General features: G+C 45.3%; 1 protein-coding gene across 2 annotated transcripts; it reads left to right on the top strand.

Annotated features, from left to right (window-relative positions):
• Positions 1-20,693: 20,693 nt before the first annotated feature.
• Positions 20,694-38,017, top strand: ETS2 (ETS proto-oncogene 2, transcription factor). Of its 2 annotated transcripts, XM_058523110.1 has the most exons (10): positions 20,694-20,842; positions 24,821-24,892; positions 27,541-27,652; positions 29,079-29,198; positions 29,555-29,755; positions 31,300-31,383; positions 32,717-32,941; positions 33,859-34,122; positions 35,861-35,979; positions 36,931-38,017. In XM_058523110.1, the coding sequence occupies exons 2-10, from the start codon at positions 24,821-24,823 to the stop codon at positions 37,144-37,146; spliced, it is 1,413 nt and encodes a 470-aa protein (XP_058379093.1). In that variant the 5' UTR covers positions 20,694-20,842; the 3' UTR covers positions 37,147-38,017. The 2 variants fall into 2 exon arrangements, with proteins under 2 accessions (XP_058379093.1, XP_058379092.1); XM_058523109.1 differs by lacking the exon at positions 33,859-34,122 and having other exon boundaries at positions 20,784-20,842.
• The last annotated feature ends 33,925 nt before the right edge of the window (positions 38,018-71,942 follow it).

Raw genomic sequence — 71,942 nt, forward strand, 5'->3', positions numbered from 1 at the left:
TCAGGTTGCTGCCTCCACCAACAATTCAGCAAGCTAAACAACGACTTTTGTAACAATGAGCCCAAAATGGCCAGGACTTGATTAATAACTGACAGTTTCTCCAATTTTTGTCTCTGCTTCCAACTTAGGACCAATGAGAGCAAGCCAAATATGCACCCTAGTGAATCACATAGGACCCCCACCTCTAGTGAGCCACCTATGGCCTCCCCGGGCCCACAGCCTCCAATCAAGGCCTGCTCAGAGCCTCCCCTTTTCTCCACTACGAAGCTTCCCTGCTCCCCCGCCTGCCTCTGAGTCTCTGCCAAGATGAGGCGACGGTGGCCGACTCTCTTGCTACAGCCAGCTCAGAATAAATAACCTTTGCTTTGCTCACTTGGGTGGTCGTCGTTTATAGCCACACATTTAGTTGTCTTGGTTATCTTAATCACCATTTTTAGTTGTTTCTTAACCTGGAAGGTGGTCTGGTACTTCTCAATTTTTCCTCGCAAATTTCTACAACAAAGACTTGCTCGGAACACAGACTCAGCAATTCTCATCTGCGTCTCCACTCCCCTCACCTCGCAGCTCTCTCCTAACTTGGCTTCATGCCAACAGGCTTCCCCGTGTCATCTGTTCTCCACACAGCGGCCAGAAAGATGTTTCCAGAACTCGAATCTGCTCACCTCACTACCTGGATCCACCACCCCCACGTCCACGTCCTCTATTGTCTACTTAGGAGACAGTTGCTAAGACCCCAGCTCATTGCGTTGGGTGTATACATCTCAAATTCACTCCTCATGAGAAAATCGAGATACTCATTCATGGTGAAATTAACAGAATCATGGCACTGGTCTGTTTCATGTAACCGTCGGTGGTTAACGTCTGGAATTAGGAAGGGAGTGCCGTGTGAAGTGCTGAGATTCAGGTCTGCCTTCCTGGCTCTCACGATCTGACGTAATCATGACTAGAGGAAAGGTGTTGCAGCGTAAGGGAAGCCGGGCCTCTGTGAGAAGGTGGCCTGTCAATGGACATCGCTCATCTCAAAAAGCAAGGATGAAGAATCTGCCTGTAGGAGAAATAACTAGCTGTGCGGAGAGCCTCTGTGCACTTACATTGGTCGGGGAGGAGGGGGAGGGAAAGGACGAGGGAGCAGGGCCAACCTTGAACTTTGCGAAAGTTCTTTTCTGCTGTGGTAACACGCCCTGAGCCTCTGTCTCATCACACCACTGCCAGAGGCCGAACCTGGCCTGAGGTCAAGAAGGCCTTCCCTGTAAAGTGACATTTAGACTGAAAGCTGCCATGGAAGGATCCCAGGTAGAAAGTAAAACTCTTGCCTGGAATCTCAGCTTTACTAAGAATGGCTGCAGAGACCTGGTCTACCATTTTCATCTTTGAAATCGTAGATAGAAACTTTCTAAATGTGAGGGATTAATTTGGCTTCCTAAATTTAGTTATTAGTCAAATATGGTTCTGTTCAGGAAAAAGAGAGAGAACCCTCCCTCAGGAGGGTTATCATGTGAATCAAGTTTTTATCAAAGAGGAAGGCTTTCAGGACTGTAATTTATTTTCACCCAGTGGTTTACTTAGGGCATGCTGGATAAATCACTCATTGTTAACCAAGCAGCAGGTTCTATTTAAATCAAAATAGTTTCTATTTACATAACTTAAAGAAGGTCAGGAAAAGGAAGAAACAGGCTTTGCTGAAAGTATTTGCTCAGGCTGGCTCTGAGCAAACATTGTCTCCTGAATCCTCCCCACCACCCCAAAGGGAGGTTCAGAACTTCAGAGTTCCGCTTTATAGGGTAAGAAACGGGCCGTGCCCTCAAGTGGCTACTCACAGTCCTAGGGCCGTAAGCTCTTAGTTATGGTCAGTTTGTTCCACTGTCCAACGTAATTAAACTGAACTTTAAAAAGTCATTTCTATTCTCACATGGCAGTGGGGCAGAACAAAGACAAAAAGATAGTACCTTCCATTTCTTCTCAGTTTTCCATTTTCCCTATGTTCTACTAGATTCTCAAACTTCCATCAATCTACTGGGCATTCGAATTGGAGAAGTAAACAATCTTACTTTATACAAAAACACAAAATTGAATCATTTTTGGAAGCAGTGTAGCCAGTGGCAGCATTTGTGTTTCTAGCACAGATTGTGCCAAAACAACGTATATGTGGTGTGGTCTACAGACTGTGTGATCGATAGATAGATGGATGGATAGATAGATAGATAGACAGACAAACAGACAGATAATAGATGTGTCAACACAAATAATCCATAATCCATCTATAAATCAAAATTGAGGTGAGTTTATTATGAGCCAGGTCTGAGGACTATAGCCTGAGACCTTCTTTCTCAAGGAAGGAAGGGCACCAAAGAAGTGGGGTGTACAGAGTGGTTGGTTATATACCATCTTGGAACAAAGACCATACATCACGTATGACAGGAATATCTCTTTTTACTACAGTCATGAGATGCTTAGCTGGCACAGCAGGTTGGTTGTCAGCAGTTCAGTGGTCACAAGGTGAGCACAACAGGTCAGTAATTAATCCCTAGTTCCCAGGAAGAGATGCTTATCCTCAAGGAAATGCCTATAGGGAGGAAGTTACATCCCTACCTTTAAGGGCATCATTCTTGTCTTTGGGACATTGTAAATGTTTAAAGCAGATGTACAATGCATGCTCAACAGGCCACGTCAGGCCCTTTTGGAAAAACAAGGTCAGGCCAGATTAGTTTAAAACGATATGGCTTCCTCATATACTCCAATATGTCCTATTGCTTTTCATTTATTTATCAGATGATAGATAGATAGATAGATAGATAGATAGATAGATAGATAGATAGATATAGGTAGAAGCTAGATAAATAGATCTACTGATCATCAGGGTCACTACCGACCCTCACAGCACCACTGAGGTAGGAGCTATTATCCCCATGATACAGCTGAGGCCCAGAGAGGGTCAACACCCAGCCTAAGGCCACACAGCTAGTGAATGGCAGAGCCAAGATGTGATCCACACCAGGATCTAACCCATGCTGTCTGGCTGCCCTTCAAAATACATCCAAAACAGAACTCGTGCTCTGTATAGTGTGAGCATGTAATTCTATTGAATTGCTACTGAATTGTATTATGCCCTAGCATACTGCAAACTAAAATTTCCAGTTGCAAAAAAATAAAATAAAAAATAGGCCTCATACTGTAGAGTAGTCCAGAGGTGGCTGATTTGGGGCCAACTATTTCTTTCAAGGTTGTGTCCTAAATATACAGTTTAATCTAAAAAATCTTTTTTTTTTTTTTTTTTTTTTTTTTTGTGAGGAGATCAGCCCTGAGCTAACATCCGCCAATCCTCCTCTTTTTTTTTGCTGAGGAAGACGGCCCTGGGCTAACATCTGTGCCCATCTTCCTCCACTTTATATGGGACGCTGCCACAGCATGGCTTACCAAGCAGTGCGTCGGTGCGCGCCCGGGATCCGAACCAGCGAACCCCGGGCCGCCGCAGCGGAGCGCGCGCACTTAACCGCTTGCGCCACCGGGCCGGCCCCATAAGTTTTTTTTTGTTTTGTTTTGTTTTTTTTTTTTTTTTTTTTTTTTTTTTTTGTGAGGAGATCAGCCCTGAGCTAACATCCGCCAATCCTCCTCTTTTTTTGCTGAGGAAGACGGCCCTGGGCTAACATCTGTGCCTATCTTCCTCCACTTTATATGGGACGCCGCCACAGCATGGCTTACCAAGCAGTGCGTCGGTAATCTAAAAAATCTTTTATTGCAGTACCATATGGATACAGAAATGTGCATATTTTACATGTGAAATTTTGGTTTTTAAAATCAAAAGTTTTAGTATGTCTCAGTTTATCTTTTAACGGGCCTCAAAGAAACTGTTAAAAGTGATTAAAGAAGGCAATTTAGGCCATACCAACTTTATTTAACACTTCGTGAAGGGGACGGTCTCCATTCAGAGAACTACAAAATGGGGCGGAAGGCTGGAAGCTTTTATAGGATAAAGAATAAGGAACAAGGAAGGAGATTAGAGCCTAGAGCTGGCTGGGTGCTTGGGGACTGGCTGATGGGATCTACTGCGGTTCTGGTCTAGCGGAACATTGACCAGGACTGTGTCATCTGGTTCGGTTTGCGGACATGGCGCCCCAGGCAGGACGGCTCCATGTCGGAGCCGTAAGTTATTATTAATTTATTTCAACAATACCAAAAGCTGCGGAGTTTAGTGGTCACCTTGGCCCTCGAGAGCAGGGATGATGGGGGTTCCAGGGGGACTTACATGATCTTTTTCTGTAAGAGCCACCCTCAAAAGGCTGAGAGCGCTCCTGGGTATCAGCCTGTAGGTCTGACTGCTTATCTTTTCTCAAGTTTCTCCTGAAATTCTTGCATACTCTGATAAGCCTGAAGCCACCATAAAGCAATCATTAAAAAAAAAATGTTCTCTATCAAGGTGGGGATTTTCTTGTAAAATTTGTGGTTTAATGACCTCATCATGAATTTTATTTTTCCTTCTGCAACCTGTTCCTGGCGTTCACTTAGCAAATATTTATTCAGCACCTACTACCACTGAGTGAGCTGATGTAAAGGAGAACCAGGAATCTGCATCATTAAGAAGCCTGCATTTTCTCATTCACTATGTTACACCACTGGGAAAAACACAGTGTGTCTAATTTGGGTAGATCTAGAATGTTCTTATCAATATGGTAAATTGAGTAAGGGGTCCAAGTCCTTAGGAAACATGGAAAGATGAGCAATAACCACACACACACACACACACACACACACACACACACACACACCCCCTACTGACCTAATGCCGAGAACCTGAAGTCACTATACTAGATGAGTGAATGTCACTAATAAGAGTGTCCAATTCTTATTGTTAAAGAGATCAAGGTATTTAAACGTCATTTCAATAGAAATAAGTCAATGGTTCTTTAAACTTGTTTATATTAGCATTAAGTATGGTGTAAAATTATTTACATATGCTAACTTTTTTCCAGATAATTTCTCTAGATTTTAAAGTAATGTCTTTTTTTAAGTTGGCATTAATATTGAGCCCTGTCATGAGGCAGTATTTATAGGCCCAGATTTTTTCCACCTATGCTTACTTATAGTGCTGCTTTATGAACAAAATCAATTAAATAGTTAAAAATTTGAAAAGGAAAACATGGAAAGGAATATTTTAGAATTTTATAGAATATAGTACGTTAAACATCTTCAACTTAGAGTCTCAGTAAACATGGTAAATATTTAATAATTTAAATTTATGATGTCCATAAAAGCCTTATCAACCAAATTATTTTATGATATCGAAAATGTCTAAAAAGAATAAGGAACTAAAATCTTATATAAGTTCTTAGTTAAAGCTATTCGCTAAAAGAATAGACTTTAAACTCTGGAGTTGGCCGTCCTATTTCCAATAGGAAAACCCATTTCCTTCTCTTGCAATGCCCTCTTCCCCTTCCTCCTTTCCAGAAGCCCCTCAGTCTTTACCCCATGTGGCTGGTTTTACATTTTAAAAGGAGAGATTGGCGTGTGAATAGTGGACCAACATAACAGGTCTTGGGCACTGGCTTAGAGATCCCCACCAATCCCATGGGCCCCAACAGCTGGGTGCAGGGGTCTGGGGGCTGCCCAGACACCGCCTTCCGAGTGGTGAAATCTTTGCTTTCACAATCTGGCCAGGCCCATTGGGCAAATCATACCATATTGATTTTTCTACTTCGTTTCTGTTTGTCTTATCAGTCTTTGACGGGGCCCAGTGACTCACTCCCCACCCTGTCAGAACTTTCTACATCTTGATAACATCTAGATGACTAACGTCTATGACACCTGGGGAGCTCGCTGAAGGCACTGTTTGTTCAGACCACACTCTCTCCAAGGGCCTGCCCTTCCTGGGGTAGAAACCAAAAGTTGGTGGTGACCATTGGTATCCGTGTCCCTGTGGTCCCTGAACCGGACGAGTTGACCCATTTACATCAGTTGGCTGTGATGAAGCCTACTTGTTGCCTCCCTGGACTGGGGGTCAAGGTGTGTCAAATTCACCCGTTCAGAAGTTAGGATGCTCACTCAAGTGTGACCAGCTGGCTCAGAGCAGCTCATTACCTCCCCTTCTCCCGTTAAGATTTGGCTTAAATCACCTTTGTTCCATGGATCAAAGGGAATATTTACTGCTATTGTAATGACTCCTCTCATTGCACACCAGGCTACACCTAAAACACACAGGCCTTTCAGAAAGCACAAAGGGGCATTGTGCAAACCGCCACCCAGTGAGATAGATGGAGCAGTAAACATGCCAGAATCAACGTGCTCCCCGGCTGGGGCAATTTACCTTTGGCTGAGCGTGGCCACTGATCTTGTACCGTACTTATTTCAAAAGTCACGGCTTCATGACGAGCATAATTAAAAACCTCGGCTTTTGCTTTGCGTTAAAATAATCAGGCAAGAAATAAACATTATGCTGGGGAGGAACCTGGAGCTAAGGGGAGAGTTGTCCTCAGTCTGTGCTACTGACCAGCCAAGAGACCTCAGAAACCCACACCGTCCCACTCAGGACCTCCATTTTCTCATCTGAATTGGAATACACCACAGCAGTGGTTCTCAAAGTGTGGTCCAGGGACCCTAAGGATTCCTGAGCCTCTTTCTGGGGACCTGTGAGGTCAAAACTCTTCCATCAATATCTGCCTTTTCCACTCTCGCTCTCTCATGAGGGTACAGTGGAGTTTTCCAGAGGCTTCTTGACATGTGATACTACAACAGACTGAATTCAGAGGCAGATATGAGAATCCAAGTGCCTTTTGCTAAGCCAGACATAAGAAGATTTACAAAAATATAAAACAATGCCACGCTTTACACTAATTATTTTTGGTTTTAGCACATATAGTTACTTTTCAACACTTTCAGTTTTGATTTCTAATATGGTAAAAATTGGTACAATCCACATAAACAAGAAATTTTGAGAATGTAAAGGAATCCTGAGACCAAAATGTCTGACAACCACAGCACTAGATTATCTTTAAGGTCCCTTGTCATTCTGTAATTATGATCTCCCTTGCCTTGTTCTCATTTTTTCTCTTTTTATCCATCATGCACTTATTGACATTTTAATTGCTAAATACTTTACTTATTTGTTATGGTTATTATTTACCATGTGTACCGCCAATCCCTGCTCTCCTATAAACTCCAGGAGGGAGGAGATATTAGTCTGTTTGGTTCATTAATGTATCCCAGGCTGCCCAGAACTGGGCCTGGCACATAGCGGGCCCTTGATAAAGATTTGTGGGTGGGAGCGAGGGAGAGGGGAAGGAGACGGGGCAGAGCTCTTCTGGTATCTGTGTAATTGACAGGGCAGATTGCATTGTCTCTGTTTTATGAGAGAAACCGAAGCATTGGAAGTGAAGAGCCTTGTCTGAGTCACATGGTAGATGGCAAAGCCAGAACTGCCTGTCGTAGCTTCCTTAGTCACATGACTCTATTTCCTGACCCCCATAACGCAGTCCCTTCTCCAGTAGAGCCCGGAGGTATCTGAGTCCCCTGGAATTGGTATTAGCAGAGAGCCAGTATCCAGTTGACCCTGAAAGGTGTGAGAACCCCCTTCCCCTGTGCACAGGTTCCCAGTAAATGACCTCAGAGCCCTTTGGAGGAGCTTAGCAGGAAGGCTCAGATCCACACGGGTGGCATAACAGCGCTGGGTCTGTGAACACATACAGGCCTTGGAATCCGTTGAGTCAACCAGGTTCAACCTGGTGACACAGGTCAGGCACTATTCACCAGTCCTGGAGTGTTTCTAGCTATGTCAGCTATGCCCTCTGAAGGCCTCCCATCGATTTTGCTCCTGGTAGGTCCATGATTAAGTAACCACAGCCACAGACCAGGCCTTGCTGCCTCTTCTGGAAATCTCTGGGAATGAAGAGGTAGTTTTGCAATCAGCCAGCCAGGAACCTGGCACCCACTGAGCTAGTGGAGCCCATTTCAATCTTGGCATCTCATGTCAGCCTCTCCAGCCTGGAAACAACCACCTACCAACCCCTCTAGAAGATCCTGGGGGCTTCCTTCACCCACGGGCGTTCAAGGCCTAGTGAAAGGGGACCTTCTGGGCCTTAAGGAAAATTAGAGTCTCTAGGGAGAAACAGTCAGGCAAAAGTGACTGTTACAGCCCAGGGATTAAGATCCAGGAGTCGGCTCAGCTAGCCATCAAGGTTACTGTAAGGATCACAGTGGGCACCCAATAAATTGCATTGATGATTGTCTCAGTCCATTCGGGCTTCTATAGCAGACGACCACAGACTGGGTGCCTTATAAACAATTGAAATGTATTTCTCACAGTTCTGGAGGCTGAGAAGTCCAAAATTAAGGCCCTGGCAGATTCAATACCTGGTGAGGACCCCATTCCTGGTTTGCAGACCACTGTCTGCTTGCTGTATCCTCACGTGGCAGAAGAGGGCAAGGGAGCTTTCTGGGGCTGCTTTTATAGCCGCTCTAATCCCATTCATGAGAGCTCTGCCCTCATGACTCAACCATTTCCCAAAGGCCCCACTACCAAATACCATCATGTTGGGGGTCAGGTTTCAACATATGAATTTGGGGGCCACACAAACATTCAGATCACAGCGATGATTATAACAAAAGCCCTCAGTAAATTTCCATTCACTTTTCTCCTCACTCTCTTCCCCTTCTCTTGGCTGGATCTTGAGGCTCAAGGGGTAGGTGGTGAGGGGGGAGTGGGAGACAAGTCTGGCAATGCAGATGAAAGTCACCCCAAGCTGTTTAGATTTCATTTTATGAGCAGTGCAGAGGCATTGAACACTTTTGAGCAGGGGAATAACAGAATCAGAGCAACGGATTAGGAAGCATATCTGGCTGCCTGGTGTAGTATCAACTGAAAGGAGGATATCAGAGGGAGAGCATCTGATTGGAAAACGACTGCCAGACACTATTGTGCCTGTCTCTATGAGATCAGCAAGAGTAGAAGGAAGAGGTTGATTGTTAAAGAAATTGAGGAGCGAGAATCAACAGGCCCCAGTTCCAGATTGATTTGGAATAGGCAAGAAGTAGAAGAGTCAGAGGGTTTCCCCTGGTCGACTGGGAAATAATCCAGGAGAGGGGGCGTATTTCAGGGATGGATGTGGCTGAGACTTCTACTCATCCTGCTGGTACTCATTCTTAACACGGACTCATCCAGCTAAAGACTACACTTCCCAGCCTTCTTTGCAGCTCGATGAAGTCATGTGACTAAATGCAGCCCAGCGGGAATGAGAAGGACTGCCATATGCAATTCTGAATAGTGTCCTTAAAGGGAAGTGCTTCTGCTTCTCTTCCTTCCTTTCCTAGGGAGGAACACGGACATGGTAACCAGCCATCTTCAGCCAGGGGGACGAGGGCAGAACAAGACGAGAGGAATCTAGGTCACAACGTCACTGAGCCACCAAAGCAGCCTTGGACCACCTTCCTCAAGTGTTATGCTGGAGAACAATAAACTTCTATCTCATTTAAGCATCTGTGTTTGCGGCGTCTTGTTACTGACATGTTATGGTCAAGCGTCATTCTACGTGAAGGGCAGACTTATTTGCTTTTGTTGTATTTTAAGTGACTGGGAGGTTGAGAGACTGTATCTCTGGACCAAAGGCTCTCAGAGCCACCCATCCTCTGCCCACAGGTTCTGCATCACTTTGTGGTGTGAAGAGTACCTGTGAGGCGTCTGCAGCACACGCCAGCCCAGGGACAGAGGCCATTTGGGTCTGCAGCACACATCTAAGAAGTAGTGGACATTTCACATCTGCTCCAGCAAGACTGAGACAGGAAACACACCCGACAGTGAGCCTTCAGGGTCACAGGGATTTCATGATAAGGTGTGTCACTGTGACCTGACAGGAGTATTGGAGAAGCAGATAAGGCAAATGTGACAGATGTTGGTATTTGTTCTTCAGCAGAATATTTCTCACAACGTCTATCTACAAAGGTATTGAACTATCTTCGAGGGTAGTCATACAAAAAAAGTTAATCATCCCTAGGTTACCGTCACCCAGAGGGAGAGTCCTAATGACATACCGCAGGCTTTGCCTTAGTCACTGTTTGCTCAATTACTTGCTTATCAAGATACTAGGTAACCCAAAGCAATTAGTAACCGAAGATACTCTGGATAACAAAACTTAGGAGTCATAAAAATGCAAGAGACTGGAATGATACACTGAATCTAGCCAGATTCATTCATTCATTCACCGAACGCATATTCTTCAACACCTAGAACATGCCAGAGGCTGTTGAAGGTGCTGGGACAGAGCAATGAACAAGATGGACAATGGTTCCGCTCTCACTGAGTTTGTGTTTTAGTATGCAGAAGAAAGACAACAAAACAGATAAATTAAGATAATTTTTGTAGTGACAAATGCTAGGAAGAGTGTTAACAGCATGATGTGCCAGTGATGGGAAGGGGAGGCTCCTGATTGGGGATCAGAGATGACTGTCCTGAGCCAGTGACGCTTGTCCTGGATGATGAAAAGGAGCAGCCTCGCAGAGACGAAGGAAAGAGCATTCCAGGGAACAGCAAGCGCAAAGGCCCTGAGGCGGGAGCAGGTTTGGAGTGCTCCAGGAATAAGCTGGTTTGCTGGAGCATAATGAGCAAGAAGAATAGTGGGAGAGGAGGTGGGGCCAGGTCTTCCAGGACATTGTAAGAAGTTGGGATTTTATTTTATGTGGAGTGAGAAGCTTTTGGAGCATTCTGAGGAGAGAGGTGGCATCACAAGATTTATTTTTCCAAAGACTATGTTGGCTGCAGTGTGAAGGGTGGATTATACAAGGGCTGGAGCAGAGGGGTGCTCGACAGTTGGGAGATTGACGCGTGGTCAAGGTGAGCAAAATGGTGACAAGAGTACAGAAGCAGAAAGAGCAAGAAGTGGTGAGATTGGAGATGTATCATGGAGGTAGAGTCCACAGGTTTTGCTGACGGTTTATGGGGCTGAGGGAAGAAGAGAAATCAAAGATGACTCCTGGGGCCTTGGCTTAAGCAACTGGTGGATGGTGGTGCCAGTTCTTGAGTTTCCTCCATCTTCACCATTAACTCACTGGCCCAAGCTTCCCCTGTCACCTATCTTTACTCCCACTGCAGTCACCTGGCTGCCCTCCTGCTTCTACCACTCCTATCCCCACAGTCTATGATGAATCTTGCTGAGATCCACACCTGAAGTTCCACATTAACACTCGCACGTGCTAACAGATGGGTTGGAAGGAAACCTCAGTGTGGTTCATGCACAGAGGTCAGGCAGACAGGTGGTCACTGTATGGGATTGTCCTTGGATGGCACAAATTGGACATGCTTCTGGCCAGGGAGGGGACTGAGGACACCAGGCAGGGGAGAAGTCTGAATTAAAGAATGAGACCGAGGCAGAAGCCCTGTTTCAGGAGACCGGAGGTGAGAGAAGGAGGAGATTCTAGTGCTCAGCAGAGCAGGGTCCAGAGGGGTTCTCAGGACCCAGCAGGGACTTGGGCTGGCCAGAAGACAGTCCAATCTCCACCAGAAGATGGAGCTGGCCGTTGGTGTACTTTCGGTCCCTGCCCAGAAGTCCACAGGGCAAGCCCAGTTTTCTTCCCAACTCAGGAACAGCGGCTGGACCAGATCCAAAGTTGAGGGGCCCCAGAGAACCCAACTAGGAGAAACCAGGAATGAACAGGAGCAGAAGAGCCAAAGATGACCTTCTGGTTTCTTCTAATCTTCTGGTTGCAGACCACTTCACAGCATTATTAACATTAATTGATCTCAATTCTTAAATTCTTAATCTTTTACTTTTATGACTTTTTTCACATGAATTGTAGATGGTGACTCACCTCCAAGATTGCACTTAAGATTCCAACACGTAATTGCCACCATAAATGCATGTTTCCCCCCCCCTGGCTGGAGCGTTCCCAAAAGCAGTTTCATAAATCCCTTTTTCTCATTTTCATGTAGAGAATGTGAAAGATCCAAGGCACTGCCTAAATCAACTTTTTACTCTTTACCTTATTTTTTCAATTTACTCAAAACTTTCTTACACTTGCTAAGATCCCTCACTTTCTTAGAAAGCGTTAGATCTCTTGCCTTCCATCCCTGCTGCACATTCATGCTCTCCTTACAGGGTCATTTCTCACAAGGAGATTGTATTAGTTTCCTGTGGCTGCTGTGACAAATTACCACAAACGTGGTAGCTTAAAACAACAGAAATTTATTCTCTCACAGTTCTGGAGGCCAGAAGTCCAAAATGAAGGTGTCAGCAGGGCTGTGCCCCCTCTGAAGACTCTAGAAAAGGATCCTTCCTGCCTCCTCCCGTTTCTGATGGCTCCAGGTGTCCCTTGGCTTGTGGCTGCATCACTCCCATCTCTGCCTCCATCTTCACACGGCCTTCTCCTCTTCTCCCTTTGTCTCTCCTGGACACTTGTCCTTTGATTTAGGGCCCCCAGGATAACCTAGGAAGATTCCATCTTGAGATTCTGTACTATCTACATCTGCAAAAACCTTTCTTCCAAATAAGGTCACATTTGTAGATTCCAGGGGTAAGGACGTAGACATACCTTCTGGGGGCCACCATTCAACTCCCTTCAGGGACACGACTATTATCCCTTGTGCAGAGTTACTGCGCAGGCCGAGAGCAGAGGAATCTACCCAAGTCAAGGTAAATGCAAGCTGGGCAGTGGGTGAGGTCCACTTGCTAGCCATGTGGCTGGAGCCATTGAGACAAGTGTTTCAGCCAAGTTTCAAAACATGGCACACTGTGGGTCTTCAGGCTGGTCTTCACTACCTGCAAAGCACAAGCAAGTTGGAAGGCATTATTCGTCATTGGCAGTCAAGTTGGTACAAAGAGCAGAGGCCTGGTCCCGGCCCTCAGCTTAGCCAACTGGCAAGACTCTGGCCAGGTTTGTTCATTGGTTAACCAGGATAACATGATGCGCTGTGCTTATCACAGGGCAAGGGGGCAAGGGAGCCGATGTCCGTGAAACAGTCCGTAAGCTACTGTTTCACGTAAGCCCTTCACAGGGCTACATGAAGGGCTACGCACGTGCAGAGTGCAATTCTACTTGCTTTAGTGGGAAAACACTCTTGATGCAAAATTTGGAAGATTTTAGTCCTGAATCCGCTAGAAGTTTGCTCTGTGACTTTGGATAAGTCACTTAAACTGCAGATAGTAATGCGATCCAAAATAAGTCATGTCATAAAAGGTAAGTCTAGGAAAGGTATAAAGTACTATATAAATGCAAGTTTCTACCATTATTATAGTTTTTACTACTTCAGCAAAGTATCATAAAAGACACGGCATAATGTATTTACATCTTTTTACTGGTAAAACTTTTAACATATGCGTCCATACTTACTAACCAACATTTTATATGTTTGTTGGAAAGGTGATGAAAATCCATCCCCAGAATTCATAGTGTCATTTACTCGGCAAATATTTGAGTGCTCTGTGTCAGGGATTGTTCTGAGCATTGCAGAAAAGTCGTGAACAAAACAGACACAATCCTTGCCCTAATGGAGCAGAAATCATGCTGGAGGGGTAGAGAAGTAACAGGGTAAAAAAGCGAAATATAAAGAATGTTAAATAATGATGAGGACTTAACAAAAAAAAACCATCATGCTGGCTCAGGCTGAGAGTGGTTGAAATTGTAGATGGGGGGTCAGGGAAGGTCTCAGCAGAACATTTAGTAAAGATCTGAAGGAAGGGAGGGAAGATGCCATGTGGCGTCTAAAGAAGAGCTTTCGCAAGAAAGGAAGGAGCCTGCCTGGTGTCTGGGGAGGCCAGCAGCTGGTGCCTGGAGAGGCGGCAGGATGGAGGCGAGAGGAGAGATCACAGAGATGGAGGGAGGCCAGGTCATGGGGCCTTCGGAGGACCAGGGCTTTTCCTCTGAGTCACACGGGGGCCACTGGAGGGTTTTAGCTGACAAGGGACAGGTCCCACTGATCTTTTAACAGGATCCCTCTGGCTGCTGTGTTGAAAACAGATATAAGGTCTAGAAGTCTTTAGAAATGAGTATAAGTATTCAAATTCACAAATCACACTGAAGAATCATTTTAAAAACATCAAATGATGTCAACTGTATCTCATTAAACTGGAACGAATGAATGAATAAATAAAATAAATGTCAAATAGTTGCTTTTTTCCCTAAACTAGAGCCAGTGATTCCTGCAGAGAAATAATCTACTCATTTTTCTATACAAACTTCAAAGTGTAGGGTGCAAATAAAGAAACTAGGAGGTACAAATGCTAAGTTTAGTCAAACATTCTTCTCGATACTGAGAAACACAGGTGCTGAAGCTCAGAGGGGGAAAGGGCTTCCTTTGTCTCCCTCCCAAGGGGAAGGTCTGGCTGTTTCTGGGGTAGCCAACTGCCAGGAGGGCCACTGTGGGAGAATAGGTGGGACCTGAGTCGAATCTGGTGATAACGGGCTGTCAGGTGCAGCCCAAGCCCCTCCTGCCCGGCGTGGCTCTGCCGTTTCCTCCCCAGCCCAGGCTGGCCCAGGAAAAGAACATCAGGGGTTCCCCCCTCTGGGTGTTAAAGATGCTGCAAGATTCATTGTACAGGCCAGCAGTTCCACAGGTACTTGCAAACAGAAATCAGATCATTGGATATACTAAAGGTATATATTGGCTACAAAAAGAAATGAAGTATTGATACATGCTACAACATGGATGACTTCCGAGAATAAAGGTGTCCACGTGTGTGTATAATATGCACACATATAGATACATACACATACACACACATACAACACAATGGTCTTTTGTGACTTCTAAAAAATGGTAATAATCACAAATAGAAGTATGTATGCCCAGCCAGGAGAGCCTTTGAAACCTGCGTTTTGAACTTCCATTGTCAAACAAGAAAGGATCGTTTGAAGAGACCAAATGAGATTGACACAGAGCCCAGACCTGCCTCTGGAGCAGGCAGCTGACAGCTAACTGTCTGCCATGTGCTCTGTGTGACAGAAGTGCCAGTTGGCTCCCTGCACATGGAGAAAGCCCTGGGAGAAACGTCCCACGTGGGACCAGCTATGTAATTTGCAGAGCCCAGTGCAAAATGAAAATGGGCCTCTTGTTTAAAACAATTAGTAAGAATGTCAAGATGCTGAGTGGGACTTTGGTGCTAGCACCTATCCTTACTCTAGCCATGGAGGGAGGTGGAGTGTGTCCCTGCTAAGGTATTCTTAGAGTATGTATCTGCCAGGCAGCTCTGCTCTGCTTTGATTTATGGGGGCAACTAAAGGGGTGTTTCTTTGCTAAGACAAGTGGGGCAACTCCTACGCCATTCTGTGAGAATCTTCCAGAAGATGAGTGCTGGTGGTTCTCTTCCTTGATAACTAAGCATGGAAGGTTAGCTTTCCTCCTAGTCCTCAACCTGAACCAAAGAGACATTTTCAAAGTGGCACTGTTTGGCATTTAGAGGTAAAGAAAGCAACGACTTGGAGCACAGCACAGGAAGAGAGGAGATTTATGCAACAATTATAAATAAGAAGTACTGATAGCTCAGTCGGTCTGAAATAGACATAGACACAAAAATTCATAAATGTAAAAAAGTGGGGAAAACAAATCTTGAAGAAATTGGAAAGCCATTCCTCCAAAGATTGGATGTAATGTAAATATTCCAGCGTCTTAGTGATTAATTCACACACCTGCTTAAGTCTGTTGTATTATTTAACCTTAAAATGTTAATCTGTTTTATTTTGTAACCAAAAGTGGCATGCAAATTAACCTTACTTAATCATCTGCTAGACTGACTGGCACAGTCATGACTAACTCTTGGTATGTGTGAAGACTCGGGGTTCGGTTTTCCAGTCTGCAAGACAAATAATGAAGTTGATACTCTGAGCATTATTCAATTCGGTGCATACTGTGGGAATCATTCTGTGATTCAGAAGAGACACACACAACTACTACAGAATCATCTATCTATACGAGCCTGACTCACACTTCAAACACACTTATTTAGGGATTATCAATTCTACAGACTACAACGGGTCCCTCTTACTATTTTTGTTGTTCAGACTTGCCTACAGCATGTCATCACGCAGTTTAATATTATGGTGGATTTTGAAGGTGGTTTATATAGTCCAAGAATATTGCCTTATAAGGGAAAATGACTCCTTCAAAGAGGGAGTGGGCATGCAAGGCCTGGACGGTGGCCCCAGCCCCGCCAGGAAACAGCCACATAACTGGGCAAAGAACTGATCTTCCTTGGGCCTCACTTTCTTTATAAAAACAGGAGTTGATTTCACTTGTCAACTCTCTATGGTTTTTTCCAAGTTTAAAATTCAGTGTTTCATTCCGTGGTCTCTTACCATCAAAGGCAAAGAGAATTATAGTGAAAGCAAGCATGTGCTCCTATCGACAGCACTGGCCTCAATCTTCTTGTGAACCAAACTCTGCTCAGAGTGTAGAACAGGACAACGATCAGAGATGACTGAAGGGTTGATGGACTGCGCCCTCCCAGGGCCAGGGGAGCCGCTGCCTATTTAGACTTAGACTTAATTATGCGCCCGGCATTGTTCTACGTGCTTAAGAAACATTAACTCATTTAATCCGCAGGCAGCCCTTGGAGAGAACCACTGCTATTACGCAAACTTGACAGAGAAGGACACTGAGACCCAGACAGGCTAAGTCACTTCCCCCAGGCCCACAGCTGGACAGCTAGCAAAAGGCTGAGCTGCGATTTGACCCCAGGGCTGCCCTTCAGAGGCTAAGATCACAGGCTTCACCTAGTTATGATGCCTTCATGCCCACAGGGAACCCAAGGGACAAATGAGGCTGCCAACAAGCAGAAGAAATTACAATGAGACATCAGAAAAAGTATTTGATCTTTAGGATAGTCCTATGCCGAGGAACCTTAAAGAAGAAGATAGACATTGCCTGCTCTTGCATAGTTTGTGACCACCCTGTCAGGAGGCGGGGAGCCTGCTAGATGACCCTAGGTCTGCCTGGGGTTCCTGGTACCTGTGCCACCAGCAGATGGGCAAGACTGGAGGGCCGGCTGGATAGGATACATGTTGTACGAATATTTGGAGCTGGGGGAAATGGGGGTTATAAAGTTTGACTTTATCTGTTTCTTGACCCCAACATGTATCAATGGAATAATTGCTACTTGCCAGACACCACCCAGCGACTGCAGGGTGAATGGTCAGCAAAGGAAACACAGGTGCAGAACATGCATGAATTAAACTATTTCTATCTCTAAGTATATTTTCTTCTCCCCCGGCCCCCACCTCCAGGATTTCCAAAGTCTCACATTTGTGTGTGATTTTTACAGTACCATGTACTACATTCTTACTTCTTCGAGGACAAGGACTAAGCCTTACTCATCTTGGTCTTCTCAACAGCTGACATTGTGTTTGCTGAATAAATGATATACCTCAGACCAAATGACCTCTGTTTAGTTTGCAACTGGAGACCACCTCGAACTGTGTGTTAACTATTGATTTGGATTTCAAGGTAAATACAGAGGTATTTCTAAGGAAATGTTTTTGCTGTTTTTTTTTTTTTTTACAGGATGACTTGATAAGCTAATCATTCTTAATAATTACGTCTGGATTCTAAAAAACTCTTTATCTGCATTTTACTCTCTGGACATTTAGTACTTATAATGCATACGTTATACTGTAATGTCCTCTTTCCTCCTCCCTTCTATGAGCTTCTCTCTTTCTTAAGGGAAAAGAGATTGCTCTTAAACTCAGCTTGACATGGTGCATCTGAGCATTTCACCCTGCATGCCTTCTGACTTCTAATTTCCTTCTAATACCTTCGACTTTTGATCTTGAAGCACAAGGGCGGTACTTTTATTAGGTTTAATTTACTGTAAAGCTCGGTGTTCCTTGTGAATCAAGCCATAATAGTCAATGAATAATCGCCAGCTTCAGCCAGGCCAGGTTTTAGTTCTGCTGAGTAACTAGGAAACCGACTAATAACAGGAAGGCTTAAAAATGTTAGAAACCCCAACATCGCCCCAAAACTAAGATAAGCCATTTTATCACGAGCATGGGACCACCCAAGCGTAGAGGGACATCAGCCACCACGTAGGTCCCCAGGCCAGGGGGCTGCTTGGATGAGCCCAGGCCTCCTCAGAAGGGGAGGCAGGGAGTGACAGGGGCTTGCGTGGGGGACAAGAGCCCAGGCTGCTGTGTGACCCTGGCTTCCTCTGCCTGGCCCCGTGCATCTTTCAGCTCTGCCATTTGTGCTTCTGGCCAGACCATTCTCAACAGGCTTTCACACATTTCCATCTGAGAGAGTAGGGATGATTTTTTTTTCATGCATATAATATTTTTTTCAAAGGGTTTTTCATAAAATGATCCCAGAGGGAAGATTGCAATAAAACCTTGATCGCTCTATCATTGTGAGCCTCTCTTCCATGGCTCAATATTCTGATAAATCCTTTACATTTTCGGTTCCATGTCAATGGTCATCACAGCCTTATGACCTAGGTTCCGTAATCACCTTTTCTTCTACAGAGAGAACTGACCCCAGGTTTGAGTTCGAGCAGAAGAAAAATTGACTGTCAGGAAGGGGTTGTCTCCAAACCCCTGTGCTCTCTTCTTTTGACCTCTTTCTGCTTGGACATGTTGGAAACGGCCCAGCATGAGCAAAGCACCCCTCCCAACCCCCAGCCTGCACCAGCCCCTCAAGTAGGAGTGATGCCATCCCAAAGAGTCAGTGGACCTCAATGACTCAGGGAGCCCCTGAGCATCCCGCAGTGAACACCCATGGGCACGGGAGCAGGTGCTGTGGACAAGACCATCCCACTTGAGCGACTGAACTTGACCTAATGCAAGCGTCTCAGACACTGTGAAGGGCTGTGTGAGAAGCCTGGGGGAAAAGACCTTCTATTAGCTGAAACTGCAGCCCAGATGAGTTACTATTTTCTGCTACAGTTAAAAAAAAAAGTACTCTTCACGATTCCATGGTAACTTAGTATGGATCTGTATTTCATTTGTGAAACTCCTTCTTGACCTATCTATGATTTTTGATCCGGGCCTGAACAGACACAGAGAAGCCATCAGAATCAATTCCACCTCCAGGAAACATTAACCCCCTGCAAGCGCTCCCGGTTGTTTCAGCTGCATAGACCCAGCCTCTGACTCATACAACGGTGACACCGGAGACCCTCAGGCACCTAGAAACATTAACGTGCAATGTTATCTCAATTATCGGGATCGCGCCGGATTTCGGGTTGCCATGGAAACCAGGAACCTTGGTAACAAGGAAGTGAGGCAGTTCCTCTCCTTCACGGCTCCGCAGTCCCTGAGCTGCGCCAACTTTCAGTCCCACCGCCATGCCTAAGCTGAGCTATTTGATTTTATGCCCACTTTCAGGAATCTAATAAATTTTCCTCTCAAATATTGAGAATCTGACCTGAATCTGAATAGGAAATGCACACATTTCTAGCCATGCCTTCAAGCATTTTCTGCTAAAAATGGAAACCGGCACTGTGGGTGGCAGTTTCCCATGGTTGGGAGCCTGATAAAATCGAGTTTCAACCCTGGATTTCCCATTTATATGTTTTATGACCCAGCAAGTTATTTACCCTGAGGTTCAATTCCCTCATATTTATTTATTTTTTTTAATTTATTTATTTTTTTATTATTTTGTGTGTGTGTGTATGTGTTAGGAAGATCAGCCCTGAGCTAACATCCATGCTGAATCCTCCTCTTTTTGCTGAGGAAGACCGGCTCTGAGCTAACATCTATTGCCAATCCTCCTCCTTTTTTTGCCCCCAAAGCCCCAGTAGATAGTTGTATGTCATAGTTGCACATCCTTCTAGTTGCTGTATGGGGGACGCGGCCTCAGCATGGCCGGAGAAGCGGTGCGTCGCTGCGTGCCGGATCAGAACCTGGGCCGCCAGTAGTGGAGTGCATGCACTTAACCGCTAAGCCACGGGCCGGCAGAACTCCCTCATATTTAAAGTGAGAACAATAACGCCTGGGAGAATTATCATCAAGATTAGCCCAGAGAAGCCCACTCCAGGCTGGTTTCTATTAAGGCACCGCTCAACTCTAGGGGGTGCCACGCACCCGGAGGCTGTAGGAATGCGGTCTCCCGGAGCAGGGTGGACCCCTCGCCCAAGCAAAGGTGGGCAAAGGGCCCGGTTCGTACATTTATCATCTCATTTAGAGTCTTTTCCTGATAGAGTGATCAGAAATCATAAGCCCAGGAGGCGACCCAAGAATGGGGCCAGAATAAGCCCCTTATTTCCCAAGCCCTGCGGCCACTCGGTGCCACCAGCACCACCACACCGTTCCTGCCGAATCTGAGAGGCACGTTTGGTGTTAAAGCCTCAGGACAAGGGGAGGAGACCGCATGCTCCAAGAAGAGACTCTCCGCCGACCTCCCGGGACCCACGATCGCACAGGGCGCCAGGCCTCCGAGTCCCCAGGGGCACAGCGTTCCTGGAACAGCAGGCCAGGGACAGAGCCGTGTGACAGCGGGCGCGGAGCTAGGTCCCGGCCGGAAGCAGCCGGCTCCGCCCCCCCGCTCCCCTCCCCTCCCCTCCTCCACCTCTCCTCTCTCCCCTCCCCTCCTCCTCCTCTCGCTCCCTCCCCTCCTCTTTCCTCCCCTCCCCGCTCTCTTTTCCCCTGCCCCTCAGCTCCTCCTCCCTCCCCTCTGTCGTCTCGCCTCCCTCCTCCCCCTGCTCCTGAAGAGCCCGCCGCGAAGGGGACAGGCCGGTTACTTCCTCCAGCGACGGCGCGGAGCGCAGCGTAGCCGCAGCCCCGAGCGCCCGGAGCCGCCCGCCCGCGTCCCGGCGTCCCGGAGCGCCCCTGCCCGCGCGCCCTCGGCCCCGCGCCCCGCCGCGCTCGCCCTCGCCTTCGCCCGGCGCGCCCCGTGGAGCCCGGACCGGGAGCAGCCGCCGGCCCTGCCCGAAGCGGCGCGGTAAGAGCGGGATCCGGGGCGGGCGGGCCGGCCGAGGTGCCAGCCGGCCAGGCGCGGGCGAGGGGGTCCGCGGGGACCCAGAACCCGGGCGGGGGAGGTGGGTAGCGCCGAGGTCCGGATCCCCGGACGCAGCTGGGGGCAAGGCGGAGTGGCGGCTACTCCTAGGATTCGGGAGTCGCGCGTCCGGGTTCCGTTCCGCTCCAGGTGGCCCGGGGCAGGGCGCGGGGTGGGCCCGGCCGTGACGCGCGGAGCCGGCCCGGACCCCCGCGAACTTGGGCCGCGGCCCCGGAGTCGCCGAGCCGGCTGGGGCGGGCGGGGCGCGCTTGCTCGTTTCACTTGCTTTTGTTTTTAAAAAGAAACGCGGGCCTGGTGGGGGCCTCCTGCCAGTGGGTGCCCCGCGGACCTGATTTCGCACGGGGGCTGGGGGACGCAGGAGAGGGTGTCTGAGGGTCCCCGGCGCGCCCGGGTTTGCTGGTGACTTACTGGAGCGCGCCGGGCCCGGGTGGATCTGGGGCGCCCGGCGCCTAAAACACCTGAGAGGCTGCGGCTCGCCAAAAACGCGCGGGGCCTCCGCTCACCTGCTCGGCCATGTCCTGGGCCCGGCCGGGCGGCGGGCGAGGGAGGCGCCCTGAGGGTGAGCTGGGACTTCTGGATCGGGGCCCCTCGGTCCTGCGAGGCGAGCATGAGGAGCCTGTCGGAAATGGAGATGTGGATGCGCAGGGCTGCCTTTATTTTCCCGTTCTTAAAGCATTTTGAACGAAGGCATAACAGTGAGCGTTTGTGCGTGTGTAGGGTTTTATTTTATGTTTTTAAGCACGAGACTTTTTTATATTGGCCTGTATTCAATTTCAGGGTAGCCTAAAATAGTAGTTGACGTACTGCTTATTTAGAAAGTAAAGAAGTGAGCAGTCCCCTTTGGAGATAGGGGTAATTTATTTTAATTCACCAGTAAGAGATTATGTTTATTCCGGACAATGGAAGCGCCTGTTCACTCTCTACCTGGCCGCACCACCACCAGTCAGGGAGATAAATCTCCAAGTGAAGGTTTATTAAAATTATGAGTAATATCACAGTAGAGTAAATGTTAGCCCCGTGCGTCCTGCAGGGAAATATTGAAACACTCATTTATGGACTTAGTCATTCCTCTGTCTAAATTGATAACTTTCAAAGGAAAAAGCAAAGCAACCCTCAAAAATGCATTTCAGGTTTGTTTTTGTTTTCCAAATTTACCTAAATACAAACATAATCTCACATAAGCGATCACTTGTTCTAATAAGGATACAGTTGTCTGGCAAGTTCTTCTTGTTTTAAAATTTAACAATTCTCAGCCCTTATATTTCTGCCATTTTTTCTTTTTTTGTTCCAAAGCAACACCAAAAGGATCCAAATCTGAAATTGATTCATGTGAGAAACTTGGCCTGTCTGCCACCTTAACGAACCGTGATGAGTGAAATAAGTGAACTTAAATTTGGTTAGTGCCGTCTGCCTGAAACCGTTGGTAGAACACTTTGATTCTACGTGTTTTTTACGAAACAAATTAAAAGCTGGACAACAGAAGAATTCTATTCTGTAGCTAGTAATTACAGCTCTCTATGTGGGAGGGGTAGACTGCCTTTTCTCCTGGTATTTGTCCACAAAAACCTGACAAAGCTTTTCCACCTCCTTCGGCATCCATTCTCTGCCCATCTCTGTGAGGCTGGAAAGCATAGAATAAAGTCAGCAAGCTGGCTGCAAACAGGATGCAGAGAAAGTGCTGTCCTACTGCGCTCTGGATGGGTGATTGGCAACAGTGAAGATGTTTTTTCATTTTGGTCTTCTGTTGCAGGCTTGTGTATTTAATCGACAGGTAATAGGACCTAGTTCATCCAGACAAATGACATGAAGCTCTAAATTAAGGAGCATTTCACATGGTGAAGAGGAGTGAGGCGGGGCCTGCTCTAATCATATCTATATGCTATCTCTGCTCTGTAGTGATGTGGGGGAAGGGCCCATTCCTTACCTTTCAGGTTGTCCTGGCATGTGGAGGAGCTCAGGATTAGGGCCATACTCCACAGGGATTTGGTCTCACTCTGCCCCGAGGAGCCCCCGCAGTAGCTGTGTGATCCTGGGCAAGTTACCAGAGATCTCTGGGCCTCCGTTACCTCACTGTAAGATGGTATAACATCCACCTGTCAGGGTTGTCAAGGAGGTGGGAATGGGTGACCCCCCAGCTTGGGTTTAGCTCTTAGGGAGCAGGATTCTGTCAGGGCAGCCAACAGTAGTAGTGCAGAGTGATTCTTGATCACCAAGTGGAGGTTCTGAGCAAATGTGGCCTCTTGTGATCCAGGACAACCCCTCTCCTGCCCTCCCCGAATAGGGCTGTTATTTATTGCCACTGCTTTCCAGTGTCTCCTGGCCACCATGATGGTTACCCACAGTGAGGGTTTTAAGAGCCCTCTCCAATGCCTCTGGACTCCCTCTGCGGCAGAAACTCTCCTCCCATGCTGCCTCTCTAGCCAAGGGGTGTGTGTGTGTGTGTGTGTGTGTGTGTGTGTGTGTGTGTGTGTGTGCGCGCGCGCGCGCGCGCGCGCTTGCGTTCTTGGGAGTTCTGGTTTAGCCATACTGTTGATGATAGCGAAAAAACAAGAAAGCACAAACTCAGCCTGGTTACGGGAAAATATGCTGTTTGCCACCTCCAGTAAGTTCCATCAATTGCACAATATTTTAATTACTCAAAGTTCTTAGTTGTAAGAGGTGGGAGCACCCATTGGAGACCACGGGGGTGGGCAATTATGGGTTACCCCGTAAGGCTTCCTTATAGGCCTTCAGTTCCGTGGCCGGGAAGCCCCCTTTCTCACTTATTAATATATAACCTACCCAGCCAAACAATTACATTTTAGGGCCCCAAATAAGTTTCCAGTCTATTACAGCACTGTCCAATTGCAAGCCACGTACGTAACTGAATTTTCTAGTAGCCACGTTGAATAGAGTGAAGTAGGTGAAATTCATTTCAATATATTTCAGTTCACCTAGTATATTCAAACTATTATATAAACATGCAGTAAATAGGAGGTTGTTACTGAGGTATTTTACTTTTTTCTACGAGGTCTTTGAAATCATATGTGTATTTTACATTCAGAGCACATCTCAGTGCCCCAGCCACGCTCCAGATGCTCAGCAGCCACCCTGGTCAGCACAGGTCTGCTTACAAACCCAGAGTATCAAAGCAAGTGAGACAGATCCGTGATGGGAGTTGCTTCCTCTTGAAGAAGTGCACAGCTGAGCAACACGCAAAGCAGATGTATTTTGAGCTCATGTACTCAATGCAGGAGGATCTGGGACGATGCAAGAGGGTTTGGTCTGAGGCACTGGTTCCCCTTGTATCTCCTTCCTGGGAGTGTGCATCCTCACAGCTTGGAGAGGAGAGGGGGCCTCCGTGCCTCCTTCCAGTGTGCTTTCCTGGATCTGGTCCCCGGAAGCTGCCAGGGGCCGGTCACCCCGCAGCCCCCATTAGGTTCCCAGATTGAGCTGACTGCTCCCATGCAAACAGAAGGTGGCCCAAGGCCTGCCCGGCACCCACCCCCAGGCCCACCTCTGAGCCCACCGTGGAAATAGCAATGAAAAGCAGCTCCTCCCACTCCTGTCATGGAAAGACACAGGCTCTCTTGCTTGGCTCACCCTGCCAGGCTCCCTTGGGAGGCTCTGAGCAGCCAGCTGGAAAGGGACATTATCTCCGTGCCTCATATCTAAATGGAATTCAGTGGAGAATCAGCATTATTCTTTAACTAGTTAAATAGCATACCCTTTGTGAGAAGGGCCTTTTAAATAAGAAGGCCTTGCAGTCGGTTTTGCGTGACCTGTTATGCTGGAGAACTTGACAGACTCGGCCGGAATCAAGTGTTGATGCAGCCAATGAAGACATCTTCAAAATGTGCTTGATTTCTGGCCTCTCTGACTCTTTCTTTATTTATTTTCCTTTTGCTTCTTTTTTTTTTAAAGATGAATGATTTTGGAATCAAGAACATGGACCAGGTGGCCCCCGTGTCTAACAGTTACAGAGGGACACTCAAGGTAAGTGAATAAGTCTTAATTAAAAATTTTTTTTTAAATTGGAAAACTCAGTCTCTAGGAGAGAAAACATATGCTGGGTCCCAGAAGACTGGTTCTAGCCTTAACTTTTTAATTTATGGGCTGTGTGGCTCTGGACTGTTGGCTTAATCTCTCTGGGCCTCAATTTTCTAGTCTGTAAGATGGGTATCCTGGTGTTTGTTCTACTTGTCCTCCAAGATGTAAAACAATTTAATTTGTAGATGGTGAGGCCTTTGTAGTTAATTTCTGAGGCTCCTACCAGTGAAAAATCCTGTGATTCTCCATAGATCAGAGCTGGAGACGCTGCCTTTCTATCCACCCAGGAGTTTCCTTGGATGTTGGGAAGGCTGTTTAAGAACTAAAGGGAAAGAACTTACAAGGCAGGCAGACCCAATGGCTGCTGCTGCTCCCATCAGAAGGGGCAATGCCCACTGGGTTGTAGGCAGCCTGTTTATGTAAACCAAAAAACAGATGAAAGAGGAAAGAGCCTTTTCTGCTGCGTAGTAAACAAATTTCCTGTCGCTTCTGTCTTAATTCCTTTTGGGAACATTCTTTAGCAGCACAAACTGATAATTTCCCATTTGCCTTCTCCAGATATGTGAGCAAGATCTGATTGTTTTTTAGTGTGGTGTGGTAGACGTGTTTCAGAAGCAGTGATTTTAGATCAGCCTCCTCCGAGCTTACTGTTTTGTGTCATAACGTATCTCTGGCAAGTTACATTTTCCTTTGTCTGTCATTATGGGGTTGTTTGTCTGATAGAGACGAAAGAGCCAAAAATTGGCACAGGCCTTTCTTGAGTCTTATGAAGGTCATCAGGCTTCAGGCTATGAGTTTTCTTGCTCGATTTGGTCAGACATTTTCAGCGTGGCAGACGCTGTACAAGAAATTATGGTATTAAGTTTGAAACCAACTCGAGAAAGAAAAATTCTGTAAATTAAAAGAACTTGATGACGCCCGTGTGACTTCTGGATTTGGAGAAGAAACAGTTGTTGCTGAAATTGGTGTGTTGAAATACGCAGCAAGAATTTGTATTGTCTTTTGGCTTCCTGGTTTTATAAAAAGAACTTAGAACAGTCAGGAAAGGAAATGCATTTCTTTGTCACCTGGACAACACTAGTGGGAATTTTAAAAATTGATTGGATATTTCACCCAAATTAGCCCTGCTGTTATAGTAGATTATAAATCTGAGGAGTATTTCGTACTTGATTGGTTTTCCCCTCATGGGCCTTAGGACATCAGTTGGACATCATTGCCCTGGGTTGCAGGGGGCTGGGCTCCGGCATCATTGGGACATCATTGTCTTGAGTGTTTTGGGCTGAGCTCCAACTTCTCTCTGGCCTCTTATGTAATGCGTCATTCATTGTTCTGCATTTCTAAAAGGAAAGCACACAAACCAATTTTATTTGTAAATGTGTTACACATTTTTTTTTATTGATGACTCAACAGATGGGTCATTGTGTTACACATAACATGGGATTTCCAGCTTATGTTGGAAAAATATAAGCTTTCTTCACTTTTTTCCCTCAGCAAGTTAGGCAATGATGAATCAAGACTTTATCTGTTACTTATAAAGTAAGTCTTACTTTAAAGGCTCTTTCATTCATAAATGTTAGATGAGATTATCAGAAATCGGCACAGGGTGAGGTCTGTATTTCTGTGTCTCTCTCCTCTTTTTTCCTCTCAGCTGTACAGAGTTTAATTTTAAACCTATTTCCTTTGGAAAACTTGCCTCTCAGTAGATGCCTAGGGGAAGAGGTTCTTTTTAATACACTTTACTTTTATAAAATTAAACTTTAAGGAATTTTCTCATAAGTATTACTATTTTGTGAACCATTGGAATTAATAAGGAAAAAAATCTAGTTTCAATAAAGTGTTTCATGCTAAACGTTTAAAAGTAAATGCTTCCCCAGATAAAGTAATTTATTTCATTGTTTGACTTTTGATTTTAGTTGTCATTTGCCTTTTTTTTAATAATTTTATTTATTTATTTATTCCTGCTAAGCCCCAGTAGATAGTTGTGTGTCATAGCTGCACATCCTTCTAGTTGCTGTATGTGGGATGCGGCCTCAGCATGGCCAGAGAAGCGGTGCGTCGGTGCACGCCCGGGACCCGAACCCGGGCCGCCAGCAGCGGAGCGCGCACACTTAACTGCTAAGCCACGGGGCCGGCCCCAAGTCGTTTGCCTTTCGTTTTAACTGCAGTGAGCTAAAACTGTCTTGCCAAGGGTTATTGTTCTTTCGTACACGACCTGACTCAACTTCTCTCTGATGTAGCAGAAGGGCCAGGGGTTTGGACCAGGTGGTCTCTGAGGTCCCTCCCAGCACTGTTCTTCTAAGATTCTATTATTTTTAGGTTTGTTTATTTAATTTATTAATTTAAATTGATTAGGCCATTGAAAATGACTTCGGAGTGGTTCTGACTGTGTGAAGTTGATTAAATGATCCTTTTGGTCCCTTGGACCATCTTAGAAGTCTGTTCAGAGTACTGACTGGTCGATTCCACGTGTGGCTTTATAATTGCCGGTTTAATCTGGGTATATTGGTAAGGTTACCCGTGGGCCACTTTTAAAATAGGTAATTGAATAAATTTTAAGTATTATATCTCGGTTTTCTCTTCCATCTGTTTTGCAGCGCCAGCCAGCCTTTGACACCTTTGATGGGTCCCTGTTTGCTGTTTTCCCCTCACTGAGCGAAGAGCAAACACTCCAAGAAGTGCCAACAGGCTTGGATTCCATTTCTCATGGTAATTTGTTACTCAGACTTGACAAATTGGGCACAATTTCCCTAAGTAGTCCAGTTCATGTAAAGAGATGACGATTCATCAGCTACAAATGTTGGTATCTTGAATCTTTGGGTGTGAAAAGTCATATGGAGGCTCTGCACCTGGGAGAAGAGAGTTTTCCTTCATTATGAGCGTGATGATTCTGGTGCTTCCCCTGCCAGACGCACCCCAGTGAGAGCAAACGCCTGCTGTTAACAGATTGCAGGGGCTCCTCTGAGATTTCCGTTAGGGTGTTTTCAACACTGCAGCAAACCCTGGCTTCGTCTCCCAGATCCACTCTGCCAAGCAGACCAGTGGTCGTTAAAAGGCACCCCAACTTTTCATTCTGGGTTCACATTATTAGTTAGATCATCCCCCTCCTGGAGTTTTAGGGCAACAAATTATTCTTGCTTAATCTTTAGCCATCTGTATTTACTTCTGTAGTTCTTAATGTCATTGTTTATTCTTTTTAAAGGAATAGCACGTCAGCTAATGCCTCTGCAATTACTGTGATAGTTGTAGTTGGCAATATTCCAGAGGTTACTTTGTCATATGAAGTTCATGCTAGAAAATACAGCCCAGAAAATTAATTAAAATACATATGCTTACGTAAGCTTACCATCATGTGACAGTCATTTATCATTCTTGAGATTGCTAAGGGAATCCAGAGATTTTTTTTCAATAAAAATTGAAGGTGTGGGCCAGCCAGCTGGCGTAGTGGTGAAGTTCGCATGCTCTGCTTCGGCGGCCCGGGGTTCACAGGTTCGGATCCCAGACACAGACCTACACACCACTCGTCAAGCCATGCCATGGTGGCGTCCCATATACAAAGTGGAGGAAGATGGGCACGGATGTTAGCTCAGGGCTAATCTTCCTCAAACAAAACGAGGAGGATTGGCAACAGATGTTACTCAGGGCCAACCTTCCTCACACACACACAAAAAAAATTGAAAGTGTGCTGACTTTACAGGTGCTGAGTGCTATGTGCTCATATTATACTTGAAGTCTCCTTGCTTGCTGCTTAGTTTAATGGAAGTAACTTCCAAATCATGCGTTTGCAATCCCTTAAGCCTTCTGACCAAAAACTGTGCAATTTCTTTCACTGTCTAAAAATTTTAAAATCGACTTAGATAGAAGTTTTACCTAGACATAACTGCTTTATGAAGTTTTGTGAAATAAAATTAGAGCTTTATTTTAGATGTTTTTTATGAGTGTAGTTATGAGATGGATAATATTTTCTCCATGGCATTCAAAAAATTTATTTGGCTCCTATGTGTACTCTTTTAAGGAATTATGTCAAGGTTTGAGATCAAAATTGTTCTTTCCTAGAAACTAAGATTTCTCCCCTAAATTCTCCATCTGATGTAGCCGGCTTGACTTCCTGATGTCCCCGTGGGTTTCTTTCTAGACTCAACCAACTGTGAATTGCCCCTGTTAACTCCGTGCAGCAAGGCTGTGATGAGCCAAGCCTTGAAAGCGACCTTCAGCGGCTTCAAGAAGGAGCAGCGGCGCCTTGGCATCCCGAAGAGTAAGTGCTGCTTTTCAGAGCTGCTTTTCTGAGCCTGTGTTGTACCAGATGCATGAATTTGAACACGAATTTGGCTGCAATTGCTCGAGATGACTTAGTTTTTAAGCTTTTGTTTAGGGCGTCTTGCAAAGAGTGGCAGCGATGTCATTAAGCTGAGCCAGTTTTTATTTCACCCCAGTCAACTGAACACTTAATCCAGCACTGTTGTTCGTGGCTTAGACTTTTCCTGGGTGTCTTGCTCATTTCGTTGGTCCTTGGTGGCACACCTGGACTTTGTGGGTACATCAGGAGTGATTCTGGTCTCACTTCCATTTTTTTCTCCTTGTGTGTTCTGTCCTTTCTTCCCTCCCCAATAGACCCCTGGCTGTGGACTGAGCAACAGGTGTGCCAGTGGCTTCTCTGGGCTACCAGCGAGTTCAGTCTGGTGAATGTAAATCTGCAGAGGTTCGGCATGAATGGCCAGGTGCTCTGCAACCTGGGCAAGGAGCGCTTTCTGGAGCTGGCACCTGACTTCGTGGGCGACATTCTCTGGGAGCATCTGGAGCAGATGATCAAAGGTACCAGCTGATGGTCAGGGAGAGCCGTGGCAGGGGAGAGGGGTGGGGTGGGGGTGAGGATCAGTGGTCTCCAACTAAGGGGTCAGCATTTCAAGTGAGTGGGGGAAATTACCTGAAAACGCCACTGGAGTGAGTCAGACGTGGGGCAGTGATTATAGACTTTGAGTTCACTGAAGTACGTGTGTGTGTGTGTGTGTGTGTGTGATCAAGTGTAGCCACAAGGCAGTAGCCTTAGTCACTAACTCATTCGCTGTCCCCAGATGGCATTCGTCAGAGGAGTACATGTTGGCTCAGATATGGAGGCCAAGGATTCCCATGTTTTGTGGCTCACCTTACAGAACCAAAAGAAAGAAGTCAGCCTCAAGGAAAGGGAGCCTTTCTTCAGATACACTCTGTGAACTTTACAGCAGATTTTCCTAAGTCCAAATGGAATCCAGCAAAGAGAAATTTTTCTGATTTTATGTTTTTAAACAAGTGCAGAAGTAATTGGTAGATACATTTACTTACTGACATATTATACAAAACGTAGCCATTGAGCAAAAGAACTCTTATCAAATAGAGAGAGAGTCTTGATTTAGACCTTAAAAGAGCATTGAGATCAATGTTAAAAATACATTGAGTTAAAAAAGAAAAAAATTATAGTGAGGGATCATTTAAGTTAAAAATATAAGAAAATTAGCCCCTTTGTAGAGTTCAGGGAAATATTCCTCGTTTAATTGATTTTAAACACTGATTCCAACTCTGTTACAGACTCGGAATCTTGAAAAGACCTTAGGATTTATCTGCCAGCTCTTTTTAGTTATGGCTTCTGAGGGCCAGGGAAACTTATTTTTAAAGACCCTCAAATTTTCCCTGAGCCTGGACAAGTCTGATCTGACGAGTTTCTGGTGAATCTGTTTATTGGGAAGTTGGGACTGTCTTGCCATGACTCGGGGTGTGAGACTGGGTGGGTCCGGATTTGGGGGTGTGTGTGTGGTTAAGTGTTTGTAGGAAGTAGGCATTCACAGAGAACGCTAACCTTTTCCCTTTCAAAATTCCTGGGCACACGTGTACCCCGTTACAGACTCCCACACCGCTGTAGCCATCTCTTTTCGTAGCACACGCCACACCCTGGAGAAATTTGCAGGATTTGAAGCAATGAACCATAAGCCTCACCAGGGCAGGAACTGTGTCTGTTTTACTAATCTGCTGTATTCCCAGCCCGTGGTACAGTTGTTACTTCATAAATATTTAACTATTTGTTGACTACATGGATGAATTAAATACACCGTCTAGATCTTTCAAATTATGCAATAGAAAATTTAACTTCGCCAATGGCAGCATTCATTTTGGACAACTTATTCTAGTTATTAGAAAAATGTGTTTCTCTCTCTAGTTTTGGAAAAAGCAGAATGACTTGGAACACCACAGGATTAAATGTGAAGCACTAAATGCATTTAGTTATTCTAAAATAACCATATAACTGTCATTCAGAGAGTAACTTTTTTTCTTGGGTCGTTTTAACCTCAATTTGCAATCTTATGTTTCCTGTGTCTATTTTTCAGAAAACCAGGAAAAGACAGAAGATCAATATGAAGAAAATTCCCACCTCAACTCAGTTCCTCAGTGGATTAATAGCAATTCATTAGGTCAGTCCAGTGGATTCCGTCCTATAAGAGCTTGGTGTTAAGTCTTCCTGCTAGATTTACGGAACGTTCGAAGGCACAGTCTAGACCTGTGCTGTCCCATATGGTGGCCACATGTGGCTCTTGAGCTACGAGCACTTGAAATGTGGCTGGTCCACGTTGAGAGGTGTGTTAATATAATGCCCACCAGATCTGAAAGTCTTAATGTGAAATAAAGAATATAAAATATCTCCTTAATAATTTCTGAAATATTGATTATACATTGAAATGATAATTGATATATTAGGTCAAGTAAAATATTAAAATTAATTTCACCTGTTTCTTTTTACTTTTTTATTGTGGCTACTAGAAAATTTAACATTGCACAAGTGGCTCACGTTATCTGCATTGGCCAGTGCAGGTCTAGGCTATTCGTAGAGCGAGGGGCAGAAAGAAGCAAGCTGATGGCTGTGGTCAGATCTAGTATAACAGATAAGCGGTGGCAGGCACAAGAAGTGTGTAGAAAGCAATACTAATTTGCTCTGAGCTTTGGAGTTGAAAAAGGTGTCATGGAATTTGGGTCCTTCCCTCTGGTCATTGACACTGGTGACCGTAGGTTGCAGCGGGTCCCCCCACCCAGCATGGGGAGGGGTGACAGGAGATGCTCCTTATGAGTCGCATACTGGGTGACAACTCCCTTAGTCTGAGCCTTAGTTCCCCCGGAAGCTGAAAGATCCAGGGTCCCCTGTCATTCTGAGTGTCACGTGTAAGAACTTGATAAACCAGAGCTATAAGAATATTAACGTTGAGGCGTTGCATCCTGGGTCCAGAGCAGCAGGCATTTTGGAAAAAGGCTTGTTGGCTGGGTATATGAATGGTTGAGAAGAAGACGACTTCGGGCCAGCCTTGTGGTGTAGCAGTTAAGTGCGCGCGCTCCACTACTGGCGGCCCAGGTTCGGATCCCGGGCACGCACCGACGCAGCGCTTCTCTGGCCATGCTGAGGCCGCGTCCCACATACAGCAACTAGAAGGATGTACAGCTTTGACATATAACTATCTACTGGGGCTTTGGGGAGAAAAAAAGGAGGAGGATTGACAATAAATGTTAGCTCAGAGCCAGTCTTCCTCAGCAAAAAGAGGAGGATTGGCATGGATATTAGCTCAGGGCTGATATTCCTCTCACAAAAAAAAAAAAAAAAAATGAAGACGACGACTTAGTGGAAAATCTGCCCACCGAGGGTTTGCAGAGGGCTAGAGCGTGCAGAACTAGTTCCGTTCAATCTGGTTTGAGCACAGAGGGTCTCTGGTTATCACATAACTGTTGCTGATAGCTCTGCCGTCCGATTGTTCCGTCCAGGTTTTGGTGTGGAGCAGGCGCCGTATGGGGTGCAGACGCAGAGTTACCCCAAAGGCGGTCTCCTGGACAACATGTGTCCGTCGTCTTCAGCGCCTGGTGTGCTCGGTTCTGAGCAGGACTTTCAGATGTTCCCCAAGTCTCGGCTCAACGCCATCAGCATCAATTACTGCTCCGTCACTCAGGACTTCCCAGGCAGCAGCCTGAATCTGCTCACTGGCGGGTCTGGTAAGATGGAAGCTTCCAAGCACTCCTTTTAACAAGGCTGGTGGTTTGATTTCCGGAGCCACAGTCAGACAGTGAGAGCTTCTTTATCCATGTGTCTTCTGTTCAGCCATTGGACTCCTCCATGTTTTAAGTGACTTAAGTCACCATCACAGACGATTGGTTTGCTCAGCAAGCATACTCCTAATGTCTGGGCATTGAGGGTACTGAGTAAACAAGACACAGTCCCTACTCCTGGGGCTAGATTCCCCACCCAATGAGATATTTGGGAAGACAACGTAGGAATGTGACATGTCTTTTTTTGGAGATGTATAAGTGCAGTGCGCAAATCTCAGGTTGTACAACTGGTTGAATCTTTGCATATATACACCTGTGTAACTGCCACTGAGATGGAGACAGAGAAGTTCCCAGCACCTCGGGAAACTTCCCTCATACTACTTCCCAGTAGTGGCATCCCCTACCCCAAGAGGAAGCCATTGTCCTGACTTCAATCATAGATTAGTTTTTCCTGTTCTTGAACTTCATATGAATGGCATCATACCGTATGTTTTCTTTTGTGTTTGTCTTTTGGTCATTGTGTCTGAAATCCATCCACGTTGTTGGGTGTGGCAGCCATTGGTTCTTTTTCATTGCTGTGTAGTATTCCATTCTGTGAAGCTACCCTTGATTTATCCCTTCTACTGTTGATGGAAATATACTGGTTGTATGGTATATTTATCATAAGGAATAAGCACTTCAGTTGAGGAGCATTATGAAAAGTTGGAGTGATTCTGCACCAGCAGGGTATCTGGTTGAATGGGGGTGGTTGGCAATGATGCGGCTGTTGAGCCCAAGACAACCTGCAGTTATTTATTAGCTGTGGCGCTGGACATTTCGTTGTCCTGGAGGAGTCAAAGTTTGTGCCTGGTTGTCCTTGCCAGGGAAGCCCAGAGACCACGAGTCCTCCGAGAATGGGGCTGACAGCTTTGAGAGCTCGGACTCTCTGCTCCAGTCCTGGAACAGCCAGTCATCACTGCTGGATGTCCAGCGAGTGCCTTCCTTCGACAGCTTCGAAGACGACTGCAGCCAGTCCCTTTGCCTCAATAAGACGGCCAGGTCTTTCAAGGATTACATCCAAGAGAGGAGTGACCCCGTGGAGCAAGGCAAACCAGTTATACCTGCAGCCGTGCTGGCTGGCTTCACTGGTGAGCGTGCAACCCCGGTCTCCCCGTCACCTCCCCTGTGCCCCGCCTCGCCGTGTTGATCAAGGGTGTTTCTAGTTGAAGCGCATTGCACTTATACTCCACATTTTATGCATGGGGTGTAATCTTGAATCCAGGCGAGCTGTATCCCTGAATCCTAAAAGGCCAGCCTCCTGGGAATTTTCATGTACCCAGAGCTCAGAGGCGTGGATAAACATCGCCCACTGCCCGATTCCTCACCTGGGACGTGCTTGGCTATTCTGGAGAAGAGGAGGAGCAGGGGACAGGCCTGTGGAGGCCTTACCTCTGACTCACCCACTCCAGGAATTTCAGAGAATGTAAACTGGCTCGGGAGGGGCGGCAAAGCCAGCCTCAGATAGCACAGATAGCCTGTGTGCCTTCTCTCGCTTCTAAAACCCATCTTCTTTTTAAGGTTTGGGTGAGAGCTATTCTAGGCAAAGGACAAATATTAAAGCTGGTTTTAGAACTGGATATTTCCAGTGCTTTAGCAAAAATACCGAGATTTTTTTTTCATTGCTTCTTATGTCCTTAAATGTGCTTTTTTCCCATAGTTTGAGCATATAGAGCCACTGGGGTTGAAAAAATACCTACTTAAAAAAATCTGATATGTTAAAGTAAGAGTACGTAGGCATCCGTTTTTTTCTGTCATATAAGACAAAGAACCACAGAAATGTGCTGAGATACACAGAGCATGTGAAAACCGTTGCTGTTTTCATACACAGCAGTCAGGGCCTGATAAGAAAATAAACAGCCGTGGTGCTGGTGGTTTTCATTTCAATATCAGTTACTGTTTGTTGACCGTCAGCTCTGTGGTTAACCTGGCATGTGGTCAGTTGGTAGCCCTAGGACAGCCTAGCACGGGGGTGGAATTAACCCATTTTACAGGTGGGGAAATTGGCTCAGAGGAAGACAGCTCTGTGTGGTCATATGGTGACCCAGATCTGCCTGGTGCCAGAACTCCTGTCTTTTGTGCTTTGTGCAGCAAAGCCGTATCGTTGACAGCCGTGCGTCTTGGGGCACAGCTCTGATGGGCGTGTGATCTGGGGCAGGGCACCTGGCTTCTGAGCCAGATTTTATTTCTCGTCGTTAAAACAGCACCACACAAGGCGGCCGTTCTAAATATTAATCGAGAAAAAGGATATGAAAAGCACTTTGCAAAGCATAAACCTCTCCAGACGGAGGCTATGAGGCCGTGGATACGACCCCAGGTGCCCGAATGGCTGTTGAGTAAACCGGGTCCTGGATTAAGCAATTTACCCACCGTCATTTGGCAGGAAAGCTACCCCGTGGGAGTCCATGCATGACACGCCTCCTTCTGTAGTGAAATGCCCCTTTGACCGCCCCCACCCCGGCCCACTGGGTGTTTCTAGAAATAAACCTTGAAAGTTATTACATAAGGAGCAATTAAACAGGATGAGGAATTTTAAGGCCAAGAGTTGGTGGCCCTGCATTTTTTTCCAGAAAGACCAAACCCAGCAGTCAAGGGCCCAGTGACCTCTTTTCCAGGAGCAGGAGGCGTGGAGGAGACCTCGTATTCAGTGGCTAGCCTTATCCCATTAAAGCATTTAGTACTGTCACCCGTACCCGGGATTGCCCCTTCACGTTGGCACCCAGTCCAGGGTTGGGTCTCGCATTCCTCAATCCGTTTGTCTCAGCAGGATAACTAAAGCCTTTGCGTGTTTTAAATCTGTAAAAACGTATATCCCGTCCCTCTCCCCAGGCAGTGGACCTATCCAGCTTTGGCAGTTTCTCCTGGAATTGCTCTCTGACAAATCTTGCCAATCGTTCATCAGCTGGACCGGGGACGGATGGGAGTTCAAGCTCGCTGACCCCGATGAGGTACGGCCAGAGCCGGGGGAGTCAGTCTCTGGGCTCTAGAGCCTGGTTCCATCACTTGGGGTTCATAGATTCAGTTCTCTGGGCGCAAGAAAGGCTTCACCAGTACAGATGAGAACACATCTACAAGAGGCCTTCCTGACTGTTGGGACATTTGAGGTGCAGACCTTGCTTCTCTGAGACACATTTAGTGTCCCCTAGGGGTGCACACAGGCATTGGGGAGGCTTCACCGTCTTGCTCCATCACCGAATAAAAAGGCGCAAGAGGTAAACTGAGGCTGTCCCCTGACCATCTGAAAATGCCTTAGGAAATGTGCCTTTTTCCACTGGGGAGTGGAGCCTCTAGTAGCCCCCCGCCGCCCGCAGGCTGGGCTTCCGTGCTTCCCAGCTGAGCTTGGCAGAGCTGCACCAGCCCCGTGGGGAGGGGGAGGGCAGATCTGACACCTGCCCTCCAGGACGGCATTAGGGAAGCCCTTGATCTCTGGCACCAGTAGAGTGCAGTCCGTCACCTCCCCAATTCCCTTGGGAAGCAGCAGCACTGAGGAATGGGTAACATCATGTGGCTCAGCATCCCACTCAGTGGGATTAATAAGCACTCGGTGGTCGGAGTAAGCACGCAGGAGGTGGGAGGACACAGCGTTTCCCTTGTCTCTGGACCCCCCTGATTCTGAACCCTCGGCTCCTGGGAGTTTGTGCTGAGCGAGAGGCTCCAAGAGCCCCGTCCCAGACAGAGCTGTGGGTGGGGGCACCTTGCTGTCCCATCTGCGCCTCAGAGGAACTGCCGAGGGAACAGCCCTGGCATATGGACTTACACAGATTGCACCTCTGCGGTCCTGTGGTCATTGTCAGGTTCTCCGGGTGCTCGTGCATCAGAGTCATAGTTGGGGGTAAGTCATTCATTTTTTCTTAATTGCGAAATTGAATTTTACCCTTTTCCATGCGTGTCCATCGCAGGTGGCCCGCCGGTGGGGAAAGAGGAAAAACAAGCCCAAGATGAACTACGAGAAGCTGAGCCGGGGTTTGCGCTATTACTATGACAAGAACATTATCCACAAGACATCGGGGAAGCGCTATGTGTACCGCTTCGTGTGCGACCTCCAGAACTTGCTGGGGTACACGCCCGAGGAGCTGCACGCCATCCTGGGCGTCCAGCCGGACACGGAGGACTGAGGCCATGGGGGGCTGTGAGTGGGGCCGTCCTGACCGGCTGCTCCCAGGACCCTGAGAGGCGGGATTGACCACGTCCAGGAAAGTCCCCAAGAAGCAGTGGCCTTATTTCATCCGAAACTGCGATTCTTCACCCAAAGCAGCACGGTCGCTCGCTTCTCGAGCCTGCTGGCGGGAAAACGCTATTGATGATGCTATTTCATTAAAATGGCCGAGAAGGAAGCGCCTGGAGGCCGTCCTGGCTCCAGCGGGCTGTGTGACAGGATGGTTCAGGCTGTTGGATATTCTCCAGGGAGTGAGCATGTCGCGGACACGCACGTGTTTTATTTTCTTTTGCCTTTTGCAACCAGGAATCGCAAACGCAAAAGCGGTCTCTTTGTTTCAGAAGGGTAGGAGGGGGCAAGGAAACAATCATGCCGTTTCAGAAGTTAGTTTGTATATATGATTGTAATCTTATAACTGTTATCAAAATCCTCTAACAGTCCTATTTAACAGAAATTGTATATTGTAATTTAAATAATTATATAACTGTATGTGAAATAAGAATGCAGACAGCCAATGTTTATTCCATTTTTCCAGGAGCACAGACAGCATTTTGCAAACATTTAATCTGCCAAGGGCAGGCTAAGAGAAGTTGTAAAATGTGTGTTATTTCCATTTAATATGCCGACAGGAATAAGGTCGAAGAGGGTTAATCCCTGTTTTTGTTGTTTTGTTTTGTTTTGTTTTGCCTGGGTTATTATCTGGCAAGGACTTTGTACATTTGGGTATTTTTATAAGAAACTTAATGTTATTATCTGGGGGCACAATGGCCTCTCTGTTTTCTCCTTTGATTGTAATGTAAAAGCTATAAAGCAGTATTTTTCTTGACAAATGGCATATGTTTTCCATTTCTATGCATGCCTTAAAATCAGTTTATACACAAAACTTATTTTATTTTTCAGTTCAATTCCGTTTCCCCAACAACTCACCTCCCCGACCAGCATTTCCTCCACCTGCCCCCGCCCCCTGCCCTGAATTATTCTGTATGATGAAAATAAGAGTACTATTTTTGGAAATATGTGACTCCTTTTCAGAGATCAGGAGGGATTCACGTAGCAGCTATTTTTACTGCGAAAGTAATTCACTGGAAAAAAAATGTAATTTGTAAGAAAGCTTTATTTTTATCTCAGCTCCATGTAAAGTTAAACATATTGTACAGAGCTGAAGATTTGGGGGAGGAGGAATCTTTATGAAACCTCGTGGACATGAGTGAAGTGTGATTCATCTCATCCTTGTTCACCTCTCAAGTCTTGGGCTGTCTGGGTACCATGCTGCTCTTTTCTCATCAGCATCCACAGCAAAAGAGTTTTTGGTTTTTGGTTTTTTTATTGGATGCAGATGGTCCAAAAGCATAGGGAGTAAACAGGATGAGAAAGAATGCGTTGGAATAGTTCATCTGAAGAAAACGTTTTGACCACGATGGAGACTTTTGCAGTTGTTTCGAAGGAGCATGGTGGAAGTGTGTATTCCTGGCCTTTGTACATGATCAAGTCAAGTTGGTGTCAAAATCGGACATGCTTCATTAGCAGTGTAAGAGGACACTCAGACCAGTGGCTGACATCTGTACAGAAGAACCGTCTGTAGAGTGAGATGATGGGATCGGGTGGTAGGGCAAGCTGGGAAGAGCACAGCCAAACTGAGACGATTCTGACTCAATACCCACACGAGACAGTTCTCAGTATCTCTGAGCACAGGATGTTTTTCTCACGCAGGCCCTGTTGATCTCTCGGACATCTGTTTATAACATCAACGGACATGTGACCAGGAACATCTTGTTGCAGAAAGAAATCTCAGCCATCGGCTCATTTTATATGGGGTTGAGCCACATGAAATTGCCAATATTTGACTTTTTATCTACGAAGTTCGCAGTTTCACGTGGTTCAACCTAATAGTTAAGGAATCTAAAGTCCATTATAAACCTCTGGCATGGTAATGAACAAAACTTAAGTATAAAAATTTTGTAATTGGGCCTTTTCTTTCTCAAATAATAAAGTATTTTGTTTATATAAACAACTCCTTGTAAGAGTTCTCTTTCTTCCCCCCCCCCCCCCCACAGCGTGGAGGAAGTGGGGTGAGGATGTTGAGCTCAGATCCGTTGTCTGCCCAGTAGCTTTTGGTCATTGAGAGTCATCTCCGTTTAACTGATTTTTCGTGAAAGTCACCCAATAAATCATGACCAAGCTGGAATCACCCATGAGTCCTTCCTAAAGGAATTCCTAAACAGTGTTCTTTAAAGCAAAAAATTCTTTTAAGAAAGAAGATTAGAATAGAAAGAGTCAGGGGTCCTATCTCTGCCAAGAGTTTGGCAGAGAGAACTGAGAAGAGATTTTGGGGTATTTACATTAAGAACATTAGGATTTGGGGTTCAAGGACTTTTGTCATCGAGGCCACAACTCTCCCAGTCTCCTGACGTTGCTGAGATGACTTAACCAGAGATGAGGGTGGTGGTCCTAGGACATGTGTTCTCAAACGCATTCTCAGAACTCCTATTTTTCAAAATTAGTGAGGACACCAGAAAACTTACTTGGATTATATCCGAGGTGTGCTGGAGCCAGCTCACCATGGGCTGGTGAGAGCTGATGGTGCATGTCTCTTCCCAGATCTGCATCAGTGACATGTTGGTAGTTTGAACGTGGTGGTGATGAGAGTATTTACACCATGGAAATCAGCAAACACTACAAATGAGAGCTCCCCCATCCCCTTCAGGGAGCTGGTTGTTAAACATTTACCAGCACACCATAGGTCGTCAATGTTTACCATATTAGAAAATAAAACAACTTTAAAAATATGATTCATTTTTAAAATAACATTACATTTTAACAAACATTTTTATGAAAGATAAAAAATTGAGAATGGCATTGTTTTACATGTTTTCAAATCTCTTCTTTGTCTGGTGTAACAGAAGAGAGCTGGATTCTTACACCTGCTTCTGCATTCAGTCTGTCGGGATATATTTTGATTGAGTATGTGAGGACAATCCGGCCTCATAAATATGTGCTTGGAACAGGGAGGAGTACTTTATAGCTCTTCCAGATAATTGTGGATATTGTTTTATACTACACCAAAACTGACAAATGGTAGTTTATTAAAGGTTAATTGCAGTTGGAATATGAAACCATATCAATAAACTTTCCTATGGTTATAATAAGTTCCGTTGGTCTATCTTACCCTTTGAATGGCTGTTTTACCCATGGTGACTGTGTAACATCATGCGTTAGTCATTCGGAAAATATTGCCTCAAAACGGTGACACATTTCAGTATGCAATATCAAATGATCACATTAGTTACTATCACCACCCATTTCATCAGAAAAGTACTGGGAAGCTATCAAGGCCACGGTGGCAGATAGGAATTTTCAAAAATTCAAATTTTCACTTGAAAGCTCAAGTTTTATCATTGGCAACAAATACTTGAAGTTGTTGTCTTTGAAGGGCTAGACTCATTTCATTTATTTTCAAGGAAATATCTGTCAAATCCCCAAGTCTGAATAGACATTATTTGCCAGTTGTTCTTCCAAGTGAAAATGGCGTTCATGAATAAAGTGGTTAGTTTAGCTGGCAACTCAAACGCACAGCCCTGCTTCCCAGGACAACCAATCTACCTCAGCATGCAGCAGAAGTTCTTTATGGGTATTTTCCAATGTATTACCCAGAAATTAAAAAGATGTGTATTCAATTATTAATGAAATTAGTTTTTACTGCTTTATGAAGGACATTTTTAAATGAAACTGGTATTTTTTTCCTGCAAGTACATGACGGTGAAGAATGCAGTGACCACTAGCACAGGTTGGTGCTAAGGCCCCATTTTACCTACCTGTGCTTTTGTGCCATCAGTGCAAACATCAACACAGTAAAAAAGGCAAAGATATTAGTATTTTACAAACCATTTTGACCTTGAGGATGCCCCCACAAGCATGTCAGAGCCCTGTGGTTGTTTGTGGGCCTCATTTGGAGAACTGTTCTAGAAAACAGAGAGGCTCACCCAGAACAAAAGGGGTGGAACCGGGGCAAGGAGGTGGGGAGGAGACGAGGGAGGGAAATTTCTTCTTTTGCTTTTCTAATGCAGTGGCCATACTTCCAATCTTACCCTTTCATAGCCAGTGAAGCATTTTTTATTTAAGCATAAAGAATTGTCTAATGTTCCACATGATAAAATTCATTCATATAGGGTGAAGTGGATACTCTCAAAGTCTTTCTACCATCCTTCACTCTGTCCTTTCCATGGTCCACTCCAATTTCCAAACCTTTTAAAAAAAAAAAATCAGAAAAAAATATACATTTTACCACGATTTTTACAAAAAATTCATTTTCCCTAACATAGTCAAAACTGAAGTCATGAAGAGATGAGGTGCATGTGGCCTGTCTTTCAGATTTTGCACAGGGTGGGGAAGAAGTGAAATTAAATTGCCTTTAGCTCACCCCATGTCCCGGTTCTTCCTCACGTGGGGCTGAGAACTGCAAACGGTGGGCATCCACAGCAGATAATGATTCAGAGCCCGACGGGGCTGCTCGGTTGGGTGTGTGAGGCACAGGATGTGGGGGCCAGAGGAAGTGGAGAGGGGATGGGGGCAGGGAGGGGTAGCAAACTGTTTCATCACCTCTTTGGAAACATCAAGTAAGTTGGCAGTAGGGTTTTTTGTGCTTTGGAGCCAGACCTGGTGTGTGACCTTGAGCATGTGTCTTAATCCTCTGTGCCTCAGTTTCCTCTCCATAAAGTGGGATCATTGGGTGGCAGTGCGTGGATAAATCTGTCGTTGGTTTCAGAGTGTGGGAAGTCAGTGACCTGGGGGACTTCATGTAAGCCATGAACAAGCATCCCAGGAGGGGTCTGCAAAGAAAATACGACTCCTAACGGTTATGTCTCCATTTTCACAAGAAGAAATCCAGGAGGAATGTGGGGGGTTGGACGAAATAGGTGAAAGGAATTAAGAGGTACAAACTTCCAGTTAAAAAATAAACAAGTCATGGGGATGTAATAGACAGCATAGGGAATATAGTCAATAATATAGTCAATAGCTTTGTATTATGACAGAGGGTTACTAGACTGATCGCGGTGATCATTTCACAATGTATGTAAATGTCGAGTCACTATGCAGTACACCATAATGTACTAAGGAACTAACATAATATTGTATGTCAACCCTATACTTCAATTAAAAAAAAGAAGAAGAAACCCACGCACTGAGTTTAGTAATAAAGCTGGCACTTAACTGAACCAGGACCCAAACCCAGGACTTCTGTTTCCTGATAATGTTCTCTCCCCATGATAACCACAATACATTTTGTTTAAAACATTGTAATCGCTACCCAGGGGCTCTCCCAAGCTTCCAGTTCCTCCTTCTGTTCTATTTTAACTAGAGTGCACAGATCTTGGTTTGAATTTTAAATTATCCACGAATCTCCCATCCAAAGAACACACAGTCCTCATATATGCCACAACTGGCAGCAGCTAGTTTAGTTTGAGCAGATGGGACAATCTCATAATCTGGGCCAGATGGTAATCTGTCTTTTCTGTAAGAGCAAAACAGAAGGGTGGGACTCGGAGCCATGGAGGGGGAAACCCCTTATTGTGTAATTCTCTTGTAACTCCTGGACAGAGTTTGAACATGTGACACTGCCTTAAATCGAACATTAGGGGAAAGACTATATTTGGTCATAGCTGGTGTGATGACACCTTCGCAACTGGAATTGACATGGCCTTTGTTCACATGCTATGGATGGCAGAACAGCCCAGGATTGCCAAATCTGACCCTCGCCAGCTGTGTCTGTGTTTATGGGTTCATGCTCTGTACACATATCACCAGGGCTCAGCATCCACATGTGTGTTTGCATGGCATAGGGCCAGAAATGCTGATTCCTGGGAGCCTGTGGCCTGGGTTGGCTGGAAGATGGAGTGTGGGGTTCGGGGGAACAACAAATGGTAAATAGAAAATTTGAGCTCTCAAGCAAAAAATATTGTGTGCCAGTTGCATAAAGCCTATGAGGAACACCTTTATCATTTGCTGGTAAACTCCGCCTAACTGGGTATTGAAGAGGTTATTTTTCATCACAATGTAAATATGTAGTTAATAATAGTGAAATATGGTACCCTATGCAAGGCTCACTTTCACCTGTCATCTCCCTGTGACCCTGGGAGGTTGACTTTATTATGCTTGTTTTACAGATGTGGGAACTGAGGCTTGGAGAGGTTAAAACTCTACATTGAAACTGGAGAGTTTATCTGGACCCATCAGTGGCCCCTGATCCACTGTGCCTGTGGACTCTGGCTTGGGGGTAGTGGAGGGCTCAGGGGGCTGCAGTCCAGCCTCTCAAAGGCTGCCACCCTCCTCTTGCCCCATCTGTCTCAGGTAATTATCAACAGTGCTATAGGTGCACTTTCCCTTCCCACCCTATGGATGAAGCCAGTCTTCCATCATCCTAAGGACTTAACATCTTGTTTATAATTCTCAGGTCCTGAGCAATCAGAACAGTATTTTTGATCAAATTTGCATGACCCTGAGGCTTCTGTCTTCCCAAGCCACGTATGGACCTCAGAACACATCCTGACAGTGGCTCCAACAGTTTGGTTAACTTTCATTTATTCGTTTTTGTTTTCCTCCATCAGTGGTTCATCAGCCACTCATTTACAAGCAGTTATTAAATGTCAGCAACTGGAAATAGACAGATCACTGAAAGCCAGACCCTCCAGGCTTTCTAGGAGCCACTTTTAGTGAAGGAGCCCAAGAGTAAAGATGGCGAGAACATGTGAGTTCCACCTAGAGCGGGTCCCAGGGCTTCAACTGCATCTGCGGTTGGAGTTTATAAAATAACCATGAACATTAGTGTGGCATTGCAACAAGAGAGGACAAGGAATCAGCCTTGCTGGGGGCTGTGATAGGTGTTGGGGGGGTCCACAGGTCTGCTGAAATGTCTCTGTAGTCAGCCCTACAGTTGGGATTAAGATGAACCTGTGTCCTCAGAACACAGATGCATGCACATAATCACACACACATGCATGTGTGCACAAACACACACACTCACACACGTGGACACACTCACACACCCATACATCACACCCTTTGCTTGCCTCACCTTGGCCGTCTCTGGTCCTCCTTCTCTTGGTCACCACATCTCTTACCTTCTCTTCTGTATCAGTTTCCTATGGCAGCTCTAACAAAAAAAGAACACAGACTGTTTCTTATAAAGTGATTGTCTCATAAAGTGATTTTCTCACAGTCTGGAAACCACAAGTCTGAGATCAAAGTGTTCGCAAGATTGGTTCCTTCTGAGGATGGTGCATGAGAATCTGTTCCAAGCCCTCTCCCTGGCTTGTAGATGGTCATCTTCTCCCTGTCTCTCTTCTTATAATCTTCCCTCTATATGTGTGGTCCAAATTTCCCCTTCCAGAAGGACAGCGTCCTATTGGATTAGGGCCCATCCAAATGACCTCATTTTAACTCGATTACCTCCAAAAAGACTCTATTTGCAAATAAGGTCACATTCTGAGGTTCTAGGGGTTGAGACTCCAATATTTGAATTCTGGGAGAACATAGTTCAACCCATAACATCTCCCAACACTAAATAAGTTAAAATCAGCAAAAGTGGACCCTAGGGACATCAGTCATCCAAGTGGACTTGGATCAGTTGTAAATGTCTACTGCAAACTCAAGGGCAACTACTAAAAATTTTAAAAAGAAGTATGATTGATATGCTGAGAGAAGATAAAAAAGAAACATATAAATTGCTCAAGTAAAACCATAGAATTCAGACAAAGAGTTAAAGACAAATAAAAAAGAAGCAGAATGAGGACAGCAAAGAGAAAACAGTGCTATCTATGGTAGGTACTAATCCACATATGTCAGTAATCACATTAAATGTCAATGGTTTAAATACAGGAATTAAAAGACAGAGACTGTCTGAGTGGATTAAAAAACAAGACCCCTGGGCCGGCCCCGTGGCTTAACGGTTAAGTGTGTGCGCTCTGCTGTTGGCGGCCCGGGGTTCGGATCCCCGGCGCGCACCAATGCACCGCTTCTCTGGCCATGCTGAGGCCGCGTCCCACATACAGCAACTAGAAGGATGTGCAGCTATGACATACAACTATCTAGTGGGGCTTTGGGGGAAAATAAATAAATAAATAAAATTATATAAAAACAAACAAGACCCAACTCTATGATGTCTATAAGAAATCCACTATAACTCCAAAGACACAGTTAGATTAAGAGTATAGGGGTGGAGAAAGATAGGCTGTGCTGACATTAATTTTTAAAACCTGGAATCAGGGCCCGACCCAGTGGCGCAGCGGTTAAGTGTGCATGCTCTGCTTTGGTGGCCTGGGGTTCGCAGGTTCAGATCCCGGATGTGCACCGACACACCGCGTGTCAAGCCATGCTGTAGCAGCATCCCATGTAAAGTAGAAGAAGATAGGCACGGATGTTAGCCCAGGGCCAATCTTCCTCAGCAAAAAAGATGAGGATTTGCATCGGATGTTAGCTCAGGGCTGATCTTCCTCACCACAAAAAAAAAAAAGCTGGAAACACTGTATTAATATCAAACAAAGCAGGCTACCGAGCAAGGAAAATGATCGGGGCCTCAGGGGAAAGTAGGAGGGATGAATTGGGGGAGCACTGGGTGATTTTTAGAGAAGTGAAACTATTCTGTATGACACTGTAATGGTGCATATATGAGAGTGAACCCTAACGTAAATTATAAACTTGAGTTGACAATAATGTACCAATATTGGTTCATCAGTTGTAATAGATGTTTCACACTAATGCTAGATGTTAATAATAGAGGATACTTCATGGGGGAGGCAAGGAGGTATATGTGAATTCTCTGTACTTTCCACTCAATTTTTCTTTAAACCTAAAATTGCTCTAAAAAAATAAAGTCTAATTAAAAAGAAAAAGGAAACAACTCCTACTTCAGACCATGGGCCATCTCCTCCCCTCACCACCAAGCCTCTGTTCTCTCCATCCATGGAGCCCATGTAGCCTGCACCCAGGTCCCCTTCAGGGCCCCCAGACTGGCTTCAACTGACTGCTGTCTCCTTTCCCTCTTGAGTAAAGAGACTGGGGACCAGTCTCTCATGGCAGAGAACCCGGGGATGGACAAGGAGGCTCTGAGCCTGGGTCTGCCAGAGAGATGCTAGGAGCGAGATGCGGGTTAATGAAATCAAGGTGGCCAACTGAGCAAGAAGAGGGCCCGCCCCCTCCCCGAGGCCCACTTCTGAAGATGATTCAGTGGACTGGAGGCCCTCCCCGGGGCCACCTTGGGAGGCATGGGCTGAAGACAAAGGGGCACAAGAAGGAAGGAACCCAGGTCACTACGTCACCACCAGAGCAGAGTCACCCACTTCCAGGAAGGCTTGGATTGCACAGAGACAATCTGGCTCCACAGAAAATCCATGAACTTGTAAGAGTCTGCCAGTACCAGTCGATTTCCCCTGAGTTGCTGGGGTTGGAATCCTGGTTCTTAGTTAATACCTTTGGGTACACCCTTCAGTCCTGGGGCCCTGCCTGCCCACTTTGACCAAACACAAGGAAAGAGGGAGCCTTAGAGGAACCAGATCCCTGGGACCTTTGTGGGCAGCACCAGGTGCCCCTGCATAGGAGGAAACTGTAAATCAGGAGAATGGACCTCTCCTGGGGATGGGGCTCCAGCATCTGCCCCGACTTGCTCCTGTGCACAGAAAGGGATGCAGCCTGGCCCTGCTTTGATGCCCCTAGGTCTGCAGTAGGGCCAGGTGGGCCTAGAGTGGCTGAGCTCCAGGCTGTGATCAGACCTTTCCACCTCCCCCAGTGTCTGGAGAAGTGACATCACTTTCTACTTCAAAGCAAAGTTAGGGAGAACTATTTTCTAGAAGCTGCTAGCCTCCCCCTCCCCCAACCAAGTGACCAGCCCTGGTTGTCAGGCACCTGTGTACCTTAGAGACGGAACACTCCGCAGGGTTCTGAGAGGTCAGTTGTGACCCACAGGACAGTGGCACTCGGAGGCAGAGCAGTGGAGCCCTCCACAGCCATGGAGGGCCTGCTGCCTGCCGCGGGATCCGCCATCCAGCTGGTCCTGGAGCACCTGTGGGGTGCTCTGCTGGTGATTTCTGAAAGCTTGAGACATGTCCCAGCTCCCCCTGCGTTTGTCTGGGAGATGCTGATATACTCTGTGGTGCTGGTTTTGAAAATAAAGAGACAACACACGTTAAGAAGTGTGAAGGCGCCAGGAGAAAGATGTTCTGCCTGCGATGAAGTCTGTGGAAAAGGCAGGGAGAGTACTGGACCAATGACAGAAGCTGATGACACCGTCAGGCCACCTGGGGTAGAGGCCAGTCCTCCCACCTTACAAATGTTGTGCTTGTCGGCAATAAATACAAACCCGAGCAGGTCATCACTTCAGGCCGCTGTCCGCTTTCTGGAAGAGGTACGGAAAAGCCAACCTCCTAAACCTTCCCGAGGGACTGATGAAAAACCCATCTTAAAAGCTTCAGCGAAGGATGGAGGACAACTTCAGAAGAAAATAACAGATGCTTTGAATGAAAACACTCATTTTCCAGAAAGTGTAGAATGGCTTAAACAAGAAATTGTGAGATGGAAGCAGACAGTCCAGGAAAAGGAGGAGGAGATAGAAAGGCTGGGAAGGTTGAAGGCACGAATGAAGCTGGTCCTGAAAGATCGACTCAGCCAATTCAAATCCCTGGCTGAAAGCCTGCTGCAGACGATCCTCTCGCCTGCCCTCCTGGGAGATCGTGTGGACGGTGGGAACCCAGACAACCAGCAGGAGAGGGGAGCAGAACCAGGCGATCAATCCAGCCATCCGTCAGCAGGTGATGTGAAGGGTACCACTGACGATGCTGACTTCAGTGTGCCCCTTCAGAGGCCTGGAGAGGAACGGCAAGGAAGAGCCAGACAACTGCGGGAAGAAGAGCAAAGGAATGAAAAGCTCGTGGAGCAAATAACAACTGAGGAAGCGTCTCTGCAGCAGGAAAATTCAAGTCTTGAAAGTGAGATTCAGCAGCTGAAGCGGAAGCTTCAAATTCTGCCTGAATCCCATGAAGATCATTTAACCCCATTTCAGAAAAAACTGCTTGAGGTGAAATCGCGCTGCTTAGAAATCGAGAAGAAACTTCCCAGCGTGTATGGAGACATGAATCCCACCTATCAGATTCGCAGCCTCTACAAGAACATGACCCAAGACAGGCACAGAGAAGAGGAGGGAAACGCTGCCTACACTGGAAAGGAGATCGTCTTCCACGCGAGAAGAGCTCGGGAAAGCGGGGTGGCAGCCGAGTTGACCACGAGAAAGCTTGAGGACCTAAGAAGAGAAAACGACCACACCGGGCAGATGCCAGCCACAGTCGAGTCCACCGCCCGGCCTTTCCCAAGCAGCCCTTCAGCCACTCCACCCGCAGCCCCCAGAGGCCCGGAGGTGTGGGGCGATCCCTGGGGTCATCAGGTCCCCCGGCAAGGAGGAGGGTCCCGCTCAGAGATCTGGGGTCAGCTGCAGGTTCACTCAGCTCACAGTAGCTGGGTCCTGAACCCCCGCAACCATGCAGAACACCTGCCTGGTTGCTGTTAGAGTTCTGTGGACTGATCTCCCGTTGAAGCTACTGTTACTACATCAATGCCACAATTCCTCTCATTAGTACAGCATTGCAACTTTACGGGAGTATTATTTAAATATAGATTTGTTAATATAATTCTCATGAATGCATCATTTCCCCATCAGACCCTTTAGAATTATATACTATATGTGTTGTATTTTGATTTAAATTAAATGTCACTATTGCTTAAACCATCCTCTAAGTTTGACGTGGATAAAGACAGTTACAACAGTGCAGACCATTTCTGTATGCTATGGCTATTATCACAAATCTGTAGAAGTAGCTTAATATTTACCTGAATTAATTTTGGTTGGTTTTAAAAACAATGCAAAAAAAAAAAAAAAGACTTGAACAAAACAACACCCCATCCAAACTACATGAGATTTTTATTAGTTTAGTCCTAAATTCGTAGATTAGAAAATTTAAGATTTTGCAACCACTTCTTTCTTGTTTTCTATTTTTTTCTTAATCATTGTTCTTTTGTTTAAGATACTGTTCATCACTTAACATTTCCAAATTTTATGCAGTCAAAATAAAAATGCTTTCTGTTGATAGCAAACACAGACATATATACACTCTCTTTCACACACACACACACACCACAATGCAGATTAAAGGCACTTTTTAGTTGTGATGTGAGGACCTGAGGAAAATGCAAAAACAGAGCTGCAATCTTAAAAAATATTTTTAAATAAGTAAATGAAAAGAAAAAATTGTGTGCATGTAATTCGTATTTAGAAAAAGTTCCTAAATCACATACGCAGGAAAGGAGAGTTGCCTGATGTATCAGACAAGATTCCGCCTAGACACACTTCATGCGAATGGTGCGGATGGGGAGACTGAGATGCAGCAGTTTCCTGAGCTGTGCCAGGGAGAAGGGAAGGACCAAGGATGGGGATCCCAGTGCTCACAACAGGGGAAGGACCATCAGACTTGACTCTATTTGATCCAAAGTGTGTGGGTGTTTCACTGTCTTCATTCACAGCCGTTTATTTAGTTGAGTGTCTATGGAGCTTCTATGACGTCTTCAGCTGTTCTAGGCTTTGGGATGCAGCAATGGAAAACCCCCCAATCAGGTCCGAGGACCCCAGAGCTTACACCTAGTAAGAGGCAAGGTCAGATAGCAAAGCTTCCTGGAGCTTAGCTCCCTCTGTCTTACATCCTGGGCGTCTATCTGCTTGTCCTCTTCCCCCACCCTCTCTGGGGCAGGACCCAGGTCTCCACATTGTGCAGCTGGCCCAGGATGCCAAGCCAGTGCACAGCAAGTCCGCGGGTACACCTGCCAGTGGGACTGGACTCTTTCTTGGGCTGGGGGTGGGAGGGACATGACATGGATGGTTGGGACACCCCTGTGCTGCTCTGGCCTCTCTGGCTACGCGGCGATGATGGGTCCACGGAAAATCTGCCATGTGATGGAGATCAACTCTTCCATGTGATGGAGATCAACTCTTCCATGTGATGGAGATCAACTCTTCCATGGGATTATTAGTCTCCCCCTCTCTCCGGCTCCCCCTTCTCGGTAATCTAGAGTCATAGCGCTTCCTAATATCAGGCCACATCCAGTCCACAGTCTCAGGTAAGTCCCTTTGTGAAGACAGCCTCTGCCAAACCTTCTGACGTGGGTCCCCCCAGCCTAAGCTGTGATTTCAGCGTCCATCCTGAGTGATGCCCGTGTGCAGACTCCATCTTCCCTCTGGACGGTCCAGGGCCCAGCCCGTGTCCAGTTATTGCCGGATCCTGCGGGAGTCACCCAGGAAAGACGGTCTGTGCGGCTGCCTGCTGGTCTGAGGGACCTCGTGCCTTCCCTCCTGAGCTTGTGGCTGTGGCATTCTCTTCACCGCCCGCCCCACCCCCCGCCCCAGCGAGCATGGAAATCAGAGGATGGGTCACACATCCAGGTCAGGGAATCTGTACCCGGTCCCAGCAGCCGGTTATTAAGAACGGGAGACAGAGGCGGTAATTTTACCAGCCACTCCTGCCTGGAAGATAGTGCAGCCTTGTTTTCAGGGCCATGCATAGTTTACCAAAGGATGTTTGGAAAAGGGACTTGTTCGTTTCTAAGCTGTGCAGGTGAGGATGCTGGGAAGCAATAGGCAGGGATGGAGGGGTTGGGTTTTTTGGTAAGGACACTGCTGCCAGTGAACGTGAAACCCGTCATTGCTTCGAGCCTGGGGTAGGAAGACAAGTGTAGAAAGTCTGGACCCCTCTGCAATTTTCGGGTCACTGTAAAGATGCTGAGAATGCGCTTGGAATGAGCTGAAATGACAGGGCTCTGACCACCAACACCACCGAGTCAGTTCCCGTGGGACTGGGGCCAACAGATGACAAGGGGCACAGACTCCCTGTGTCGAAAGCCTCAGAGAAGAAAAGTGCTGGCTCCCAGCTGGGTGGTCCTGGGTGCTCTGGGAACCCTGCACCATCTCTGGTGCTGCAGCTCCTTGCTGGTGGCGACTGCAGGCATCTGACCCAGAAGGACCACAATGGGGTCAGAGTGGAGAGCAGGTGAAGAACGGTGAGCGGTTTTCAAGGCAACACACAGGACTGAGATAAGACACTGAAGAAGGCTCTGTCCTCGAAGCCCAAGAGAGCAGCCCTCACGGTGATGGTGACGTCAGGGCCACATCATCTGCGTTTATATTGACTGGGCTCCCACCAAGGCCGGGCACTGCTGTGTGTCTACACGCAGAGATGACAGCCCTCATGCCGATTCCCTGAGGTCTCTGTGAGGTCTCCAGCCTACAGGTGAGAAACAGAAGATGGGGTTCACATCGCTGGGGAGGCCAGAGTGGGATGTGACCCAAGTCTGTGGAAGCACCTCGGATGCGCCCCTTCCCTCTGATTCCACGTTCCTCTTATCTCTAGTCGTCTCCCTCTCTCTTTCTTTCCTGTTCCTGCCTCTTTTTCTCCCCTCCCTTCCCTCCTCGTTCCTCCTGTCTCTTCTTCACCTCCTCTTCCCCCTTCAGTCCAGTCTGTCTGCCCAGCGTCTATCCTCATCCCTCATGGACTGAGCACTTGGCGGCCCTGGGCACTTGGAGAGACATGAACATTCTCCCTGACTGGGAGCTCTGACAAATATGCCTCCTAAATTACGTGAAAAAGGGCTGTGCTCAGGGTTTTCACGAAACAATCAAGGTGAAGTAAATACTTCACTCATCTCTCTCTGGTTGGTTTCCACTTCTATGTAATAGTTCAGTTAATTGTTTCAAGTCACCCCTGCTAATTCGTAATTCAGGGAGAGGAGCTTCCAGGGGGAAAGACACCCGCTGGGTGGCTGAGGATGTGCCAGGGGGTGGGAATGGTGAAGAAGAGAAGGGAGGGGAGAGGAGGAGAGGGAAAAGGAAGGGAGGAAGAGGGGGAAGGGAGGAGGTGGAAAGGAGCGGGGGAGAGAAGAAAATTTAGCTTGAACTCAGGCTTTCTGGAAGTTCCTGTCATCTTTCAGGAAAGCAGAGCTTTCTTCAGTGAGAAATCTCTCCCTAATTTTTGGGTCAATTTTGGACTTAACTCCTCTCTGAGTCGTCGATTATTTACTTACCCCTGGTCTCTAAGACCTTAAACTCCGAGCTGGGATTTTCCAGTTTAAAGACTACGACAAGAAGCCCTCTGATGGGTCAAGTTCTCCATCATCAACAGGGATGGAGAGATCCTGGCGCAAGAGTGGACAGTATCACCTCTCTCACTGACCAGAAACTGATGATACTATTACCAACCTAGGACATTGCGTCTCTTCTTTATTGTTTTAAAATTTCTGATGACTCCTTTTAAAAAAATAAAATTTACCTAAAATCAGTTATCTAAGAGTAAGTCAAATATCTATCAAGTGATCAGAGATATTAAAAGTTTGGGAAACAGTCAAGGAGTGTTTGGAAAAAACAAATGGTCCAAGGCAGACTCTCTTGTTCTTGCCTATCCCTCCTCTCCAGGTAACCCTCTGGGCATCTGCTCTGTTCACACCTTTCTCTGAACCTCCTCGGGGGAGGCAGTGGCCTTGGGAACAGGTCTGGCACCTGCCCCTTCACTGGACCATAGGGCGATTTTTACCTCGGGGCTGAGGAGGCACAACAGGCCCCTGGTCAGACTGTCTGGATTTGAATTCCAACTCGGCCACTTACTGGTTCTGTGTCCTTGGGGAATTTATCCACTCTTCGAGCCTCAACCTTTTCATCTGTTAAATGAGGGATTATTAATACCTACCTCATAGTGTGGTTGTGGGGATTCCATAACAACACGTGTAGAACGCCTAGCACAGTGCCAGCATATGGGAAGGGCTAGGGCTCCCTTGGGCAGGCTTGTGAAGACTATGGACACCTTCTCAGAATCATATATATATATATTTTTTTTTTTTTGATGAGGAAGATTAGCCCTGGGCTAACATCCGTGCCGGTCTTCCTCTACTTTACATGTGGGAGGCCTGCCACAGCATGGCTTGATGAGTGGTGTGTAGGTCCGCGCCTGGGATCCAAACCTGCAAACCTGGGGCTGCCAAAGTGGAGTGTGCAAACTTAACCAGTATGCCACCAGGCTGGCCCCCAGAATCATATTTTTAAGTGTGTAAAATACAATTCAGAGGATGGCAAAGGAAACCAAATATTGAAATGCATATTGAATCATAATTGTGGAAAAGTAACAGGTGCTTTGTTATGAGCATGTTGTATAATAAGGTCCAGTGGCGGGTCTAATCACCATTGCAATGTCTAAGCAGCGATGAGCAGAAGCGCCGCTGTGCGGCTCCCGGACAGCGGTGTGATGAGGAATGTCTGCGGCTCGTCGGTGATAAGTCACAGGTGCTGCTCACGCCGCTGTAACTCGTTGCCTCGTTTCAATAATGGAAGAAAAGGCTGCATTTCAGTCGGAGCCAGTGAACATAAAACCGCAGCTTCCCGCCCACGTTCACCCGTGGACCCTGAGGGTCGCCTCTCCGGGACCCGCGGTGACCGCCCGCCTGGGGCTGCAGGGCCGGGACGGAAAGAGCTCGCGCCGTGTTCCGAGTCGGGAAGCACGTGCACGGTGTAGACGGCAGAGAGGAATCCTGCGCCTGGCTTTCCGCCCGGCGGTTCTCCCGAGACGCCGGCGCCGGGGGGCGGCGTCTCCGAGGGGGGCTCGTGTCCGGCGTTCTCCTTACTTACCTGGACGTGAGGGTCGGAGACGCTCCGCCTCTCAGAGGAGAGGAGGCCGCGGCGGGACACTCTGCAGATGTCGGGTCCCCTGACCCCGCAGGCCCGGCCTCGAGACAGCTCCGCGTCCAGGGGGGCCCACGCGGCGCAGCGGGGCAGAGGGGCCCCGAGCCCTTTCCCGTCGGTATTTAGGGACCATTTTCCAGCTTTCGGAGCCCGGAGGTTGTCAGTGTGGAGCGGCTTCTAGAGGCTCCTTTTCTCTCCTCCAGCGTCTGCCGGTCACTATCTCCCAGCTCTGACCGGCTGTCCACACAACATCCCGTCCGGGAGGCTGGTCTCCGAACACCCGGTGGTGAAGCCTGATGCTGGGCCCGCCCCCCATCCCTGCTCCCTTCTCCTGTCTGCTAGAAACTGCCCTCCTCAACCTGGGAATGACCTCCAACCCCTCAGTACAGGGGTGGGTGTGAGACCCCAGCGGGCCCAGGACCAAGCCCAGTCCCCTTTCGTAGACTAAGACGGATGCTAAGAAAGATGGACTTGTCTCCTGAAACCCCATGAGTTTCCATGGAGGAAACTCCATGGAGGTGCTCCATGAGCACCGGGAATCCTGTAATCCTGGGGCACCAATGGCACCTTGAACCTTTTGGAGATCTCCCGTTTGAGAATTAAGCTGTCTCAAAGAAAGCAGTAGAGCCAAAAGACAGGGAGAAAGAATCCTGATAGCTTACCCCTGGATCCAGCTGTTCCTGAAGCCTCTCATCCTAGTCCCATAACTGACTGAAGCCAACAAGTCCCCTCTGAGGCTTAAGCCAGTTTGAGCTGAGTTTCTGCTGCTTGCATGTGAAAGAATCCTATTGGTTGTATTTTATAGTAATTCTACTGATGAGCAAACTCTGTGTTAAATAGAACGTTCTGTCCAGAGTCACGGAATCTATCAAGGTGAGACAGCTCACAGGTTCAGGTGACCACACCTGGGCTCATACCTTACAGGAATAAGAGCAGCGACAGGCTTCCCTGCTTCTGAGGTTACAAGGCGTCTCCCTCTGGATCACCACTGCACTGCTGTTGCACTGTCCCCGAGGCCCCTGAGGGAATGGGATTGTTCAGCCCTCTTCCAGACCTCCCCAGGGAACACAGCAGGGACCACGTGTTGAGGGCTCAGCCTTGGCCACAGACCTGTCAGGCCCACAGGGGGCTCCTCCCGGGAGCAGGTCGGGGGCTGGGGCTCTGAGCTCCTGTGTGTGCAGGGGGCACCTCCATCCCCGGTAAGCTTCTGGGAAAGTGCAGCCACGCCCCTGGGGAAGGAGGAGACCACCAGAGGAAAGACCCAGGCTTTTCTGTCCCCAACAGTGACGTTGGCGCTGTGCTCTCTGGATTTCTGACTGAGGGCTCCTTCTGGACCTTCGAAACCCAGCCCTGAGGCCACATCTCCCCTGAGCTTCCCCGAGGGCTGATGCCGGGAGGGGCTGCACACACAGCCCACACTTGCCCAGCAATCCTCCTCACACCCTAGGCCTCTGTGCGGCTGGGAAGGAAGAGGTAGAAGTTGGTCCCGTTTGAAACTCCCATCCTCAGACCTCCCAGAAGTTATTAGCGATGCCAGAAAGAGAAGTGCCTAATTCAACAGATCCGTGGAGCTCTCACGTCATCCGAGAGCATCGTTTCTCTGCCATTTCATCCCACACCAGCATCTGGTCACCAACCTTTGCAAATAGGCGCTGATGTAATTCCATCATTAGTTTCAATGATGGCCAATTTGGGGCTGGTTTTATATTTGAATATTCTCTCCCGTTCCCTCTGCTGATGAAATTTCAAGTCTGAATCATAAGGTTAGGATGAACGGAACCTGATAGATTAGGATAATTGTAAGATTGGAGCTAACAGGCAATTCTGCTCCCCACGCATCAGGCAGAATCTTTACACTGGAATAAAATCTCTACCCTGTCTAGCACAATTGGACTCTGAATGGGAGGAGACAATAAGGCAGCTCTCACCCATCTAGTCAGATTTATGAAAAAGAAGCTGGAGATAAAAGGTACATTTTTTATTCTCCTGGGCAAAATTAATGCCAAGTTACATCTACTAGCTTTCTAAGAGAGAAAAAAGGGTGCAGGGAACAGTGTTGGTGGAATTTGAGACTTGCAAGAGCACCCGTGGCTCCCCAACACAGACTAGACCATCCCCCCACATAGCCTGCTGGAGAACGACGAGGGGACGCTCCCAGGTGTAGTTTTCACAGCAAACCCCCCCGGGTCCTCAGGTTCCGTGACATAACAGTGAGGACACTGAATCCTGAAGGCTCTGCCATCCATTGCATGAAATCCCAACCAGAACTCCTGCCCCACCACCCAAGGCTAGCCCCCTAGGAAGTTGTGGGAACTGTCACATCTTAGGCCGGGAGGGTCCCCCACCCATTGCTAGCGTGACCCAACAGGTCTGTTCCCTCACCTGGGACTCCCACAGCAGTGCTCCCTCCTGGAAGGGCAGGCCTTTCCTATCCTCTCCCAGAGCTGTGAGGCTGCTCCCTGGCTCCATCACTGGACCCCAAACTATGGGGTGAGGAGGAAAGGCTGCTGGCCACCCACAGACCCCTGTGTGTAGGGTGCATTGACTGTGAATAATCCAGACTCATGGAGGGAGGGACAGGACCCTGTGGAGCTGAGAGGACCGTGGTGTACATGAGACACAATCACCATTGGCAACCTGCTCTCCAGCCCTTGTCCTCCCCACCTTCGCTTGGTCCAGAGCAGTCTCCCCCAGAACGTGTGTCCTGAGGTTCCCTTCGGGATGTGGTCACAACCCATCTGCAGAGGGGGTGGTAGAGACAAGCATTGGTGCTCGGTGCCTGTGCTGGAATGAATACTGTCTCCCCAAATTCATGTCCACCTGCAACCTCAGAATGTGATCTTGTGTGGAAATAGGGTCTTTGCAGATATAATTAGTTAAGATGAGGTCGTGCTGCGTTAGGGTGGGCCCCTAATCCTATATGACTGGTGTCCTTATAGGCAGGGAAAACAGACACAGAGACACACAGGGAAGAAGGCATTCTCATCCGGTCTCTCGGTGGCCACAGCCCTCATTCCTCTTGAGTGTACCCCCTGGGAATTGCTGCTCATGGAGACACGTCGTTCAGCTGCCGTAGATGCAGCCAAACTGCTTTCCAAAGTTGTACCCATTCCCACTTCCACCATCAGTGCATGAGAGCTCTGACTGTGCCCCTCATTGTCAACACTCGTCAGTCTTTGGAAGTTTAGCCATTCGAATGGATGTACGATGGTATGTTACTGTGGGTTTAATTTGCGTTTTCCTGTTGGCTAATAATGTTGGGCACCTTTTCTTATGCTTATTGGCCTCTTGAATTTCCTCTATTACAGGGATCTGCACATTTTTCTCTAAGGGCCTGACAGTAAATATCTTTGGTTTACAGGCCATGTGGTCCCTGCCCCAACTACTCAGCTGGCTGTGCTAGAGCAAAAGCAGCCATGGACGATATGTGACAGGGCTGTATTCCAATAAAACTTTATTTATAAAACAAGCTAGGGGGTTGGATTTGGTCTGTGGGGCCTAAATTTTTGGACCCCTGCTTTATTGTAAAACATCTGCTCAAGACTTTTGTCTATTTGTAAATTGGGTTGTCTTTTTCGTATTGATTTATACAGTTCTCTATAAGTTCTGGATCCCAGTCTTGTGTTGTTAATCATTTATCACGTTCTGGAAATTAGAGGAAATTATAGTTATTATATGGGGCCATTACCATAGCTTTGCCCTCCATGTTTCTACCAAAGGCCCCTAAAGGATGAGACACTGTTGTCACAGGGAGTCTTTCTCTGACACATGGGCCTAGGAGAGCTGTCCACCGCCATATCTGCACCGAGTGGCAGACGGTGCCACCACAGCCCGGAGCCCTCTGTCCCTCTGCACCTCTTGCTGAGTCTCACTGTGCCAGGACAGGCTGCGTGAAAAATGGCTCTGACTTGTTAAAATGGACACATTTCCCAGAAGGAATGTAAATTTAATGTGGACAATGAATGTATATGCCACCAGGAACTTTTTTCATTTGAAGGAAATTTTCCAGTCCCTCAGACCAAAGACGGTCAACATGGAGGGAGCTGGTAAGGACGCCTCTTCCATTGTTAGCCAAATGCTTCTTAGGTTGGGCATTGGCTGACAGGTTGATCAAGGGGATATCTACTTCTTGGTTGCTTCACTAGCAAAATAATCATTGTCCTTGCCTTACCAAACTTTTTTTTTTTTTTTTTGTGAGTGAGATCAGCCCTGAGCTAACATCCGTTGCCAATCCTCCTCTTTTTGCTGAGGAAGACTGGCCCTTGGCTAACATCCATGCCCATCCTCCTCTACTTTATATGGGACGCCACCACAGCATGACCTGACAAGTGGTGCATTGGTCCACGCCCGGGATCCGAACCTGGAAACCCCGGGCCGACGCAGCAGAGCACATGAACTTTACCGCTACGCCACCAGGCCGGCCTCCCAAACATTTTTTCATATGTAAGATCCCCAAGGGAGCAAAAGCCAGATATGATGGCATGCCAGGAGTGGTGGTGGTTGCTCTGCTCTGTATCTCATTTGAGCAAACATTATTATCTCACTTTGCAGCAAGGAAACTGAAGCTCAGAGCAGTTACATGACTTGACCACAATCAGAGGTTCAGTAACTGATCAACTCAAGCGCTCTACTCTAAAGCCCACACTCTGCCCCACTGGACCACCACACTCAGATCTGCTTATGAAGATCAGGCTGTTACTGGAAATCTGGTCAAGATCCTGCCCACTATGGATGAGACCTCGAGGTCTACAGACAGGTCAAAAGACTCATCACTCCAGGTTCCCCAACAGGCTAACTGCAAAGCTGGTGTGAAAACCCAAAGCTTGGACCCAAAGTCCCAAGTCTTCCCCATGTCTTCTTTTCTTTATTTAAGTAATTTTGAGTTTCCCATATCAACCATAATGTAAGTTGTGTAAAAACTGCAATTTATTTTGTCTTTTTTCTCCACTCTACCCAGTGTTTATAATAGCGCTGAGCAATTGAGATGTTCCATTTGTTGAACAAATAAGTAGTAAGTGTTTCGATTACACCCTGCAAAGAAGTTTTGATGCTCTTCCTACTTGTCATTCCCTCTCAAGTCTCTGCTCAAGACATAGAGGGTGGCCGGATGCTCAAACATCAGCCAAGACCCAAGGCCAAAAGGCAGCTCACGTTATCAGGCCTCCTTTCCTTGCACATTCCTAAAATCGTAAACATACAATAGTTTATCTCCTTTACAGATACTCTAATCACAAAGAGATACATCAAAATATGGGACATTCTGCTGGTCTCGTCCAGCTTGGCTTTAGCTGGCCAATTACTCTTACTTTCAATTTTACTCAATTTCAAATATGCAGCTCCTTAGGAATGTAGGAAAGCTGTTCTCAGCCCCTAAATGTGGGATGTATCAGTCCTTGTGTTGTTTACTCTTGTGCAATTAGCAATATCTTTTCTGAAAAAAAAGACTTTCAGGACTGAATAAATCTACTTGTGTCATTTTCCCAGAGGCGATGCTGCTTCTTCATGCATGCTCTCATTTTATACTTGGTTTACGGGAAGTTTGGGTAAACAAATCTCTTAGGAGTAATTACTATTCAATTAGGCCAAGGTTTCACGTCTGTGTGAGTCAAGGCCTCTTTTTCAAACCTCTGGGGGGAATTAAGTAGGTCAGGCCTCTGTTTGCAAAGCAAGGCCCAATGCTGACTGCCCTGGGTGTTTTACAAGTTGATGTTAGCACTGGACATCTAGAAAAAGCTACTCAGTTTTCCTTGTTGGCTCTTGCTGCTGGTAAAAGGGCGAGACTGGCTGCCCAGTGGCCTAGGAGCTTCTTCTCCATGTTCATCCTGTAGGAGGTTCCACAGCCCACCAGCATCACCGAGAAGCTTCATGCTGACACAGAGGGAAGGTCACGACACCACCCTCTGGGCCAAAAGGTCATGACACTGTCCATCCCATCGTCAGCCTATTTCAAGTGATGAACCTGGAGTGAGAGCCTCTCTACTGGCAAGAGGTTGTGTGTAATTTATGTTCCCAATTTTTATTATGAAAATGTTCAAATATACAGAAAACATAAAAGAAGAATACAGTGAACGTTTGTATACCCACCGCTTAGATTCACCAATTGTCAAAATATTGCCAAACCATTTGAAATTGAGCTGCACTTTAAATATCTCTGCGTGTATCTCCTAAGAATAAGGACATTCTTTAACACAACCAAAGTAACATTATGAAAAAGAATTTATCTATTTCTTTAAGTCATCGAAGTAATTGGAGTAAAATCGCTCATAATATTTCCTTATTATCCTTTTAAAGTCTATAGGGTCTGTAGTGATGCATCTGTTTCATTCCTGCTGTGACAACTTGTGTCTTGTCTCATTTTTTTCTGAATAAGTCTAGTTAGAGGTTTATCAATTTCATTGATTTTTTTTTTAAACAACCGGCTGTGGGTTTCATTCATGTTATCTTTATTATTTTTTAGTTTTCTATTTCATTGATTCTACTTTTATATTTATTATTTCCTTCTTCCTATTTTTGGGTTTAATTTGCTTTTTTTTTCTTTTCTAGCATCTTACGTTGGAAGTTTAGATCTTTTTTGAGCTATATCCCACAAATTTTTCTCTCACATCATCTGTGAGCACCGTTTCTCTGAAAAATGCTGGCAGACAGAAAGTCAGGGCAATTATAAGCCTTATCTCTTGTATTTCTATTATTAGGGATCACAGTACTGTGCTATCTCTTGTTCAATGTCTGAAAACAATGGTCTAATCTCTTTTGTCCAGTTTTCATGTTGTTTACAGTGAGAGGGGAAGTCTGAGCCTTGTTTTCCCTCATGGCTGGAGGTAGAAGTTCTCATTATTTTTTTAAACTTCCTTTGTTTCAATCATCATTTCCCCCTTGTCATTTATGTGTTTATATTTGTGTTTCTTCCTTTTTTTTCTTAAACAGTGTTGTCTACTTTGTTGTGTTTTTCCCCATGAACTAGATTTGAATTTATTATGCCTACTGCTGTTTTATTTCTAACTCATTAGCTATTGCTTTTATCTTTATTATTTCCTTCTTTTGCTTTCTTTTGGTTTGCTTTTTAAGAACTTTTTCATTTGGAGCTTCCGTGTATTTTCTTTCATTAATTAAAATAATTTTTTAGTAAAGCTAGAACTATGCTTCATGCAATGAGCCCATCATGAATAAATTTGTGCTAAGCAAACAATGCCTTTTGTGAAATTCAAATAATAATCTCATGCTTTACTTTTTTTTAATGATAGCTTTTTTGAAATATAATTCACATACCACAAAATTCACCTTTTCGGAGTATATAATTCAGTGTTTTTATTATTATACTCACAGATTTGTGCAATCATCACCATTATCTCATTTTGGAAGATTTTCATCACCCTAAAAAGAAATATTATATCCATTAGCAGTCTCTCCCCTTCTCCCCTCCTCTAAGACCCTAGCAACCACTAATCTGTCTTCTGTCTTGATGAATTTGCCTATTATGGACATTTAATATGTATAGTATCATACAATATGTGGTATTTTGTGACTGGCTCCTTTCACGTAGCATAATGTTTTCAAGATTCACCCATATTTAGCGTAGATTGGTACTTCATTCCTTTTTGTTGCTGAATAATATTCCAATGAATGGTATATCGCATTTGTTTTCCCATTCATCAACTGATGGATGTTTGGGGTTTTCCACTCCTTGACTATTATGAGTAATGCTTATATGAACATTTGTGTATGGATTTTTGTGCTGACATACATTTTTAATACTCGTGGAGTAGAATTGCTGTGTCATATAGTAACTTTGTGTTTAAATATTTGAGGAACTGCCAAACCGTTTTCCAAAGCCACCGCACTATTTTTAAATACTACCAGCTATGAATGAGTGTTCCAGTTTCTCCACATCCTTGCCAAAACTTGTCATTTTCTGTCTTTTTTAAATTTTTGCCTTCCTAGTGGGTGTGAAGTGTATCAAATTGCAATTTTAATTTGCACTTCTTGAATGACTAATGATGTTGAGCATCTTTTCATGTATCTATTAACTATTTGTATATTTTCTTTGCAGAAATGTCTATTTAAATGCTTTTCTCATTTTTTAATTGAGTTGTCTTTCTATTGTTGAGTTGTTAGTTTTTTTTGTATATTCTGGATACAAGTCCATTATCAGATATACAATTTGCAAGTATTTTCTTTCATTCTGTGGGTTGTCTTTTTCCTTTCTTGATGATGTCCTTTCAAGCACGAGAGTTTTTGATTTAAACAAAGCCCAATTTATATATTTATTCTTTTGTCACTTGTGATTTTGGTATTGTGTCTAAAGCTCTATTACCTAATTCAAGATCACAAAGATTTATTGCTATGTTTTCTTCTAAAAGTTTTATAGTACTACCTCTTACATCTGGGTCTATGATCCATTTTACGTTAATTTTTGTGTATGTTGTGAGATAGGGTTCCAATTTCATTCTTTTACACCTAGAAATCCAATTGTTCCAGCACTATTTGTTGAAAAGTCATACATTAAATTTATTATGGAAAAAAACTCTTCCAATATGTAAATGAATAACTTTTAATTTCATAAAATCATAGGATATTATCTGTAGAAATCTGCTGAGAGGTAACTCAGTCCAAATGCCCTCAGACAGGTCAGTTGATTTACCCAAGGCCATCCTGCACCAATTCTGTTCCCGGCTCATGCACCCAGGATCTGTACCAACCCTGAGACTGTGCAGTCGGTCCTCTACTATGTTGGTGGGCAGAATTAATTTCTCCTTTTGATCCCCACATATTTATATTTCCACCCAGAGACTGCAACTCTCAAAGAACTAGTGAGTCTGGGGGATTGTGGCATGGAGGGTCTGGAGAGAGATTGCTGGTAAACCTTTTATTTGAGAAAATAAAGGCCTGTGGAAGAAGATTCAGGTAGGAGAAGCCGTAGAGTTAGTGCAAGAAGGAATTGTGATTTTTTTTAAATATCCTTCTTTGGAACAGTCTCAGAAAATCAGTGGTATGACGGAAGACCCACTTCTATACAGCAAAGCCACCATACAGGAAAGGCTTCTAGACCTGGGATTGTGGGCAGAGCTGTTCCATCTATCAGTAAACTTGCTGGGTGCAGGAGGTTTTTCACTGGCTCCCTCAACTGCCATTCCTACTCCCTTTTAGTGAGCCTTCCAGGATCACAGATGATAGGACATCTGTGAAAACCCCACTTACAATAGCCAGGATGTTGAATGTGACTTGGATGTTGTCTGTGGCTTAGATTCTGCCAAGCAGATGCCTGCATGAGACTGCTGAGACTAGGAGGATGTAATTAATGTGAGGCAGTGGCCACGCTCAGGGAGACTGGCACTCTCTGCAAGCAAAGCGATAGGCGCCTTGGTTCTCCTGGGGCAGCTTTGTCTGAAGTCTGGCTCTTAGTAACTTAGGTACTAAGCAGCAAGTGATGACAACAGTGGGATTGTTTCTGATGTGTAGCAGTCAGATCTTATACCCTGGGTCTCACTGAGATTCTGAAAACTTGTTAGCACAGTCAAGTGAACTCCTAGCGACCCTGTGTACAGCAGAGCAGAACCCTGCTCCGTCTTTTTGCGTCATCCTCTCTCCTTCCAGTGCTATATCAGACAATGCACTGCTGCCATTCATAGGGTTTTCATGGCTAGTTTCTTTGGAAGTGGGTGGCCAGGTCCTTCTTCCTAGTCTGTCTTAGTCTGGAAGCTCAGCTGAAAACTGTCCTCCATGAGTGACCCTGCTGGTATTTGAAATCCCAATGGCATAGCTTTCAGCATCACAGCAACACACAGCTGCCACAGTATGACAACTGACAGACGGCTGGTGTGGTTCCCCGGCTGGAAACGGACCCAGGCCATGGTGGTGAGAGTGCCAAATCTTAACCACTAGACCACCAGGGCTGGCTTAATAAAGCATCTGGTAAATCACTTTCTTCTTAAACTAAGTAGAGCACATTCTGTAATCTGCCACTACAGGCCTTGACCAACATAACCAGTGATCTCATCAACAATGAAAGAGCAGTTAATAACTTTTCCTGTAAATTATCCTCGAGTCTAGATAAATGTCTTCTGGAAGAGTGAATCTAGAAGGAAAAAATCAAATGATACTAACTGGAATAAGAAATTCAAAAAAGTTGAATGAAACAACAACCCTGAAGACACAGAGGGGGATGAAGAGACTTCTGAAAATGATTTACTACAGAAACCAGACATAGATTATTTTGGAAACAGTTTGCCATCCTGGGTAGAAAACAAGAGGCAGTACTTCCGTGAAACAAGATCAGAAAACCAAAATCTAGGAACAGGCTGTGGTGAGAGAAAAGATGATGAGCATTTAAAGCAGAAAGATAGTAGATAGTACACTATGCGAGGGGCAAGTTTTTCACTAACCCCACGAGTCTCTGGCCCAATGAGTGGGGGTTGATAGTAATTTTAATGTACGAGAGCTTTGAGGAGGGATTAAAATGTGTGAAAATGGCCAGGAGCTTGCTCAGTGGGTCTAATGAGGTACATGCTGACCCAGGGAAGTTCTGCACATGCGTACCACCATCTCCCGGGAGCACCCATGGGAGGTCATGCCTGATCTACTTCTACAGAGACCCAGGAGAGGTTGAAAGGGCAGAACAGGCTGCTGCTGGAAAGGCTGTGACCAAGCGGGAATCACCCAGTGGGTGGATTGCTCAGTTCGGAGTTTCTGCCTACTCCACCCAAGGTTGCATGCAGGCTGGTCTGAAGGCACATGGGAGCCCTCTGTCCTACTCTGCAGTGCCCTGCTGAAGTCTCGGGTGCCCAGCCTGCCCCTGAAGACCAGACCGCAGCCCCCGATGCCCAGGCCACTGAATGGGTGGGAGTGACCTCTGAGTGGTCTTAGCTGCTCTTCACAGACAACGGAAATAAAGTTGATGGAAAATAAACATCAGTCCCTTAAGGAAAAAATGTAACAGGAACCAAGACTATAAGATGTGGAGATAAACAGGTTCAGTGAGATAAGGAAGGTGCTAAGGAAACTGAAATTACAGTAACATGAATGTTTTGGAGGAAGCAAAGAGTACAGTGTTAGATTTGATGTAATGAGATACTTGATTCTTTAAAAAATATAATAAACTCAAGGCAAATATAATCAAGAAAACAGGGGAAAATGAACCAATATAGAAGTGAGAAAAGGATAAAATAGATAAATTTCTGGCAAATATAATCAAGAAAACAATAAGCAAATAAGAAATTAGAGATGAGAAATTTCAAGAAAAAAAGAGCCGGAAGGAGACATGTATAATCAAAGAAATGTAGGAGACATACCAACCCATTTGTAATGTGTGGACTCAAACCATAAACAAGTAGGAGGTAATTGGGGAAATGTGAACATTGAATGGATATTTGATGATATTAAGAAATTATTGTTAATGTTTTAGGTAGGCAGTGACAGTTTCATTATTTTTTAGAGACCTTGTATTTTACAGCTGTTTGCTGAAATATTTATAGATGAAATTATGATAATGGGATTTGTTCAAAATAATGTGGGAGGGGAGGCAGTGAGCGACCAAGCAAATGAGGATGTAAGTAGAATGAAGTTGCCCATGAGTTGATCAGTATTGGAGCCAGAGGATGGGAACACTAGTACATTGTACTATTCTCTCAAATTTTGTATAATGAAAAGTTTTAAAAATTAAACTAAGGTGAGAACAAATGTGATAGGAATGTGTGATATTCTACTCCATACAAAATATAATTGGAAACCTTTTTAAAAGAGGAGGAGGATGTAATTTTCTGGGCTTCTTACCAAAATTGACACAAGAAGATTTAAAATGTCAATAGTTTACTTACCACAGGAGAAATTTAAGATACAGTTAATGTATCTCAAAAGTTTCTTTTAAACTTTTAAGGAATGGGGTTACATTAAGTACTCTAAAGCATAGAAAAAGATGGAAAGCTACACAATCTATTTCATGAAGCTAATTCAACCCTGATTCCAGCACCTAACAAAGATAATACAAAAAAAGAAAACTATAAACCAGCCTCAGGTAGGAGTAATTTAAAAATCCTAAATAAAGTAGCTGCAAAGTAAATCATATCTTAAAAGACTTTTCTATCGTGATCTAGGAAAACTTGGCTTGGGATTGCGGAAAGGTTCAATATTAGGAAATCTGACATTACAATGCTTTATGTCAGTAGCACCCACTTTTAATAGTGGCATAAAGGGCATTAAATAACACCTAAAACACATTCTTGAATTTTAAAAAATCCTGAGGGAAAACTAGAACAAAAGGGTACTTCTTTCACATTATAATAATTACATAAATGAATGGCCAACATTTTACTTAATAGGGAAACAGTGAAGGTATTCCTATTAAAATCAGAATCAGGACAGGTGTGTCTGCTTCAAGCATTACTATTTCACATTGCTTAAGAAGATCTGACTCATGTAATAAGATCTGAAAGAGAAATACGAACTATAACTGTTGGAAAGGAGAAAACAAAAATTTATTATATCCCAACGATATGATTAGCTAAACTAAACATCTAAGGGAATCAACTCCTGGAATTTAAAAGAAAGCTCATCAAAGAGGCCAGATTGAAAAAATAATACATGTGCAACAGTCAATAGCTTTTTGATAGACCAACATGAAGCAAACAGAAAATATACTCTCATTGGTGGAAAAGATTTCATTTTTATCAGCAACAGGAATTAAAAAACACAACTTGACTGAGACAGAACACAAACATAGTGGACAAACAGCACATAATGAAACCTTATGCAGCCATTAAAAATCAGTAATGATGCATGAAAATCGTTCTGGAAAAAACAAAACAGAATAAACGAAACCCAGAATCCATGAGTATATTCATTATGATTCCTTTTTGTAGAATAGAGATTTGTATATAGTTTCAGAAAAAAAAACAAAAAATATTGCAAGTAAACCTAAGAGATTTTAATAATAATTATTCCCATGAGATGGATTTTCAGATCATTTTAATTTTCTCCTTACTTTCAGGCTATATTATCCACAACAAGCAAACATTACTTTTGAAGTCAGAAAAAAATTTTAAGTTGTTGAATTGCCTTGATTTTAAAACCAGTCAACTGAAAAATAATAATTTTATTGGCTACTTATAATTTTCAAGATTCAAGATTATGCATCTCTGAATCAACCTGGGGATGAGAGCTTCTGTAAAATGTGAGTAATACCCAAGAGCAAAGAGACTGGGATAAAGTTCAAATGGACGAGAGTGGAAATATTTCTCTGGCTTTCCCGAGCTGGCCAGTCTGTGTAGAAACTAATTTAAGAATATGAAGGTGAGATCATTGCAGGTGTTCTTTTAAAGTAGAGTATAAATTTATAATGCTCTGGCCGACAAAATTGGAAAGAAGACCAGATTTTAAAAGCCTTAGATATTCTCTTTGTCGATGCTCATCTTATTTATCTTCAAATAAAAGTATTTATATTCCTTCTTTCTGCCCCTTAGGCTCTGGCTCTGGGTTAAGAAATGTCTCGTAAACTTCAGAAGAGGAGAAAAACATAAGATGATAGTACATACTGTTCTATTTTTGTAAGACTATAAATATTTTAACTTCTAGAAGAGACCACCTATCATGAAAACTTCAGATCTTCTTAAGTCTTATAAAAATGAACTATAAAGTTTGTTGTAGTTTCCAAACTCAAGTAGTGTGTGCCAGATTGGCTTAAAACATTTGGAAATAAACATCCTGAATGTTTGCAAAAGGTCAACATACTGGAAAAGAGCAATCTCAAACTCAAAAGCTGCAAAGTAAGAGATGCTGTCAATCCAAAAATTAACACTTGAACTTGGCTAAATCATTTTAATAAAATCAACAGGTTATGCCACTGTACAGACAAATCGTAATACTTTCTGCTGATAATCCAATAAATATTTATGAAGTACCTGCTATTTACAAACAATTGTGGTAAGCACTGTAGAAAGAATTGTAAAATATCTCAAGGAATTTAGAGAGCAACCAGAGGGAAAGACAAGTACAGAAATATGTAGGAGAACCCCTACAAATGAACATGAAAATGGTACCAAACAACCTAATTTTAAACATGGGCAAAAGACTTGAACAGACGCTTCACAAAGGAAGATACAGGAAAGGCCAGTAAGCATATGAAAAGTTGCTCAACAGTGTTAGTCATCAGAGAAATGAAAATTAAAACTACAGTGAGATGCCATTTCACACGGACCAGAATAGCTAAAATAAAAAATGATTGACAACACCAAATGGTGGCCAGGATATAGAGAACTGGAACTATCATACATTACTAGGAGGGGGTGAAATGGTAAAACCATGTTAGAAATCTGCTTGGCAGTTCCTTTAAAGTTAAATATTCATCTACCCTATGAGCCAGCAATTCTGTTTCTAGGTATTTACCCAAGAGAAATGAAAACATGTCTACAGAAAGGCATATCCAAGAACATTTATTTTCAATAACCAAAAAAATAAATTTCCATTAACTGGAGGATGGATAAACAAATTGTAGCAGATGCATGCAATGGAATACTACTCAGCAATAAAAAGGAACAAATTACTGATAGGTGCAATAACACTGATGCACCTCAAAAACATTGCATTCGGTGACAGAAGTCACACACACAAAGAATAAATACTGGAAGAATCCATATATTCGGAACTCTAGAACCGGCAAAGCTAATCTATGGTGATAGAGGTCGGAGAGTGGTTGCCTCCAAGGTTGTGAGGGTGGGCCAATAATTAACTGGAAAGGGGCAGAAGGAAATGGTCCGTGGTGGCGGATATGCTCTAGATCTTGATGAGGTGATGGTTACACAGGTGTATAATCGTCCAAATTTATCGAACTAAACACTTAAGAGCTGTGCATTTGATTGTATTTAAATATACTTCAATTTTTTAAAAAAGTGCTCAGAAAAGGTAAAAATAGAAATAGTAGACATTTGACATTTGTGAGTTTGCATTGAAAGGACTACAAAAATCCTCGTATTTGTTGTCTTAGCTCAGGCTACTATGACAAAATACCTTAGACCGGGTGGTTTAAACAAGACATTTATTTCTCGAAGTTCTCAAAGCCGGAAGTCCAAGATCAAGGTGCCAGCAGATTTGGCTCTTAGTGAGGGTCCTCTCCCTGGATTGCAGATGGCCGCCTTCTTGCTGAATCCTTACAGGGAGGAGAGAGGAAGCTCTGGTGTCTCTTCCTCTTCTTATAAGGACACTAATCCTGTTATGGAGGGTCCCACCCTCATGACTTCATCTAACCCTAATCCCCTCCCAAAGGTCCCACCTCCTAATACCATCATATCGGGGATTAGGGCTTCAATATATGAACGGGGCGGGGGGGGGGGGAGCACAAACATTCAGTCCATACCATTTGTTAATATCACCATAGAACACAGCTTTGCCAATAAAATACTTACTGTCATCCAAGAAGATCAGGAGTGAGCACTGGACCATGAAGCCACAATGAGGCCAGATGCTGTGTGGACGCAGGAACCACTTCTGGGACCATCCCTGGAGGGTCTGAGATTCAAACAGGTGTCTCAAAAAAATTATAATTCACCACACGTCATGAACCTCTACAGTAGCTTGCAAATACTCGAAAGAGGGGAATTTTAAATCCAAAACCAAAATTACTGTGCAAGACAGAATATTAGAAACACCAGATGAAGCCATGGAAAATGTTTTAAGTGAGGTTTAAAACAACAGAGAAATCCTGCCTCCTGAGGAATAGAACCATATTAACATATTTACCCATCATATTGTCACCACTCCGCAGAGTCTGGCCCCATCCAAAATGGATGAAGTTTAAATTGGTTCTGTGATCTGAAATGAACGCTCGGAACACTTTACTGGAATACTTCATTTCTTCATTAAGATATACCCCTTAAGAGCCTTTAAAAATTTTTACCACGTTGTCTAGTGTGTTTCTGGTCAGGATATCTTGTTGGAATATAAATGATGAAAATAAAGTATTGCCTTAGAAGAGAGTTTGTACATATCAGGCAATAATAGACACTAGTTAACTTCAGTGTGTTTACAACATTGGTCTTCAACACTTTCCCTGCCCTAATGTGTGAAGAGCGAGACATCATTGCCCGTCAGGACTGATGCCTCCATAAGACAGTGGTGTTCTGAAGAGGGGAGCCATGTGAAGACCTTCCGGAGTTGGGTGGGGGCAGTTATAATATATAGCTCCCCTCTCTCACCAGGGGAATCCCATCAGAGATTAAACTAATCAAACACCATTATGCCTCTTATGTTTTTTGCTCAGGCCCAAGGCCATCCTTGATCCTTCTCTTTCTCCCCAACACCCTATGTGGTCTGGCCCTATTCCTCCTCTGCCTCAGCCTCCCACTTCTCTCTCTTTCCTCCAAGTCCAGCCACAAAGACCTCCTTGCTATTCTTGAACATGCCCAATGCTCCTGCCTTAAGACCTTTGCAGTGGCTGTTCCATCTGCCTGACACTCTGTTCAGATGCCCCAATGACTAACTCCTTCACCTCTTGCAAGCCTTTTCATAAAGGCCATCCTCTTAGCAGGGCTGACCTTGACCATCCTTGTTTAAAACTGCAATCTGTCCTGCCACCAACAAGTTCTAGGCCCTTCTCCCCTGCTCTGTTTCCTTTCTTTCCAGTGCACTTATCACCTTCAACATACTGTGATATTTGCTTATCTTCGTATATTTATCACTTATTGTATTATACTTATTATTTATTATACTATTATTTTATTACATTTATTGTTTACTGACTGTTCCACCTGCTACAATGGAGTGCCTCATGGCAGGGGTCTTTGTTTGTTTGATTCATTGACATCTCCTAAGCACCTAGGACCCTACCTGTCCCATAGCAGGTGCTCCAAAAATATTTATCAAATGAATGAGTGTGTATTTTTCTATACTCCTCTAGCTAACATAAATAATGACTATAATATCACTATTGTAAGCATTTCTCTCCTCATTTCTTCCCTCCATCTACCCAACCCTCCATTCAAGGGAGATTTATAAGTAATGTGTTAAAGTAATTCATAAGTAATGAACATCAAAGACCAGATTAGCAGGTTGAGTGGTCTGGAAAGCCTGTGAGGGAAAACAACTCGGAAAGCAGTGCTTGACCCCACGTTTCTCTACCCTATGAACTGTGTATGGTGTGTCTACACAAGGACAAGGTCTCCAGCCCTGTCCTGTTATCTCCTTCTCCCTCCACTTCTCTTATTCTGGTGTAGCTCCTACCCAGCCAGCAAAGTGAGGAAATGATGCAGAAAGCATTCGAGTGAGTCTTTTCTTGAACTTGGACTCCAATCAATCTGAAAAGTCAAGTAGAATAAGGTCAGTGACATTGGTTTGTCATGTGTGGTAGATAAACTGGTTCATCTCATTTGATGGTAAGGAAAAGACTCATTCAGGCCACCTTTAAAACTAGGGTTTTCTAATTTATTTAAGGAATCACTTGGTAATAAGGAATATAGGGGGAGGAGAGAATCTAAGGTACTACTGGTCCCACAGAGGATGAACCTGGGAGGCTAGTCAGGACTGAAGGTGGCTCTGGGTTCCATGTTGTCTTGTCCCACTAGAATCAAGAATTCTTGGATCTTCACTATGGTGCTCCCATTAGCATGGATCCCCTACTGTCAGTTGGTTGCTGCTTCTCTCTAGGTGTCTCCTTGATTCTCCTTTTGGTACCAGCTGACTGCTTCCACCCATGTCTCCAGGAGAGAGAAGGTGACCATCCTTGCTAATTGTTATGGTCCCTGCTTAGGGCTTTTATCCTACAGCCCTTCAGAGGTCATCACTCATCACTCATTACAAAGTGGCTGCCCTTTTTTTGGGCAGGACTCCCAACCAACTCCATCTCTCCAAGGATGAGAATTATGATATGGGAATTATGATATGGGACATTGCAGTTAATTTTATGTGTCAACTTGACCAGGCCACAGGGTACCCAGATATTTGGTAAAACATTATTCCGGGTGTTGCTGTGAGGGTATTTCTGGATGAGATTAACATTTAAATCAGTAGACTGAGTAAAGCAGATT

The sequence above is a fragment of the Diceros bicornis genome, chromosome 27, assembly GCF_020826845.1.
Source record: "Diceros bicornis minor isolate mBicDic1 chromosome 27, mDicBic1.mat.cur, whole genome shotgun sequence".
NCBI lineage: Eukaryota > Metazoa > Chordata > Mammalia > Perissodactyla > Rhinocerotidae > Diceros > Diceros bicornis.

Excerpts from the sequence above, each read along its gene's own strand:
- ETS2 (XM_058523110.1), top strand. The coding sequence starts at position 24,821 with ATGAATGATTTTGGAATCAAGAACATGGACCAGGTGGCCCCCGTGTCT. Across the intron at positions 24,893-27,540 it reads GTTACAGAGGGACACTCAAG|CGCCAGCCAGCCTTTGACAC; the intron begins GTAAGTGAATAA and ends TCTGTTTTGCAG. Across the intron at positions 34,123-35,860 it reads CGTGCTGGCTGGCTTCACTG|GCAGTGGACCTATCCAGCTT; the intron begins GTGAGCGTGCAA and ends CCCTCTCCCCAG.